The following is a 72,089-nucleotide window of genomic DNA, read 5'->3' on the forward strand; positions in this document are numbered from 1 at the left end:
GAATAAAAAAGTAAAACTTATTTTTTAAAATTTTAGAAAAATTTTGCCATAACCTCCTTTATAAGGCTGACCATTTTTTAATTTTTAACTCTCTAAAATTAATTAGAAGTTCACCAAGAGTATTTAAATCATTCTAATGTAAACATTTTCTACTTTATCAAGGAGAAACATTATAAAAAACTTGACTTTATCCATTAATCATTCATCTAGGATAAAGAATGGTTGGATTTACTAAAGAAGAGGGGAATGCCTTTTTTTAATGAGGCATACCATCATAATCATTTTAGAGAAGATAAAAATCATAAAAAACCATAAAATGAAATAGAAAAGAGAAGAATCTCCAACTTACAAGGAGAATTTGAGAGCTTTCCTTTGGCTTGATGGTTTAAGGGATCTACTCATGTTTGAAACAAGAGTGGCCACCAATCTTTAGAAGAGGGAAGGTCAAAAACTAATGAATTATGAGTAAATTCACAGTTTTTGGCTCTTGGGAGAAGCAGGGTAACAATGCAAAAATACTATTAAGCTTCAACAAAGGGGGAGGCTTCTATTTATAAAAAAAGTGAGCCTCTAACCAACCAAACTAATTCTAGAATTTTCCAGATCAGTTTGGTCAATTTTTGACCATTTTTAGGTCAGTTTAGCTCACTTTTTGGATCTAGTTGAAACAGGAGAGAGGAGAGATAAAAATATCTCATTATTTGGGAGTTTAAAACTCTCCCACACATGTGCATATAGGCGCCTCCTTCATGAGGGGAATTCCCCCATACTGAGGTGTCAAAATGCATCATTTCTTCTGAATATCTCTCTTTTTTTAACTATTAACCTTGTTCTTGGTCAACTCTTCATCTTATGTGAGTATTTACTCATTTTTGGGGGATTTTTCTTTTATTTCTCCATTTATCTCCTTTCTACATTTGGATGAATCTTATTGGTCCATAGGAACCTTAATTGAAATTTTTAAAAAAATCTTGACCCCTAGGATAATGCCTCTTGAACAGATAATGCCTCTTGAACAGATTATACTTAATTTCTAATGCACCTTCTGAAAATCTTTTTGAACTTCTGTTTCAGGGAAACTTATTTTAATAAGATGAGATATTTTTCCATCCAAAAATATTTAAAAAATGAATTACCACTCTCTAGAAGATTTTCTCTCTCTAGGCCAAAACTGGTAGAAACAAGATCTTTTATATTTATGAAGAGGGATTTGATTAGAGGGGAAGATGCTGGACATCTTGAAAGGCTGGGGAGGAATCTTACATTCTACCCTACTTAAAAAATGCGAGATGTCCTCATCTCGCAGGTGGAGTATGATCTCTTTCATCTTCTTCTTTTTCTTCAATCACTTCCAACGTTACTGCCTTGGAAGTGGACGGCCGATTTGGGAATAGGGATTTTCCTGATTTTGGCGGATAGAACCCTGATTACTCTGGAAGGAAGGGGCTGGAGTCTGGAATCTTGATCCCTAATTTCCCTGCCCTGAAAACCTTGATCTAAAAGAAGTTGGGCAATCCATACTAATATGTTCAATTCCTTGACAGTTATAGCATCACTCTCTTGTTCAAGGGGTGGAACTTCTGAAGTTGAAATCCAAGGGATTGAGTTTCAGGAAAAGGACATTTCTTCCATTTTGGAACTTCCCATATCTTAGGTTTGACCCTGATGTCTCTTAGGCGGAGGAAGGTTGGAATCACCTTCTGGGAATAAAAACCTTTTAAAACCTGATGGTGTTGGATTTCATTTACATCTATCTGATTCCTATCACATCTTATCACATCTATTTATAGAATGTAAGAGAATTCTAATTTTTTGATATAAAGATTCTTTACGTATCTAATTAGGCATAAAGACAACTTTAGTAGGAATAACACTTTTATAAAAAGACTTTTATGCATCTATTTTAGGCATAAGTTCAATTTTAAGGAAAATAACACTTTTGAGTTTAAAAAAAAAACTTTTATGCATTTTACTATGCATAAATTCCATTTTAATGAGAATAACACTTTTAAAATAAAAATAAATCTTTTATGCATTTTACTATGCATAAACTCCATTTTAATGAGAATAACACTTTTAAAATAATAAAAATCACTCTTTTAATATAAAAGAATTTCTTTTATGCATAAAAATTATTTATGATAAAAATCACACTTTTAATATAAAAAAATATCTTTTATACATATATTTATGCATACAAATCATTTATGATGAAAATCACTCTTTTAATATAAAAGATTTATTTTATGTTTCCATTTATGCATAAAAATTATTTATGATAAAAATCATTTATGATAAAAAATCACACTTTTAATATACAAAAATATATTTTATACATATGTTTATGCATACAAATCATTTATGATGAAAATCGCTCTTTTAATATAAAAGAATTTTGTTTATGCATCCATTTATGCATAAAAATCATTTATGATGAAAATCACACTTTTAATATAAAAAATTATCTTTTATGCATGTGTTTATGCATACAAATCATTTATGATGAGAAAACACTTTTATAATCAAAATAACAATTTCAATATGCTTCCTTCTATGTATAGAATTTAATTCTAAAGAAACACTTTTTTAATAAAATATTTTTAGTATGCATTTTATTATACCTAGGAAGAAAAATAACACTTTAGGATATATATGCGATGGGAATTACTCTTTTTGAATAAAAAAGTAAAACTTATTTTCATAATTTTAGAAAAATTTTGCCATAACCTCCTTTATATGGTTGACCATTTTTTAATTTTTAACTCTCTAAAATTAATTAGAAGTTCACCAAGAGTATTTAAATCATTCTAATGTAAACATTTTCTACTTTATCAAGGAGAAACATTATAAAAAACTTGACTTTATCCATTAATCATTCATCTAGGATAAAGAATGGTTGGATTTACTAAAGAAGAGGGGAATGCCTTTTTTCAATGAGGCATACCATCATAATCATTTTAGAGAAGACAAAAATCATAAAAAACCATAAAATAAAATAGAAAAGAGAAGAATCTCCAACTTACAAGGAGAATTTGAGAGCTTTCCTTTGGCTTGATGGTTTGAGGGATCTACTCTTGTTTGAAACAAGAGTGGCCACCAATCTTTAGAAGAGGGAAGGTCAAAAACTAATGAATTATGAGTAAATTCATAGTTTTTGGCTCTTGGGAGAAGCAGGGTAACAGCGCAAAAACACTATTAAGCTTCAACAAAGGGGGAGGCTTCTATTTATAGAAAAAAGGGAGCCTCTAACCAAGCAAACTAATTTTAGAATTTTCCAGATCAGTTTGGTCAATTTTTGACCATTTTTTGTTAGTTTAGCTCACTTTTTGGATCTAGTTGAAACAAGAGAGAGGAGAGATAAAAATATCTCATTATTTGGGAGTTTAAAACTCTCCCACACATGTGAAATAGGTTCCTCCTTCATGAGAGAAATTCCCCCATACTGAGGTGTCAAAAATGCATCATTTCTTCTAAATATCTCTCTTTTTTAACTATTAACCTTGTTCTTAGTCAACTCTTCATCTTATGTGAGTATTTACTCATTTTTGGGGATTTTCCTTTTATTTCTCCATTTATCTCCTCCCTACATTTGGATGAATCTTATTGGTCTATAGGAACCTTAATTTAAAATTTTGAAAAAATCTTGACCCCTAGGATAATGCGTCTTGAACAGATTATACTTAATTTCTAATGCACCTTTTGAAAATCTTTTTGAACTTCTGTTTCAAGGAAACTTATTTTAATAAGATGAGATATTTTCCCATCCAAAAATATTTAAAAACTGAATTACCACTCTCTAGAAGATTTTCTCTCTCTAGGCCAAAACTGGTAGAAACAAGATCTTTTATATTTCTGAAGAGGGATTTGATTAGAGCAGAAGATGCTGGACATCTTGAAAGGCTGGGGAGGAATATTATACTGTAAATGTGGAACAATCACCCAGGCACATCATAAGTGTCAACTCATGTTAAGCTTAACATCTCACAACAACAATATATACACACATGCAAATATATATTATATAGAATATTATGTTTTAGATATATATACCTATATATACATACATATTATGTTTTATTATATTTGGACACATATACCTATACATACATATATATATGTATTTATATATAAAAATAAATTTATATTTACACGTGTAATTTTAATTTTGATTAAATTAAAATGGTTCGGGATGTGTGGTGAGGTGTGTTCACTCTTAAATAAATGCATCTTACTGTAATGTCTCTCTTTGTCTATCTCTGTCTCAAAAAAAAAACACACACACACACACACGTATACTCCCTCTCTCTTCTCTCACACACACACACGTATACTCCCTCTCTCTTCTCACACACGTATACTCCCTCTCTCTTCTCACACACACGTACACTCCCTCTCTCTTCTCACACACACTCTCCCACATATAGAAACTCTCTCTCTCTCTCTCTCTCTCTCTCTCTCTCTCTCTCACACACACACACACACACACACACACACACACACATGCAAATTTAAATTATATATAATATTATATTTTTTTATAATTAGACACATATACCTATAGATACATATATATGTGTATTTATAAATATAAATAAACTTATATATACACACACATTAACATATAATTTTATTTAAATTAAATTTTAATGTGTAGGGACATGTGGTGAGGTATTCTCACTTGCATTAAATGCATCTTACATGTAATGTCTTTTATATTTTCTTTACAATGAGAGAAATAAAAAGAGATACACCTAAACCTTGCAGTTTTGATCATGAAGCTCACCTTTAAAGAGGAAAGTATCTATTTTTTCTCTCAAGAAAATCATTAGGTATGAAGGGATGGCTCTCCTTTTAAAAATTGAGATGAAGTTAAGATGAGAGAATTGAGATGATTAAAATCTTACATGTAATGTCTTTTGTCGTTTCTTTACAAAAAGAGAGAAAGAAAGAGAGAGACACCTAAACCTTGAAGTTTTCATCATGAAGCTCACCTTTAAAGAGGGATGTCCCTTTTTTTTAGGAAATCATTACGTATGAAGGGATAACTCTCCTTTTAAAAATTGATATGAGATAAGATGAGAAAATGGAGATGATTAAATGCATCTTACATGTAATGTCTTTTGTCTTTTCTTTACAAGAGAAAGAAAGATAGAGACACCTAAATCTTAAATTTTTCATCATGAACCTCACCTTAAAGTGGGAGGTCCCTATTTTTTCTCTCAAGAAAATCATTAGGTATGAGGGGATAGCTCTCCTTTTAAAAATTGAGATAAGATGAGATGACATTTTAAAAATTGAGATAAGATGAGATGACATTTTAAAATTGAGAAGGGGCAGTGCAAATTACTCCCCTTCCTCCCTTGGTCCTCTCTCTCATCTCCTTTGGCCATGTGGAAGGGGAATAGTTTGTGTTTAATAAGAGTATATACCTATACATATATATATATATATATATAAGTATTTATAAATATAAATTTATTTATTTATACACACACATACACATAATTTTAATTAATTAATTTTTAATCTAGATTAAATTTTAATGGTGGGTGGGGATGCATTGTGAGGTGTGCTCACTCTCAAATAAATGATCTTACATATAATCTCTCTCTCTCTCTCTCTCTCTCTCTCACACACACACACACACACACACACACACACACACACACACATGCATGCACATGTACACATCTCTCTCTCTCTCTCTCTCTCTCTCTCTCTCTCTCTCACACACACACACACACATGTAAATATATATTATATATAATTTTTTTATTATTATATTAAACACTAATACATATACATACTTAATGGTGTATTTATAAATATATGTAAATTTATATATACACACATATACATGTAATTTTAATTAATTTAATTTTAATGAAATCAGTATCTATGTGTGTCTCTTGCAACAAACAAGCATTCTCTCTATGTCTCTGTCACATGTACAGACACAACCCTCTCTCTCACACATATATATCATTATTATATTATATTATTATATATTAAATGTATGTTATTTTAATTTTATTATTTTATATATTTATTTATTAATTATATATTTATATTATATAATTATTTATTATTGATTTATATTTATATTATATTCTCATATTTATAATATATTATTATATTTTAACTATGAATATATCTTTAATTTTTATATCTTTACGTATGTATTGTGTGTGTGTGTGTGTGTGTGTGTGTGTGTGTGTATAACACACTATATTATAATATATTAGTATAGATTTAATATCTAAATTTATTTAATATCTTTAGTGATTATATATTTATTTATTATAATTATATATATTTTTATTTTATATATTTATTTATTATATATCTTTATATTTTAATATTATTTATTTATTTAGATTTTCTTCTCTCAACGTATCCCTACACTCCTCTCTTTTTTCCTATTCCTTTCTCTCCCCTACTTAATATTATGTGGCCTCTACTTCCGCCCTCCCCCCCCTCTCTCTCTCTCTCTCTCTCTCTCCTCTGCCCCAACATGTGGCTCCTCCTCTCCTATTATATGCACATTATATGTGCATATACTAGGAGGCTAACCCACCCTAGGCATGTGAGCATGGCAGCATGCTCTAGTGGGGCAAGGGTTACCTAGGTCTAGCCTTGGGTTGAGGTTAGGGTCAAGCAACCAAGGGTCACACATGGAAATGGAGAGTCAAGAGTCACTTGAGTGCTCTCCTATATAATAGGCACATGGGGCACTCCTAAGGGATGTTCTCTTGTGTAGAGCATTGTGTCTACTCTCTTGCCATTTCATGCTAGAGCTATTTGCTACTTGATTGAAGTCATACCTCTTGGTTGTATGGGACACCAAGGTTAGGTATGTGGTACTTCATTGTCTTGATGTGTGCACCCTCGAGCTCAAGGGTGGTTGGGTGGATGAGTATATGTCTAGTTTATGCTTGTTTATGCATATTGATTAGCTAGAGAGATCTTTAGGGTTTTAACAGTGATATCAGAGCAGTGTCTAGTTAATTTTTGATGTTTTTTCTCCTCTTAATTTTCTCTCATTATTCTAAATTTTTAGCATTTTTAAGTGAATTTTTAACATTTACCAAGCAAAAAATATTACTTTTTAAGTTTTTTTTTGGGTGGCCTATGCATTGGGAACATCGATATGGTGGTTGAAACGTGGTGCTTCTTGCCTTGGATGGGTGTATCGATATTGCGAGGAAATTCCATGAGTGGAAATGCTATTTTTCTCTATTTTTAACGTTAAAATAAGCATTTCACAAAAATTTTTACCAGAATATCACACATGCTATTATGGGTATTTTTGGTAGAAAGGATTCCCTAAATTTCTAAAAAACAATATGAATTTTCCCTAATTATTTAGGAGTTTTTAAGAGCATTTTTTGGTAAAAAAAGGCATTTTAATGCATTTTGCGGGTTTCCCACGGGCATGCTATCAAATTTCTACCAATTTTCTACTGAAAATGGGTGGGCGCAGCATGTTGATGCATTGGGTTCTCTCTCGTGTGTGCGTCATAATTTCTATCTCTCAAATCAGAATTTTCTCTTATATTTGGGAACACCCCTTATATATGGGTAGGTTTGATTAAGTAAATAATCATCATTAGTGTATAAACATAATTAGTGTTTAATCAAATTGATTAGAAAATAATATCTCTGATTAACTTGATTAACAATGGAAGAGAATAGGAGATGAGAGAAAAGATGGAGGAGGTTGTTGATTTGGAGAAGGGAAAGAGAGAGAAAAGATTATGCTTCTCTCCTCTCCATCACACAGTCACGCCGCATGATGACCCGAGGGGGGGGTTTCCTAGCCACTGTCAGGCCGACTACCCCCCCTCCCCTCCCCCCACCATCATACATCAAAATTTAAAAAAAAAGCTTTATAAAAGCTTTTGATTAAAGCTTTTTCTAAAAAAGAGAGAAGAAAATACTTTATCTCATGTTTTTTTAAAGAGAAATTTCTCTTGACCCTTTTGGCCTTTGGGGTCCAATTTTTTTTTGACCTTTCAAATTCCAGAGTTGCTTGTCTCTTTTTTTTCTACAACCCTTGGCTGTCCACATTCCGAGGTGATCGTTCGAGTTCTGAAATTTTTTGTTCGTTCGTATTTTAATGCATTCGAGGGACAACAAAAATTTCAAAAAAATAAAAATTTTCAAACAATTCATGGAAAATTAGACAAAGGTTTTTTCTAATTTTTGGAATATCTAGGTTTGTCGATCAGCATGTGGCGTGCCCATTCGGACGCCCGTGACTTTTCAAATTCCTTTAAAAATCCATTTTTTGCATAAAAAATTTAGAATTTCATTAAAATTAGAGATTTTGATAGGATTTGAGAATTGTCGCAGAATTGAAAAATCTCATGATCGATGGGATTCTTGGGGTAATTTTTTTATATAAGTACCAAACTTAAGAAAATTCTAAAATTATTAGAAATCTTGAAAAATTAGTATTTTGAAATATCAATTGTATTTTGGAAAATTTTGAAAGTTTTAGATTTGAAGTGACATAAGGTAAAATTTGGTGGATTTAAAAATTAGTAAATTTTGAGGTCCTAAAAAAATAGAAAAAATTAGAGGAAAATCATAATAAACTTTTGTTCTCGAGAATTTAATATTTTCAGGGGTTATTTAGTGTTGAAGTATGTTTTTTACATGCTGACATTATATAGATGTGGGTTATTTGCATATAATTTATACGAGTGTGCCTCGTATTTATAGTTATTTCCATTTGGATTAATTCTAGATTGCGTTTTCATGATTTTTTACCGTTGTTTAGCCACCGAATGCTGATTCAAGAATTTTTTTTCTTGTGTAGTCAGTTCTAGAGAATTGATTTGCTAGATCATTTTGGCTAAGGGTGGTCAAGAGAAGTGTAAATCGTGCTTTTCAAAGAACATTATTACCATGGACAATATTGACTTCTCATTCAATGATGATAATGTCGATGAAATGAGTGATCATCCTAACAAACTCAGGTAGGGAAGATCTTAAATTCCAAGTTGAAGAAGAGGAGGCTATTGGAAAGAGTGAATTTATGGAAGTGATAGAGCATCTGGAGCCATGATGAGATGGAGTCACTGAAGATGCAGATCTTGACGCTGCAAAAGGCTCTTTTAACAGTGTCTCTAGCTCCTACCAAAATAGTTGCTCCATCTTTTGCACCAAAGGTGTAAGGCGGTGAGAAAAAGGAGAAGACTCAAGAATGTGTATATGCCTGGCTCAATAGGTGGACTATACACTTTGTCTTCCATCCATTCATTGATACGTAAAAGCTATAGATGGTGCAAGGGGTTATTGAATGGGAAGGCACTAGCTTGGTGGAAGGATCTCAAAGAAGATTTTATTCCTACCACGGCAAAGTTTCGAGAAAGCTTTCAAAAAAAAGTTTGTCTAACAAGAGGATGAATTTGAAATAATTGCCAAGCTTATTAAAAATAGCATGGGAAATCAGTCTTTTGATAATTATGTGTAGAAGTTTTGACAATTGGCTACCAAAGCCAAGTTTTGATGATCATACCGTGTGTGGGATTTTCATCAATGGTCTAGCTCGTGATGACTATCAATGTATGAGGTTAAAAAAAATGCAAGGTCAAAACAGTTGAGGATGCTATTCAGGGGAAACTCAGGTTTTTCATAAGACGATGGTTGGTGCCAACACTTCAAAACCATCGTCTAATGAAAAGAAATCCACGTTCACCTTTTCAAATAGTGGACAAAAAATAAAGTTGGTTTTCACACCAAAACTAAAAAAGTCTGACAAGGCCAACAAGAAGTAAAAATTTGTGAGTAGGGATAATATCATGTGTTTCAAATGTAAGGAAAAGGGACACACGAAGAAATTATGTCCTTTGAATGGAGCTACAGCACCTTCCATGCCTAGAAAAAAGGTGGCATCGAAGAAGTTCATACCAAAGAAATCTGTAAACATTACAGAACTTTAAGGTAAATTTTCTGAAGTTAATATTACGCATCTTGAAGGAAGCCAATGTCCAAATTGTACTTTCAGTAAAGACGTTTTTGGTCCAAACAAATTATTTCGTATTTATGGATCAATAAATGGACATCAGGTTTATATTTTGTTTGATCCTGGTAGTACTCACAATTTTATTGACAACATTATGGTACAGAGGATGAAGCTGGAAACCACAAGCAATGATCACATATACAAGGTCATAATGGCTGGAGGAGGACAAGAAGGCATCAAAAATACCGTTAGACATCTAGTTGTTGTAAGATTCCTTCCCATCTTGTCAAGATGTCTAGCATCTTCCCTCTGTAATCAAATCTCTGTTCAGAAATCTAAAAGATCTTGTTTCTACCAATTTTGACCTAGAGAGAGAAAATATTCTAGAGAGAGAATATTCAAATTTTGAATATTTTTGGATGGAAAATAATCTCTTCTTATAAAAATAAGTTCCCTTGAAACAGAAGTTCAAGGTGAATTAGAAATCAAGTATAATCTGTTCAAGATGCCTTATCCTAGGGGTCCAGATTTTCAAAAAAATTCAAATTAAGGTTTTGAAGGGCCAATCAAATTCATCCAAATGTATGAAGAAGATAAATAGAAGAAATAAATAAAATCCCCCCAAAAATGAGTAAATAATCACATAAGATGAAGAGTGGACTAAGGACCAAAGGAAAAGCTAAAAAAATGAATTTTTTGACACCTCACAATGGGGATTCCCCCCTCATGAATGAGGCACCTACTTCACATGTGGGGTGGAGTTTTAAATCTTCAAAAATTGAGATATTTCATCTCGCCTCTCTCCTAATTCAAGTCTAGTTCCAAAAAGTAAGCTAAACTGACCTAAAAATGGTCAAAAATTGACCAAAGTGATTTGAAAAATTCTAAAATCAGTTTGCTTGGTTAGGAGCTCAAATTTTCCTACAAATAGAAGCCTCCTCCTTTGTTGAAAAATAATAGTGTTTATGCACTGTTACTCTACTCGTCCCCAAGAGCCAAGAACTGTGAATTTCTTAATAATTCACTAGTTTTTGACCTTTCCCTCTTCTAAAGATTGGTGGCCACTCTTGTTACAAACAAGAGAAGCCAAAGGAAAGCTCCCAAGAATTTATGTAAGTTAGAAATCTTATATTTTTCTTTATTCTTTTTATGCTTTCTAATTTTTGTGTTGTTTGAAGTGATAAATGGATGTTATGCCTTATAGAAAGGCTTTCCCCCTCTCTCATTCTTAAAATCAGTCCTTCTTTATCTTAGTTAAGTGATAATAGTTGGAATTAAACTTTTTATATTGTTTTCTCTTTTATAAGTGAATTTTGATTAGTCTAGATCACTTTAAACCAATTAGAGTTAATTTTAAAGAAAATTTAAGTAGAAAAAATTAAAAAATGGTCAGCCATACAAAGGAGGTTATGGCAAAATTTTCTAAAAATTTAGAAATAATTATTTTCTCTTATTATTCTAAAAGAGTAATCCCTATCATTTCTATATTCTAAAAGTGTCATTTTCATGCATAGAAGATGCATATTGATTATTATTTTAATGCATAAAAGAATAATTTTGTCATGAGAATATATTTTAAGTCCTCTAGAAAAATATTATTTATCCCCTCTTGAGTAATTTGGGGACGCCTAGATTACTCTTGCATCATGTCGGCTAGGTTAATATCGTGGGTGATACCACTATAAATATTAATACGTGCGATATATGACGTATGTTTGAGGCCACCTATGATTATTTCAGTTAGGTTTGTATGACAGGGTGATTCCTGGGGTACTTACGCTTGGTAGTCATGAGTTGGTGATGATTTGTGCTTGTTTAATATTTGTGGGATTAATTTAATAATTAATTAAGCTTATATTTTCAGGTGATGAAGACTATGGGAATTGAAGAGTTTACTTTGGAAGAAATGTCTTGGTTCATCACATTTCATTTTTGGCAAGCATAGTAGCTTGTAACCTTATCAAATGATTTTTTCATTTTGAACTTTAGGAAAGATACATTTATTTATGTGGAATTTATTAAAGCCTATGGCTTTACCCTAGTCCCAATTTGACACTCTATTTTTGTTAAAGAAGAGTGCCATGCTCTCTAAAAAGCACATCTTGTATATTTTGGGGGCTATGGCCTAATTTTGGTGAAAAAGAAAGCTAATAAAGAAATACTCTTGTGTGGGGAGAGGCCACGCACAAGAGGGGGTAAGATTGCACCCAATATGGTCTATGAGCTAAGTATTTTTAATTTTGTTTAAGTGTTTAAATTTCAATTGATTTGATTGAGTTGAAGCTTACAAGCAATGGTTTTTATGATTGAATTAATTCTCTACTTTTCCACAATCAATTCCTAGAATAAGATTCCGGTTGCAAATTTTTATTATTATGAAAGTGTTACTTTCATCAAAATGGATTTTTATGCATAAAAGAATAATTTTTTTTCATTACGAAAGTGTTACTTTCATCAAAATGGATTTTCATGCATAAAAGAATAAATTTTTTTATTATGAAAGTGTTACTTTCATCAAAATGTATTTTTATGCATAAAAGAATAATTTTTATTATTATGAAAGTGTTACTTTCATCAAAATAGATTTTTATGCATAAAAGAATATTTTTTTAATTATGAAAGTGTTACTTTCATCAAAATGGATTTTTATGCATAAAAGAATAAATTTTTTTATTATGAAAGTGTTACTTTCATCAAAATGGATTTTTATGCATAAAAGAATAATTTTTTAATCATGAAAGTGTTACTTTCATCAAAATGGATTTTTATGCATGAAAGAATATTTTTTTATTATAAAAGTGTTACTTTCATCATTATTGATTTTATGCATGAAAGAATATTTTTTTAATCATAAAAGTGTTACTTTCATCATTATTGATTTTTATGCATAAAAGTATGCATGAAAGAATATTTTTTTATTATAAAAGTGTTACGTTTATCATTATTGATTTTTTATGCATTAAAGATTTTTTTTAAATTATAAAAGTGTTACTTTTATCATTATTGATTTTTATGCATAAAAGTATCATGAAAGAATATTTTTTTATTATAAAAGTGTTACTTTTATCATTATTGATTTTTTATGCATAAAGGGATGCATAAAAGATTTTTTTTAAAAATTATAAAAGTGTTTCTTTTTACCAAGGTGTCCCACACCTCCTTGGGGGACTTGGCATCCTGAATGTGACCAATCATGGTGTCTTGTATAGTGATATAGAGCCAATACATAACTTTTCTGGCTCCTTGGTTCCAATCCCTAAACTCTTTCACATCTGTAGTAGCAGTCGGATTGATCTTTGGTATCTCCGATGCCTCTTCATGCGCTCACCTTCTATATAGTCCCAATAACCCTTTCCCATTAGGAAATTCGTCAACCTGAACCTCCAAGCATGGAAGTTGTTCTTATCAAGCTTCTCAGCAACAATCTAGTTTATGCCATCATTTGACATCTTGCCAGACGCACAAATTTACCAGAACAACACTTTGGTTTATCCTGCACAAACTGCTATATTTTCTGTAACGGTACTGTAGTACACTCAAATGTCACAACCAGTGACCTCAATGTGCATACATACACCGAATGGCAACTGTTGACCTCCTTGCAGCACACACAATGTCTACACAACCAATTTATCTTCCTGCAGTTCTTAAAACAGAGTTCTGTAGTAGCAGAGAATCGATGACTTACCCGCACTGCTTGAAATCGCCTACTTTTTGAAAAACGGAGGTTGTAACGGGCCCAAAACGCGATTTTGACCATAAAAATTCTATTAATCAATATTCACAACCACAAAAATAATTTGGAATCCAAACATTATTTATTATCAAGAGTTTTTGATTCATACATAGAGTGTCTCGGCTCCAAAAGTCACCGCCTCAATTGTGTACGCATAAAAAGGCAATATCGTGATGTGGAGACATGCTATGATATACACGATTCATCACTGATAAGGGTGATGTAATTCTTCTCCTAGGAATAAAGCGGCTAATAAGTCTAAAAATACGGCAAGAAATTCTAAAATTCTCGGGTGAATGATTATAGAGTTGTACATAATGAACAGTTCTCCTAGCCTTATCAAGATCATGGCTAGCGAGATATTCTGTCTGAGTCTGTGTCATTGATTGGCATTGACACGAATACTTTGCCCTCTAGAGAACCACATATACTGACGTCACTCTATTGGACCAGGAAAGTATAGATCCTCAAAGTGACAAGCGAGTCTCACTCTGCTTACTCAGGTTGTAGTGGAGTTGATGAGATTTTCGAAGGCAAAGGCGATCATATCATGACTCTGGGAAAGTCCAGGAATGCTAGACAGATTTGGGATATCCATCTAAAAATCCAGTTCAATTTATGAGTTTTCACATTATGAAGTTCATTTCAAACATAATCTTAACAAGTGAAAACATTATTTCCCAGATTTACTTTAAAATTTTAGGCAATTTCTGTTTGCTGTTTCGTAAGTTTACAACAGCGCTATGAAACCCCTCTGCCCCCTCCATGCATCGAATTCCCGGTTGCTAGCAACGGAAGTAGCTTCCTCTTACGTGGGGCAGGGTGGCCTCGCTCTCGAATGTCCGAACACGAGACTAATCTAGTGGTCATTCCAAAACTGAAAGTGGGAAAATTTCCCTTGCCTAGAAAACGGGGACGATTCCACCTTTTTGATTTTCTTAATGAATTTTCTAACCGGGTCAAGAGACTAAACTATCCTTCACTTGATTAAACTAGATAGAAGGAAAACTATCCTTGACCAGATAGAAGGAAAACTATCATTGACTTAATTTGAAGAAATCAACGCTTTTTTCCTAACCAAAATTAGGCACAACCGTTGATCTAATCATTTGAGGAAATCAATGTCTTTTTCTTAACCTAGCTTCCTCTTGCGCGGGGTAGGGTTTCCCAATCGGGGCCTCGCCCTCGAATGTCCGAACACGAGTTTAATGTGGTGGTCATTCCAAAACCGAAAGTGGGAAAATTTCCCTTACCTAGAAAATGGGGACGATTCCACCTTTTTTATTTTCTTAACGAATTTTCTAACCGGGTCAAGAGACTAAACTATCCTTCACCTGATTAAAAAAGATAGAAGGAAAACTATCATTGACTTAATTTGAAGAAATCAACGCTTTTTTCCTAACCAAAATCAGGCACAACCGTTGATCTAATCATTCGAGAAAATTAACGCCTTTTTCCTAACCGAAGTCAAGCACAGCCATTGATCTACTCATTTGAGAAATACTTCACGTTTTTTTTAACAACTCAAATTCTAAGCGTGTTCCTTTTCTTTCAATTTAATTATTAAAACTCCACTGATTCTAGCCTAACCCTATCTAGCCCACGGGTTACCACTGGAATCGGTAGAACTAGACAATTACTCACCCACCCATAATTGAATGCCTTTCTTAACTTTTGCTTTCAAATACAGATATGCACACACTCCTCTTTAAAACTTTAACATATAAAATAATCCATTGACAAATAGTTATAAGTTATAGATGTCATAACTCAAAAATTTCCATCCAGTCTCTTGTTTCTCAAAAAATTGTATCACTCTGGACTCTTCGTTGTTGAGACCAAGTGGTCAGTAAAAATGAGATCCAGTAACAGATTACAAAAATCATTTTGTCCATCATACATATCTTCCATGACATACGTATGGGTGTCCTAGGCACCGCGAGCCCGTGTATCTCCTAGTCAGAATCCTCCAGGATCCTTCTTAGGTGTCTAGGCACTTCACTCAAGGATCGCTTCATCGGCCCTCGCCCATCGTATCGAAAGCGTACCATTTTCCAACCATACCAAGGCTGCTCAAGACCTGTGCAGGCTTTGCGGCGTGAGCTCTCCTTTGAACACTCCCTATCAGCTGTTGCAACTGAACTTCCCTTAGAAAAACATATACCAAATGCTCCCTCTAGCATTCTGGCATAAGACAGTCCTTTAATAAAATAGGGTTTCTATGTAAGTTTTTCAGTTTGATTTTCTTTTGAATACAAGGAGTATTTCTTGAATTAGTATTCCCAAAACTTCTTGATCAACTCTGAATTTCATACCAGAACTCCTCGAATTCTATAACCTTGATCCACATATCAATTTGAAGGGTCTCAAACTTAGTTTTCAGAATTGGCGGGAGTTTTGAGTGTATTTTTCTAAACTGGTCACACCTTCTTTTCTCGAAATTGAGGAAAGAGTTTGGTCTTGGTCATAGTTTGATTCAAGGTTTGAGTCGGATAAGATTTTTCCTGAACTATCTTTAAAAGGTTTGATAATTTAGTTACTATTTTAGTGAATTTCTTTCTTTGAATATTCACCTTACTGATTTCTAAATTAGTTACGAATTCCAATGAGGAATAAATTAATCATTTATTTGAATATTTTGATCTCGATAGATTTCTTGAATTTTCTTTTTACAATCCATGTGAATATAAAACGATATAAATTTCTCTCTTAGAGTATTTAATTATTCATTTATCAAATACTCATAGAATTTAAACATAGAATTTAAGAGAGAAATTTAATACTCATAGAATTTAAAATAAAAAGAATTTCTTTATGCACTATTTATGCATAAAAATCAACTTTTATAAGAATAACGCTTTTATGTTTTTAAAAAAATCCTTTATGCATCTTTCTATGCATAAAAATCAAATTTAATAAGAACAACACTTTTGTAATAAAAAAATTCTTTTATGCATCTTTCTATGCATAAAAATCAAATTTAATAAGAATAACACTTTTGTAATAAAAAATTTCCTTTACGCATCTTTCTATGTATAGAAATCAAATTTAATATGAGTAACACTTTTGTAATAAAAAAAATTCCTTTATGCATCTTTCTATGCATGGAAATCAAATTTAATAAGAATAACACTTTTATAATAAAAACATTCCTTTATGCATCTTTCTATGCATAAAAATCAAATTTAATAAGAATAACACTTTATAATTAAAAAAATTCCTTTAAGCATCTTTCTATGCAATTTTAATAAGAATAACACTTTTGTAATAAGAAAATTTCCTTTAGGTACCTTTCTATGCATTGAAATCAAATTTAATAATTAATATCAGTGATATCCATGTATCTTCATAGGTGAATATCTACATGGAGTAATTAGAATATTTCTTTTAGATGCAAAAATGGTGGGAATTACTCTTTTGGAATAACATAAAAACAAACTTTTTTTTTCACAAAATTGTGAAAAATTTTGCCATAACCTCCTTTGTACGACTGACCATTTCTCATTTTGATCTATCTTCACTTAACATTATTAACCCAATTTAGAATTATAGAACTCTAATCTACATAATTTTCTAAATTCAAGAGAGTAAACAATAAGAAGAGTTTAATTAATCACTTAGTTAATCTTTCTACGATTAAGAAAGGTTGGAATGTAAAGAAGAGAAGGGGGTGGCCTTTTCATGGATGGCAAAAGAAGTTCATAAGCTAAGTCACCTACTTTCTTTGTAGTCAGATATGGCCCACAGTATGTGGGAGAAAACTTCTTGTACTTCCCAAGAGATAGAGAACTTCTTTTGGGGCGTACTCGAACGAAGATCGTATCTGCTTCTTCGAATTGTCTGCATGACCTCTTCTTATCTGCATACTGCTTGTGTCTATCCTGGGTAGCTTTTATATCCTTGCAGATTGACTACATCTGTTGCTCTATGTTGTCAAGCATCTGCTTGGACATCTAGAGCCTAATGAATGGGTCAGACCAAGTTAATGGTGTTAGGCAGTCTTGTCCATACAGAGCTTTGAAAAGGCTCATCCCGATACTTCGGTGATAAGAAGCATTGTAGGCGAATTCGACTAGGTGCAGATAGCTTAGCCACTTCTTGGGTTCCCTGCCACCACAGCATGATCGAAGTATATATTCGATTACTTGGTTCACCCTTTCTGTTTGACCATCGATCTCGGGGTGGTAAGGTGTGTTGAGATCCAAGAAAGTTCCTACTGCTTCGAAGTATGCAGTCCAGAATCTTCACGTGAATTCGAGATCTCGATCACTTACTATTCTCCTGGTGGGTAGACCATGCAATCTGAAGATTTCTTTGAGGAACACTCTGGCCACATCCACTATAGTGTAGGTTTCTTTTACTAGAATCAGATGGGCAACTTTGGTTAGTTTGTCAACTACCACGAAGATCGAGTTGTAACCTGATTGCACTAAAATCCATACTGATATATTCCCACTTCATCTGGGGGATGTCTAATGGATGTAACTTCCCAGGCATTTTTACTCTCTTGGCTTTGACTTTTTGACATATCAGGCATTGATGTACATGATTACGTACATCCTTTTTTAGTCCAAGCCAAAAGAAGCTTTTCTTTACAGACATGTAGGTCTTGATAAAACCTGGATGTCCTGCTCTATAAGGCTATCATGGGCTTCATTCAGAATTTGACCCTTAGTTCCCTCATCATTTTGGGAATGCATAGCCTGCTATTATAATAGATAATTCCTTCATCCAGGTTGCATCCTTGAACTCGGTTCAACTCCTAAGGAGTTTTGCCTTCCTGCATAATAAGTAGGATAGCAATAGGGTCAAAGAATCTATCATGCATGATCTTCTCTCTTACTTCATTAATCAATGGATTTGACACCACTGTGATTGCAAGCAAGGAGGCTTTTCTACTGAGGGCATTTGCTACCACATTTTCTTTGCCTGGGCGATACTTGATTTCAAAATCAAATTCCTACAGGGCCTGCATCCACCTTCTTTGGCGCATGATGAGATCCTTCTGAGTGAAGATCCACTTTAAGCTCTAATGATCTGTCATCAAAGTGAATCTTTGACCCAGTAGGTAATGTCTCCACAACTTCAGGGCATAGACTACTGAAAGTAGCTCCAGGTCATGGACAGCATAATTTCTCTCATGCGTTGTGAGTTTTCGGGATTCATAGGCCAATGCATAAGCGCACCTCCCATGCCAGTGGCATCAATTACTACCTCAAAGGGTAGAGAGAAATTTGGCAACTTCAGAATGGGATTGGTTACCAAGGCGGTCTTCAGCTGATCAGAAGTGCTCTGACACCTGGCAGACCATTAAAACGGGGTATTCTTCTTGAGAAGATTAGTCAGGGGGAAGCTATGAGAGCATACTTAGGTATAAAAATTCTATACCAACTAGTTAATCCCAAGAATCCCCTGATTACTTTCACTGTCTTTGGTTCAGGCCAATCTATGACTACTTGGACTTTTGAAAAATCTAGAGGAATTCTGTCTTTGGATACCAGAAAGCCCAAGTATTTAACATGGTCGAGAGAGAAAGTGCATTTTCTCTTTTTTGCAAGTTGGTGTTTCCTTAGAATCTCAAGAACTTTACGGATGTGAGCTTCATGGTGGTCAACTGCATTCTCTGAGTAAATCAGAATATCATCAAAGAAAACAAGAACAAAATCATCCAAGTATTCTCTGAGAATGTCTAGCATATTAGGCGATTGAATGTAGCTAGGGCATTTGTCAATCCAAATGGCATGATAGTAAATTCATAGTGCCCATAGCGAGTATTGATGGTTGTCTTTGGGATATCTTGATCATTAATCCTGATTTGGTAATACCTTGATTTGAGATCTATCTTTGTGAAGATCTGGGCTCCATTTAGCCTATCTAGAAGCTCATCAATTATGGGGATAAGATACTTATTCTTAACTATCCAACTGATTAAGACCTCTGTAATCCACACAGAGTCTTAACGTTCCATCCTTCTTTTTTTGAAAGAGAACTAGAGCTCCCCAAGGTGAAACCCTTGTTCTAACAGCTGCCTAAGCTATTCCTTGAGTTCAATGGCATCAGGGGACTGGCATTTTATATGTGCAGTAGACTAGTGGCTGAGCTCCGGGGGTCAATTCTATCTCATGATTTACTTTCTGAATCGGAGGCATCTCAGTTAGCTCTGCTGGGAATAAATCATCATACTCAACCATTCTGGTTCTTTAGCCTTTAACTTTGTGCCTACCAGATTCATTTTGACAACATAAATGAGCTGCTTCTTTCTAAGTCCTTTTAGTAACCTAGAAGCTTTTACTAATTACAGATCTGGGGATCCAGAAATTCCGATTCCTTGAACTTTGTTCCCATGAAGGTCACGGAAGGAAATGGTTCCATTGTGACAGTGAATGTCAGCTTGATTTTTTTGGAGCCAATCCATTCCAAGGATTTTGTCGAAAACTCCCAAAAGTAAGACTCTGAACTCGCAGTCAGTTACATTCCCATCTAGATTAAACTGAATACGATCTGTCTCCTCATGGTATCTTCCCACTGGCCAATTCAACTTTCATAGGTTTTCCTGATTTTTATTCTAAGACTAGCTTATGCAAGCATCCTAAGGAAATAAATGAATGAGTACTACCTGAATCAATCAAAAGCTTGAATGGCTTACCCTTATACTCAGCTAGAGCATGGATGATAGAGAATTGACGATTTGCCCCTTGGTTTTCAATCGCAGCATAAATCTGACCTCTTTCCTCTTCCACTACTTCTGCTATCGTAACTACTCTGGCTGCAGATTGGGGCGAAACTCTTTCTCTTTGGTTACCCCGGTTCAAGGAGGGAGTTCTGAGATTACTCTGAATAGAGGTAGATGGTTGAGCTTGAGTCCTCTTGGGATTGCCCTGATTTTGGCAAGACGAACCCTGATTTTGAATAGAGGTAGATGGTTGAGCTTGAGTCCTCTTGGGATTGCCCTGATTTTGGCAAGATGAACCCTGATTTTGAGACTGATACAAAGAGGCTGGTCTCTGCACTCTGGGTCCTTAACTTCCCTGTCCTCTTGACATGGCAAGAGTGGGGCAGTCTTTAAGCTGGTGACACCCAAAACACCTATTCTCACTTCTAAGCTCATCCCTCAGAATCCTTGAAAAAGGTGGGGCTCTTGAGAAAGTGTTCTGAGGGAAGGGTCTTCCTTCACTTTTGAATTTCCCAGCATCTTGATTCTGATTAGGGCCTTGCTGCCTCTGGGGGTGGAAAGTTTGATGCACTTACTGGGGTTTAGAACCTTTTAAAGTTTGAGGGTGCAGGCTTCGGCGGGACCTTAACAGCAAATGCTTTGGCAAAGTCCTTTACCATTCTGACAGCTTCTGCCATTGAGACTGGTTTGGCATTTTTCACTAAAGTGTCCAATGGCTCGTTTATCCCTCCAATGAATCTGGCCATCATCTGCTCTTCATCCAAAAGTGGAGAATATTTGAGGAGAAGGGCAAATGCCTGATGGTATTCTTCAATCGTCTGGCTATTTTGCTTCAGTTCCAAGAACTCATTTATTTTGGTTTCTAGGAAGCCCGGAGGATAGAACCTCTTCCTGAGGTAAGCTTTAAGATCTAACCAAGTTTGGGTATTTTGGTCGAGACGGTTTTGAAAAGATGCAAGGGGGAAGAGAGCTTGAGCTCTTGCAAGCACACACACACTCACAAAACCCTAACAGAGAACACATAAGGTGAGAGGCTGAAAATCTTCTTCTACTTCACTCAACACTCAACACACCACATACAAAGATAAGAGTACACACAATATGAAAGGTACTCAACCAATACATACAAGGGTTCTCTATAGTGTGAACTCGACTAAATGAGCTGGCGCTATAACTATGCCAGTCTCTAGAATGGCTGTCACACAGCCTGTCATCCCACTAGCCGCATATCACCCATGATCTCACCAACCATGCCAGTGGTGTAAATGTGGAGCCTACCCCCAAGCGGGTCATCAGTGTCCACCGTCTCACTAGATGAGCTTGATATCTCAACACGCCCCCTCGAGCTCAACTCCATCTCATGTACACCAAGTGAAGCCCTGAATCTGCGAAGCTTCTCTGTACCCAATGCTTTGGTGAAGATGTCAGCTACCTGATCCTCTGTGCTGACATAAACAAGGTCAAGATCTCCTGCCGCCAAGACCCTCTCTCTGACAAAATGGTAGTGGACCTCTATATGCTTCGTACAAGCATGAAAAACTGGGTTCCTAGCCAACTGTATACTGCTAATGTTGTCACAAAAAATTACTTGTCTATCACTGATAGACCCAAATCTGCAGGTAGCTTTCTCAACCAAGCTACTTCACATGCTGCCATAGCAGCTCCTCTGTACTCAGCCTCTGTACTGGATAGAGCAAGCGTAGGCTGCTTCTTGCTACTCCAAGTCACAACAGCACTCCCCAAAGAAAACATGAATCCACTAGTAGATCTCCTATCTGAGATACTACCAGCCCAATCAGCATCTATGTACCCATGTACACATATCTCTGTCGTCCCAGTCTCATAGAATAGTCCACAATGTAAAGTAGACCTCACATACCTCAGTATGTGTCTCAATGCATCCAAATGCGATTTTCATGGAACCTGCATAAACTGACTCACCAACCCAACAGCATAGCTCAAATCTGGTCTGGTGATCATCATATAGATCAAGCTTCCCACTATGCGCCTATACATAGTAGGGTCCTCCAAAATCTCTCCTGAATCTGCACCACTCAACTTGCCATTCTGATCCAATGGCACTAAGATAGGCTTACAGCCTGTCATACCATACTTGGACAACATGTCCAAGCTATACTGTCTCTGCAGTAATCCAATACCATGTGTGGTGACCTAATCACCTCAATGCCCAAGAAATATCTGAGCTCCCCTAGATCCTTCAAAGATCTTTACATCAAAGATCTCTGCATCATGGTCCCCCGTAATGATCAAGTCATCTACATAGATGACAACAAGCACAACCTCTCTATCACCATGTCTCACATACAACGAGAAATCTGCATTGGCTACATGAAAGCCAATAGTGAGACAAGATATTCAGAAATCTTGTCAGACCATGCTCTTGGTGCTTGTTTTAAGTCATACAAGGCTTTCTTCAACCTGCAAACATGCTCGGGGTGACCCACATCCTCATAACCAGGTGGCCCACATCCTCATAACCAGGTGGCTGCAACATATACACCTCTTCTTGCAAATCCCCATGCAAGAATGCATTCTTTACATCCATCTAATGTAAAGACCGTTGCTTTGATGCAGCCACTGCTATCACAACTCTCACGATTGCCATCTTGGCAACTGGGCTGAAAGTTTCCTCATAATCAATGCCATATGTCTGCGCATATCCTTTGGCTACCAATCTAGCCTTGTACCTGTTTATGCTTCCATCACTGTTATGTTTTACTTTGTACACCCACTTGCATCCAATGGCTTTCTTGCCTTCAGGCAATTGCACTAAATCCCAAGTCTTCTTTCCATATAGTGCATTCATCTCCTCATCCATAGCTTTCTCCCAACACACATTTCCATATAGTGCATTCATCTCCTCATCCATAGCTTTCTCCCAACACACATTTCCAACAGCCTCATCAATGCATGTGGGCTCTACAACCTGCACAACCTTTGCCATATATGCATAATGATGTGCCACATAACCATCATAGGTAAACCTCTGCACAGGGTTTTTCACTCTCCCAGATCTTCGCAGCTTTTCATTCATGGCTTCCATAGCCTTCCTTAAACCAGGTGTTCTCATGGCTAGGATCCCAAGCTCCTCATCAAGGCTCATATCTGAGCCACTAGATTCTCCATCAACATGAGAATGCCCTGTAGAAATGTCAGGCATACCAAGGGGCTCAACCACTTTCTCTTTTCCTTTACGTGATGTTGGAAAGACCCTTATCTCCCTATGATGCAATACAGGCGAATAGAGGTTATGCCTAGCTCCAATGGAATGCAAGCACTCCTTTTGCGCTAGGGACTCAACCCGGTTAGGTGCACGAAAGCTTATCCTCCAAAGGAGAGATGCCTATGGCTACCATCACATGACACTAGATTAAGCACACACACAAGCTCAACTTGCCTTCATTCCTACACACCCATTCATTCACAAATGCAAGCAAGAGGAACACAATCACTATGCACACAAGCAAAGAGAAAGACCTCACTCCACTCCTATCTTCCTACAAGCATGCACACACTCAAGCCTCAAGCTTCCATGAAAGCTTCAAATCAGCCCACATACACAAACACGAAATACTAAAAGCATGCATAAGAGTAAAATGATTAGAGAAGAGGATGAGAAAGACTCATGACATTGCTATTGATTCAATGAAGAGATTTATCTCATACAAAGATGTAGATGCCATTGGGGTGAGAGAAGAGTCTTCACCTCTATGGAGAAGAGGGAGAGTAGCTCTCTCAAAGGAGCTCTTGCATCATGAACTTAGCCCAAAGTGTGTGTGAACTCTCAAATGAATCACTATTTATATTAAAACTCCTAAAACTCCCAAAACTTCCCATGTGGGATTATTCTCAAGCCCACTCCCAGTCTTCCTACAACTTGGAACTCTCTACAAGAGCCCTAAATAAGAATGTCAAGTCTCTTGTTTTCCTGCTCCCATCTTTGTGCATCCTTGCCTTGATCACCACTCATCACGTAACATTCCCCCCTTCCTATTTTGCGCATGTCCTCGAGCGTGTAGATGCCAAGGAAGAATAGCATCTCCAGTGTGTACCTGCAAGCAAAACGATAGGTGGTTTGTGTGAAAGCAAAAGTACTGACAGACAATAACAAAACAAGTAATTTTACTTAATAAGACATGGCAATAAACGTCCAATTAGCTAGAGGAAGGAAACATTGAAGCAGTGTAGAGATTGAATAGGTTAGTTCAAGCCTTAATAATTACTACCTGCAGCTAACTAAAGTAAAGAATGTTTTATGCCAAATGTATTATTCTTTTCCTAGATGGCAAAAGACAACAGTTAATCGAGGGACTATCAAGTAGTATACTGAGACTATGCTAAGTCAAAGATGTCGGTTCAACATTAGTAAATCTAACATAATTATGTAGTGGCAGACTCTTGATATTGCTTAGTGTTTTGGTTTAATATTTTAAGCACAACGGTTACCATCCTGGATTAGACAAGCATTTCTCTTGGTGCCTTTCTATCCTTTTTTTTTTTGGACAGGGCTCTCTTCAAGAGTATGTTTGTGCACCCACGGTATGGCTATTCCTTACTTCACAAATCATTGGTCTGGGAAAGGTATAGACCTCCCTCGCCTACCATGAATAACAAGGCAATAGGCCACAAACATATACACTTTTCTTTTATTTTTGTCATGCCAATTTTTGTTATGGAAGGTTTATTAGATTGTCCCTAAGCAATGTCCTAGTAAGGGCAAGATATCCACTGACGGTCCTATGATTAATTTAGTCTCTTTGTCCTAGGTCTGGAACTATACCTTTAGCACAAAACACTAATTACTTTGTATTGCTAAACAGGTAAAAATAATTACGGTCAAACTTATACTATCAAGTCTAAAGCCACTAAAATGTTATCCCTACTCTAGACCAAAGGAGATGCATATTGCCATGCTTAGTAAAGTGAAATTTATAAACAATCAAGCAATAAGAAAAATACAAAAAACATTAGAGATTGGCATGAGTTCACCTTTTTCTGTTAAAGCGCTGGTTGGTGAAGAATTGTTTGCACTTGATTGTATGATTGTCAGTTGCGGTACTGAAGCGGAAGATGTAATTTGGTGCTTGTATCTATTTTATTTTGACAAAACAAACTAAAGAGAAAGAAAATTAAAAAGACAAAAAATAAGAAACATTGGTGCTAAACATCGGATTTGGCCGAGGGGAAAAACCCAATGGGAAAAAGTGCCCTGGCTTCTAGTTCTTATTAAGAGAGTACAAGTGCTAGTCTTGCACTGGGGGTGGATGTATGTCTACATTCTCAGGTGGGTGGACATCAATAGCTTCAAGATGTAAAGATAACCAAGAACGTAATCCTACCCATGGAGAAGATGGCAAGGGAAGAAGTGCATCTTCACTAACATATGGTATGGGCACAGTAGGAAGGCTAAAGAGGCACCTATGGTTTTGAAACCGTTCTAAAGACTCACTCACATTGAGCCAAAACTGACATGTAGATTTATGGGGAAGAAGAACCTGCAAAATGGGAGGGGTTAGCAAACGAAGGGTGTCCTCGTGCCATGTTTGGGATCTTTCCTCTTCTGGGATCTTTGTTGGTTGGGTCCATGTTGCGGCATCATAATTGCCCAGATATTATGTCGTTGAGGTGTGACCCCCATGATCTACTGCATCATACTAGTGCCATAGCAACGGAAATATGTGCAACACTGCCAACATATATGGGAAGCATTCCCCAATACCATACGAGCACAGTCGCGGCAGTGTGGAAACGGATGATGTTGCTGGTAGTATAACTCCACAAATTGTCTTCCACAGCAATCCTCACCCACTGGGGCATAAAAATATCGAGAGTGCGTCTGAAAAGGTGCAATGTTGTAGCCCCCTTGATGGTCAGGGTGAGTGCTATCTAGGTCCAAAGATGGACTGCATGTGTCCAGCCAAGTCCCCATTTGGTTATTCTACACAACACATAAGGAAGTGTTCAGATTTTTTATTTAATGCAAGTTGAACGAGGAATGCTAGTATGTACAGGCATGACGGAAATAGAGCTAATAGATTCGATAGACGAATTGCCAAGGATAGCTCTTTCAAGAATGAGTTTGCTTTTGGATGTAGTATTATGCAAATTGTTTGTGGGGTGTTGAGGTATGGCACAGGTTCCTTTTTGTTGGACTCTTTTTGGTACCCATTTCAGAGTACGTGCAAGAGATTGAAGTTTAGTCGGTGGTGAGATTTTAGCCTTAGGCATAGGAAATGCATTGGGACAAATAGGAGGAGGTGTGAATGGAGATGTTTGAACACTTCTGAGCTTTGGCAACCATATGGCAGCTGTGTTTTTGCCATCCCATTGGGCTTTCAAAATTTTCTTGGGGCTTCAAAGTGCCCAACTCTAACACCTATGCCTGTAGACTTATGGCTGGTAATGTAATTTGATTAGGGAAAGAGTAGAATACCGACGACATTCCAAATAGTTGGAGTTTTAGGAAGAACGCTCTTTCCTTGATAGGCAGGGAGTCTACTTGTGTAGGAGCCTGATTGAAAGTTGTCGGATTTGTAAGACAAACTTTGACATTGCTTGTGTTTTGAGGAATAGACTCTGAACTTGATTCGGTTGCAATATCCTCCTTCTGATGTGTTGCCTCTAAGATAGAAGTGAGTAAAGGTACCCACTTGCCTTTTTCTTCCCACGATTGTCGTGTCAGCTTGTGTTTCCACCCTGGACTCTTTCAGGCTTGGTAAGGCATGGTTTCCAGTGTTCATTTGGTTTCTGTAAGTGAGGTGGTACTGACTGCTTTTGTTCTTGAGTAGATTCAAGAACATAATTATGTTTTGCTGCAGTAGTCCCTGCATTCTTCTTTGGTAGCCACAAGGTAGTAGCACCCTCATAGTAGCCTTGTGCTTGCAGAACCTTCTTTGGGATCCACCGTTGTTGAGTGGTCTTGTTGGAGGTGAAACTGTTGGCTCTGGTGAACCTCCTCTTTAGCTTTGTATTCCTTGGATGTTCCTTGGCAGCATTGGGTCTTGGCTTGCAAGTTGCTTTAGGTAACCAGATTTGAATTCTAAGTGCTTCCCCCCTTCCGTAGCCTTGTGCATATAAGAGAGATGTTGGCACATGCCATCCTTGAGTATTGTCATTGTCATTATTCACCCAAATCATTGGATCTTTTGAGGTTGTCTCTATCACAGTAGTGATGGTCTCCACCTTTTGAAAAGATGGGAGTGCCGAAGCACTTGATCCTGTAAGGTGAGTAGAATTTACCAACAAGGTGTATTGTCGTGAGTTCTAGTCCATACCACATCTGGTGGTTCTAATCCATGATCTGCCTAAAACAACATCCACCACTGCTTGGCTCTTGTTAGCAACATAAAAAGTCACATGCATAGATTGATCCTGAATGGACATATTAATACAGCACTTGCCAAGGGCTGGGGTTTCATCACCAGAGAAAGTCTAGAAGTTCAATGATGCATTGGTGAGCAATGGTTGGCCTAATGATGTCCACGCTTCATAAGACAAAACATTGCAGTCGGCTCCCGAATCTATAAGTGCAGACACTGCAAAAATTGCTCTTTGAGTAGGGATCCTTACTTTGATATGAAAGGGATCTACAAAGTCTTCATCATCATTCAAGTGGATGGCCATGATAGCTGCCTTGCGGCGCTCTCGCGCTAGTGCTACTCTAGCCTAAGCTTCTTCTTTTGCTTGACTTTGTAACAAAGCTTGAGCTTCTTTACGTGTCTGACTAGCATGTATGCGTATCAGCATATCATTTGTTAGAGGTTCTTCATAGCGCTAGCGGCGGCTACCCACCAACCATGCCAGTGGTGTAAATGTGGGGCCTATCCCCGAGGCGGGTCATCAGTGTCCACCGCCGCCTTACTAGATGAGCTCGATATCTCAATTGGTTTGTCTCGCAATGGTTCCTCCATGCGACCCTGAACGTTTCCACAATTTTCAATGTGGCAAGAGCCATCTTGCTCTTCTCGCTATAACCGGTTACATCAAAATACTCTTCCATTGCCTCGATCTATTTTTTCACTACTTCTCTTAACTGTTCCCCTTACCCTTGAAGGAACCAAGTTGGGATCGGTGCAGCGCTTTTTTACGAATGTCCGGATCTAACTCTTCATCACATCAGTAAGAGGATCTGGCTGCCTACCACCACGGGCTGTGCACCTCTCATGATTCTGACAAAACGATATTTTTGTCAACTTAACTTTGTCCCTCATCAGATTTATGACTATTTCATTTTTGAGATTTATTTCTTAAACAAGTAAATATTCCATCAAAACAAGATTCACTCTGATAATTTTATTATTCAGAACCACGAAAACACTTTAGAATCTTTTACGAAACATCATTTATTATCAAAAGTTTTTGATATATATACATAGAGCGTCTCGGCTCCAAAAGTGACCGTCTCAATCGTGTACACATAAAAAGGTGATGCTGTGAGATGGAGACATGCTATGATATACATGATTTATCTCACTGATGGAGACATGCTATGATATACATGATTCATCTCACTGATATTGGTGCTGTAATTCTTCTCGTAGAATAAAGCATCTAAGAAGTCTAAAAATATGGCAAGAAATTCTAAAATTCTCGGGTGAATGATTACAGAGTTGTACATAATGAACAACTCCTAGCCTTATCAAGATCATGGCTAGCGAGATATTCTATCTAAGTCTGTGTCGTTGATTGGTATTGACGCAAATACTTTGCCCTCCAGAGAACCACATATACTGACATCGCTCTACTGGATCAGGAAAGTATAGATCCTCAAAGTGACGAGCTAGTCTCACTCTGCTTACTTGGGTTGTAGTGAAGTTGATGAGATTTTTGAATGCAAATGCGATCATATCCTGACTCTAGGAGAGTCCGAGAATGCTAGACAAATTTGGGATATCCATCTAAAAATCCAGTTCAATTTAGGAGTTTTCAATTTATGAAGTTCATTTCAAACATAATCTTAACAAGTGAAAACATTATTTCCCAGATTTACTTTAAAATTTTAGGCAACTTCTATTGCTGTTTTGTAAGTTTACATACCAGCTGTGAAACCCCTCTGTCCCCTTCGCACACCGGAACACGGCAGGGTTTCCTACTCGGGGCCTCGCCCTCAAATGTCTGAACACGAGACTAATCTGGTGGTCATTCTGAAACCGAAATCGAGAAATTTTTCCTTGCCCAAAAAACGGGAATGAATTCACCTTTTTGATTTTCTTAACAAATTTTCTAACCCGGTCAAGAGACTAAATTGTCCTTCACCTGATTAAACGAGATAGAAGGAAAACTATCATTGACTTAATTCGAAGAAATCAACGCTTTTTTCCTAACCGAATCAGGCACAGCTGTTGATCTAATCATTTGAGAAAATCAACGCCTTTTCCTAACCAAAGTCAGGCATAGCCATTGATCTACTCATTTGAGAAATTCTTCAAGTTTTTATTAACTACTCTAATTCTAAGCGTATTCCTATTATTTCAATTTAAATATTAAAACTTCATTGGATTCTAGCCCATGGGTTAGCCACCACCACCCACTGGAATCGGTAGAACCAGACAATTACTCACCCACCCCCCATAATTGAATGCCTTTCTTAACTTTTGCTTTCGAATACAGATATGCACACACTCCTCTTTACACATATAAAATAATCCATTGACAAACAGTTATTGGTTACAGATGTCATAACTCAAAAATTTCCATCCAGTTTCTTGTTTCTCAAAAAACTGTATTACTCTGGACTCTCCGTTAGACCAAGTGGTCAACAAGATCTAAATAGATGCATAAAAGGATGTTTTTTTTAAAAGTGTTATTCCCATTGAAGTTGATTTTTATGCATAAATAAATGCATAAAGAATGTTTATATCAAAATTTGAATTCTCTTAAATTCTATGTTTCAATTCTATGAGTATTTGATAAATGAATAATTAAATACTCCAAGAGAAATTTATATCATTTTATACACATGGATTGTAAAAAGAAAATTCAAGAAATCTATCGACATCAAAATATTCAGATAAATGATTAATTTATTCCTCATTGGAATTTGTAACTAATTTAGAAATCAGTAAGGTGAATATTCAAAGAAAGAAATTTAGTAAAATAATAACTAAATTATCAAACCTTTTCGAGAAAGATAGTTCAGGAAAAATCTTATCCGACTCAAACCTTGAATCAGACTATGACCAAGACCAAAAACTCTTGTCAGTTTTCGAGGGAAAGAAGGTGTGACCAGTTTAGAAAAATACACTCAAAACTCTCGCCAATTTTGAAACTAAGTTTAAGACCCTTCGAATTGATCTGTGGTCAAGGTTATAGAATTCGAGGAATTATGGTATGAAATTTAGAGTAGATCAAGAAGTTTTGGGGATACTGATTCAAGAAATACTCCTTGTTCTCTGTTAAACCTGCATTTTAGTTCTCTATTAAACCTGCACTTACTGAAATCTGTACACACACATGAAGATTGAATATTTTGAATTCGCTGCAAATCTCATAGCTACACACGCATTGAGTTCATTGCACATGCACTTCAAAAAAGGAAAAAAATAATAATAATAAAAGAAGGCGGCTGTGCGTGAACAGCGCACCGCGCGGAGACCCACACACTGCACCATAAAGACCGCCACCGCACTGGATAAGGGGGTGCAAAAAAAAGAGTCTAGAAAATTTTTCATTTTTTTACGGCAAAAAATTGGGAGGCTATCTAACTATTCGAGAGGAGTTAGAAAACACCCATTGTCGAAATTTCGGTCTCGGAACCATTTTCCCATAGTGAGTCAGTATGGGAAACTGGTAAATTTTAGGCGATTTTCGATCTTGAAAAATACGCTATTTTTTGGCGTAATGTGTTCGAGGGGGTTCAAAATGGGTTCTGGCAAAGTTTGAGCCAACTTGAAAATTTTTTGCTTTCTTTTTTTTTCAAAAAATTAATTAAAAAAAAACTTAAAATTTGACCTTATGCACTTGCAGTCGGGACGTCATATAGACAATGTCATAGGGTCTAGGGCACCTTCTAGAGTACCTATGCAGGAAAGTGGGACCCAATCGATAGGAAATTTGGCAGATATTGTTGAAACCTTTTCTGAATCCCAATCCGATACCCTTTCCAAGACAACTAGCTCAATGCCTATGGACAATGTAGGGCCATCAAATAGTCCCTTAGTCCCAAATAGGACACCCACAAGATCTGTTAATCCATTTGAAGCCGACACCATGGAGTTACCACTCAATGTGAGACTTTAATATGTCTACACGAATGCTCAAGGAGCTGAGATCTTTAGGGATCCACAACAACAGTATCTCGTTAAGATTGCGAAATTTTTCTCAGAGCTTGCCATGGAGCACCTCTAGTCAATGACCAGGGTAACATGTACATGGGTGGAGATGGTGTTCGCTATGAAGTCACCTATCATCCAGAGAATGTAGACAAATTAGGGGAGCTCTCTAAGAGTGAGTTCTTAGACTTATCAAAGCCTTCCAGAGCAAGGGAGTCTAGAGATGATTGGCTCATTGAACCGGACATGCCTGGACCATCCAATGCCCAGTCTCCTCAAAGCCATCCATAGATGATTTACTTTTTGTAGATCTAAATTTGGAAAGGAACAGGAAAGGCAAGAGAAAAATGGATCAGGGGACTGAGAACCAATGGGAGTTTGTACGACAAATTCCAGTGACAAAGGTCTTTTAGGATGACCCACTTCAAGAGGTCTATAAGGATATTATGCCACAACTAGATTGCCAGAGCTAGATCTTCCTCTAGCACTTGTGGTGGTAGTCGAGAAGCTTGCAGGATACAAGAACCGAATCATTGATAAATGGGCCAATGAATACCGAACCTTAGATTGGAAGGAGATTCATGAGCTCACGTGGAGAGAACAACCATTATTCGCAGAAGTGTTCTCAACTAATATAGCTAAACCAGGAGAGACAGCCTTTCTTGGAGAAACTGTTACTCCTCCCCTACGAGAGTTCACTAGAGAGGGACCCTCGACATCAAAGTGGACCACTGCAAGTAGCCCAACTCTAGCACCAAGATATTATCCTACACCAAAAGTGCGACCACAGATCACACCACAACAACGTTTCTCTCACTATGACAATCGGAAGGTAGGGGAGCCAACTCGGCCTCCCATAAATGCACCTCCTGAAATGCGGGTAGCAAGATCTTTGGAGAGGGTTGGTGAGGTAGGTAATGGGGGACCCACACCAATTTGGGATGCATATGGACTATCTTACCAAAGAGAGGAACCACTGAGAGTGAGAGGCCGTAGGCCTAATGATGAGTATTCAAGACGAGTAAGGCCATCAACTCTTCAGACACTGGTAAAGAAGTACGAAGGGTCGGGAGATCCATATGACCATGTAGCAGCATTTAAGCAAGCAGTTCGAGCTGAGAAAGTGACTGACAAGCATACGCAAGACACAGTAGTAAACATCTACTCTTTCAAGCAAGGCAAGACTGAGAGTGTTAGAGACTGTGTAAATAGGATGAAGCAGTACATTAATTGTTGCCCAGAAGATGAGAAGCCCACCCAAAGTCAATTAATTTCTCTCTTCTTAAAAGGACTCAAAAATTTCTCTCTTCTCTCTTCTTAAAAGGACTCAAAAATTCAACACTGCACACACATCTCTATGCAAAGAAGCATACAAATTTCAATGAGTGTTGCCATGATGCTATGGATTTCATAGATAACTTCAAATTCCAAGATGGTACTGGCCCTAAGGTGCAACCTAGAGATCAGTGGGGTCATGACCAAAGTTCAGGGTCTAGTGTACTAGTAAATCCAGACCAGATAGCTAACCTAGTACTAAGGAGATTAGGACAAACCTATCACCCACCCATGCAGCCACAACAACAGTAGAGCAGCGAATGAGGAGTGTACTACCTACAGGTCCTCATCTTTGTGGAGCATGTGGCGGTAACCATAAAACCAAAGAATGTAATACCTTTTCTCCTCTAGTCACAAACCAACCCACAAAGAAGTGGTGCCAGGACTGTGCTTGGAATTATACCCACACCACACAGGAATGTACTTGCATTGCAAGAATGAGACAGGAGCGTGAGCAGCAAAGGGTTGCAGTGGCTCCACAAATGCATCAACAGTATACTAACTTTGAACGTAAGCCATCGATGGCACAAGAGCAAGCACGACCGGTACTTGGAGCTCAACCTCCTGCTCCTGGAACTGCTCCTGTGAGGTTTGTTGACTACGACAATTCAAATATGTGTAGAGACTTGGTAAACCCAAGATATGTGGAGGAGGAATATGCATCATATTCATCCAAGGAAAATCTCTTTGAAAGTCCCGCATATCCAAGCCAAGCACACTGGAGCCTCCAGGGGAACAAAATTCTTTGATGTTGCTAGGTGGCTACCAACCGACGACTCCAGGCCCCTCTGGTCAATGGCAGCAAAGGAAAGTAGAAGCCAAACTAGTGGGCCCCTGCTGTTATGAGTGCAGAGAAGCCCATTGGACTCCAGGCCCCTCAAGTCAATGGCAGCAAAGGAAAGTAGAAGCCAAACTAGTGGGCCCTTGTTATGAGTGCGGAGAAGCCCATTGGGCTCGTGATTGTCCACGTCGCCAAAGGCAAGCAGCTTGATCCAATACAACAGTACCACAATTTTCACCAATTGAAAGATATTGTCTAGGGTGTTGTGTAGAACACTTTCCAAAGGATTGTTTGCTGAAACCACATGAGGAAGGCACCTCTCAACCAAAGGTCTCACTCACTTTGTAGAGGCAGTTCCATCGCCACCTTCATCAGAGAATGAGGATGTCGTGCCACTTAGAGTCATGACTAGATCACATACACGAAATGCCAAAATGCAGACTGATGAGACACCTCGAACTAGGGATGCAAAGGCAAATCTAGTGGACAAGACCCTACATTCCAATAGAAAAAGGACCACTAGGAGGAAAAAGAAACGCAACAAGCAAACTAAGAGTGCATCCACTAGCTCTCAAGAAGTCTCTAAACAAAACATGAAGGATCAAGCTTTTACATCCCAAGAAGTGCATGAGGAGCATCAACCTCAACCTGGGCCTACTGCTAAACAAGATGAGGCTATTACAACCGAGGATAGTTCAGGAGGTTCTATTTTTGTGGATAAGGTGAACGAGACTCTAGATGCCATCATTGATGCTCATAGAAGCTCAATCAATACTTGAGGGCCCACCTCCACCTATCCCTCAGGGCCCCACTTCTCTTAAGCCAACATTAGAAACCATACCAGAAGTGTCATCAAGTTGGGAAATGAAAAGTGAGCTGATCTCACATAACGAGAAGTCTGCACCAATTGACACCCCATTGAAAGAAGGCATTCTGCCACCACCTAGTCTTGCCTTCCCATGTAATGATGAAGTTATTGATGCTAACGAGGACATGGCAAATGAGATGTGGGCAGCAGTTCATGAGAAAGTTAATGAGAATATGTCTTCTATTATTTCACCTCCATTCTCTGAAGTGGATTTTACCAGGGGCACAGAAAACAACTTTAGACGCCCAAGCACCCAGGAGGAAGTTCAAACAATTGTTTCTCCTAGAAGTAAGTATACAATGAAAACCTTACCATCTTATTTGGGAGAATATGAGAACTGTTCTCAAACCTTGAGGATACCCTCCATGCATAGAAGGTTGACAAAGGAGATGGATATGGGTATCGTGCAAGCTATTTTGTCAGTACCAGTGGGGCTTGTACCTTACCTTTACTTGATTTGATAAAGCTTCGACTAGAGTTGTGGAATGATATTGCCACATGTTTGTCAGAGCAGGTATTGCTACAAAAGGGTCACCATCATTGTACTATACACCCTGAGACAAAGCATATTATGCCAGTTCCTATCAACAAAGTAGGAAAATTTTGTGAGGATGATCAGGGAAATGCTACCCTCCCATTAGAAGTGCGAAAAGTAGTTTCAACTGCAATACTTGATAGTGGTGCAGGAGTGGGCATTGTGACAAGGTCCATTTGGGAAAAGTGGGGCAAACCAGCTATTAGGAGTACCAGGATACGCTTGCAGCTAGCAGATGGAAGCTTAGAACATCCCATTGGGCTGCTAGAGAACATATTGGTCACCACATGTGGGATTGAATATGAGCACACATTTGCAGTAGTGGATTTTGGAAAGCATCCAAACTATGAAGTGATATTGGGTAGACCATTCATGCGACAATTTCAAATGATTCAAGATTGGGGATACAATTATTTGTACCTCCGACATGATTTTATCATCACAAGGGTCAGCCTAAAGAATCACTCATATCGTGATGTAACAAGGTCTCCAATAGATGAGTTCGATTCTGCTTCATCTGAGGGCTCAAGAGTTACATTGTCAGATGAGTTTGATTCTTCTTCATCTGAGGGCTCAAGAGTTACATTGTCAGATGGGCGAGAAGATCTGTGGATGTGTGGAGCCTCATGTAAGGATTTCAACACTGAGAGACTTAAGGGTAATCGAAGTGTATCAGATGAGGCGTACATTCCACAACCCTTCCCTGAGCACTTAATTGATCCCCTAGAATGGAGTCATGTCCTTGCAACATTATCGACATGTGCTTTACCTAAGCCAATTCAATTTTGTGACTCAGATGGATATGACATTATTCCTATACGAATGGTACAACACGTGACCTTCTAGATGATTTGTACTATGGGGATGCATCCACAACAGCACTGTATGTAGAGGAAGTCTCAGTGGAGGATTTAACACTCGAATCTGCTAATGATGCTGATAAGAAAGATGGATGGGACTCTGATTTTGATGATGATGTGATAATCCCCGAGGAAGAGTTAGGAAAGGCACGCCTACTCTTGAGAGGAATGGAGGTTCAAGTAGAGATCCCTCGAAGCCGACCTAAACATAAATGCTGTAAGAGCCATAAGAGAATCCGTAAACAAGATGAGAGGGAACGATGTGAGAGAATACAAAAAGAAGGCGAGTAGTTTAAGAATGAACACTCTCGACCACCACCTCACTTCTCAGGAAAGAATGGATATCTATACTATGTCCAAGCACAAGATAGTATCAAAGAACAAGTAAAACGATCAGATGGATTCCAACCAGGAGAAAAGCTAAAAACTGTTAGCAAAAATCATAAAAAAACAAAGAGACCAAAACAAAAACTCAAGTCTCGAACAGATTCAAAAGAGAGTGTCGGAAGTGCAAAGATAAAGGTGGAACGAAGAACTCTAATGCAAAATTGCAAAAGAGAGCTCAAAACCGCATGGTCTTCAATTAGTGATGACTCAAGTGGACAAGAACAAGGTCTCAATGTTCCCCCCAACTTCACACAGTACACTCTTCAAGATCGGAAGATTGTTCTTCAACAGCCCATGCGAAAAAAGCCAAGCATGCCAGGGGTTTCATATGATGGTCCAGAAGATGCAAAAAAATTTGATATCGCTGAGCCAGGAAAAGAGCCACGCTATGTGTGGATTGCCACCACATACTTGTCCTTAGATGAGGAGAAGTTATTAATTCAAACAATAAAGGAGTATCGTGATGTTCTTGCTTGGAGTTATAAAGACCTCAAAGGAGTTGATCCAAGTATATGTCAGCATACAATTCCATTGCGAGAGGATGCAAAGCCTTCCAAGCAACGTCCTTATACTTACAATTCCATTGCGAGAGGATGCAAAGCCTTCCAAGCAACGTCCTTATACTTACAATGAGAATTTTACATGAAAGATAAAAAAGGGGTATAAAATTTTAGAAAATTTCTTATTAAGGTCCAAAGAGTGTCAAGAAGGGCCAAAAAGATTAATCCAAGTGTTAGGATGAGAAAAAGGTAAAGAATATAAGAAAATCCCCTCAAAAATGAGTAAATTCTCACAAAAGATGACGAGTTGAGTAGTACAGGGTTTATTAGGAAAAAATGGGATTTTTAGTAAAAAAATGGAATTTTTGACACCTCAAAATGGGGAGAAGGGATCATGAAGGAGGCACCTAGAAATCACATCAAGAGGGCATTTTTTAATTCAAAAAAGTGAGATATTTCATCTCTCCTCCTTCAAACCAAATAAAAAAAGTGAGCCAAACTAGTCTAAACTCGTCCAAAATGGATCAAACTAGAGCTGGAAGCCTCTAGATTCTAGTTGAACTTGGTTGGTGGCCTCCCTCAGCTATAAATAGACCCCAATTCCTTTGTATTTTGATAATGGAGTAACTATATGCTAGTGTAATTTTCAATTCATTATATTTCTATTATTGTGAAGCTTTGGAGCTTCATTAATCCTCTTCTTCTCTTGGAGATTATCCTCTTTTACTTGGTGGCCAAGTTTCTTCTTTGAGGGCTTCACATTTCCCTAAAGAATCAAGGAAACCAAGGGTAAGCCGAAATGATGTGATTAGATGTGGATTGATGTGATTAGATGTGGATTGATGTGGGAATGACGTGATTAGATGTGGATTAATGTGCAAAGATGTGGATTGATGTGGGGTGATGTGATTGGATGTGAATTGATGTGAGATGATGTGATTAGATGTGAGTTGATGTGGAAATGATGTGATTGGATGTGAACTGATGTGAGATGATGTGATTGGATGTGAGTTGATGTAGGAGTGATGTGCTTGGATGTATATTGATGTTGTGGGATAATGAGAAATGATATGGAATGATGAGAAATGATATGGGATGATGAGAAATGATGTGAAAGAATGTGTAATGAAGAGGAAAGATGGGAATTTTGTTGGAACTGTAATTATATGTGAAATCTATTTTTAAAGATTGTTTTATGTCAATAATGTAGGGGAAGCATTTTGACTATCTTGTGGGGGAATGAGGTCATGGGGTTGACCTAAGTGAAATAGTTAAAACAGATGATGGAGAGTCAATGAAGGACATCTCGTGTGGCAAGGTCAATCGAGATCTTGACCAGCTGGTGAGCTTCCAGGTACAGTGGATGAGGGACCAAGGAAGCGGCCTATGAGTGAAGTGCTAGGTGACCTGCAAAGGAACCTAGAGGGCGTTGACCATGTGGTGCTCACCCAGGATACCCACACGTGCGACGAGGAAGAAAAATGAGTTAGAGTTATTTTCTGAATAACACGGGCATGGATCTGGTTGATTGGCCTTGCTGGTCTTCAACGGATGAGTTCATGGCTCTTTTACATGGATCTTGTTGGTGGTTGATCTTGCTGATCTCCAACTAAGAGTCCATATGGTTTTTATGTGATTAAACTCCTAGGTACTATAGGCTAGGAACTATTGAAAAGGCCCCTGATGAGTGAGCAGGTGGTGAGCATTCTGGTTTGCCGATGATGCCATAGGTACACTGAGGAAGAAATGACTGAAACTGGATTTTATGGTTGGAAAGTGGAAAAGTTGGAAATTGGATTTGGAAATGGAATACTGAGGATTAGGATGGAAACATTATGGTTTTATTGCAAATCTATTTTGGAAATGATTCAGAGAAAAGGCAATTTCATATTGGGTGTGTAAGTGGTATGTCTATTTAATTTTTGCATGAGAGCCAGCTAGGGAGCTCGGGAACTCTTTGCCCTGGTACGTGGGACAAAACATAACCAATTTTTTATAATGGATCCTATCAATACAGTGGTTGGGTAGTTGGCTAACCCATGGGATTGGATGGGGTTAGGTTGGGCTGATGGATCTCTATAATTAAAATTCAATTCTATTCAGTTAAGATGGTTGAAGTAAGTCCCACGATAATCTTTGTTCTATTGAAAAAGAATCAACGGTTGTGCCTCTAATGATGAGGAAAAAAAGGTTGGTCTCTATGAACCAAGTGCAAGTTCCTCCTTTGATTCGGCCATGTGACCTGTGGGTTCGGTCGGAATACAAAGGTTAGTTAAGGCCCTTGACTATGTTAGAAGATTTTTCCTGGAAGAATCGCCTATGCTTTCTGGGTGAGGGAAGTTTTTTCTGAGCTCGGTTTTGGAAGAACCAAGGGATTAGTCTCTTGTCTGGACATTCGTGGGTGAGGCCTTGAGTGGGAAGCTATGCCCTGTGTGAGAGGTTGCTACTTCCGCTCACAATCGGTATCGGAGCGAATTGGTTGAAGTTGATCAACCAAGAAGCAAGAATGTCAAAAATTTATGAGTTACTAGTGAAAGATTGTAATCGTGTGTTAAAACCCGTACAAACTAATATCCAGAGTGGGAATTCATAAATTGGAAATTGGGCTTTTAGATGAAAATACCACAATTATGTGGAATCCCCGACTTACTTGAGGCCTAGATATGATGAAATTTATCTTATAACACCAAGGTCCATGACCACCTGTATATATCGTGAGTATAACTACAGCTCTATACAGACAATATATATGAGTGAATCTAAGACCTTGAAGTTATAAGAAAAAATCTATCCCAGATGATGATTTTTAATGCTAGTTGATATGATTTTAGAATTCTGAATAAGAATTAATGAATTGATTTGGATTCTGATTGAAAGATGATTTCTAAATTTGGGATGATGAGTTGAATAAGTCATGATGATGATGAATGGAGAGAATTCCAGTAATGATGTTGGTAGCTGGGAAGATGATCAAGTCTTTTAGCAAATCACTATGAGATTAGTGGATTATGTTGACAGATTGTTGACCTTTGGTCCAGTGGACCTAATTGTAGAATGACAAATTAAGAACCTGTATAACTGAAACTCCCATGGGGAATGTTCAGATGATAATTGGAAATTACTGGTCTGATGGACCATTTTTATGTTAAGGATATGAATGAACTATTTTACGATAATGAGTTTTGTATGTTTCTTCTTATAGAAGGGATCATTATCCCAGGATTCTGAGAGGGTTGAGAAAACTTTAAGGAAACCCAGAATCAATTGGATCTAAAGTTTAACTCCTTTGAGATTGAAGTAATCTTTTCACCTGAGTGTCTTAGTTAAGTTGGAAAAAGGGACTTGACATGGAATTTTTGTATTGATAGGATCATGGATCAAGGTCGTCTCGTGGTAGAAATGTTAGCCTTTGATGCGATGAGTAAGAGATCAACCTAGATGTTTGCAAGGCTCTTCATAGATCTCAGCATAATGGACCTTTCAATGGTGAAGGGGAGCACTTGGGAGAAACAGTACAGAAGTGGATCGAAGCTATGGAAGAATACTTTGATGTCATTGGTTACAATGAAAGAAGTAAGGTGGATTTTGCCAAGTTGAAGATCATAGAAATTGTTGAGAGGTAGCGATTGCGTTTGTGCAATGCTACATTGTATGGATGATGGATGATGGGTGAGTTGTGGAACACCTCGATTAAGAGGGGGTGTTGAGAGATGTAATCGTGGTGTTGTGTGTATGTGGGAAAGCACCCTAGAGGTGCAAGATATTGTGTGTATGTGTGTATGTGGGAAAGCACTCTAGAAGTGCAAGATATTGTGGTGAGATGGAATGCCACATGTAATATTGTATGGTGTGTGAGTGTTGACTAAAAGAGTGGAAAAGGAGTTGCCACATGGATGATGATGTGTAAAGTGGGATAAGGCTAGAGAGCCTATATCATTGTATGGTTCATTGTGATATGCAATACAAGGGAATAGTGTTGAGTGTGCAATCTCTCTCTCTCTCTCTCATGGAGTTTTTAGTGTGGTTTAATCCACCTTAATCTTATGCTTAATCTATGTCCTTCACCAAGACCAATCCCATTTCTAGAATCTTAACATGGTATCAGAGCCCCTTGGTATGCCTGACATTTCTGAGCCCCTTGGTATGCCTGACATTTCTGCAGGGCATTCTCATGTTGATGGAGAGTCTAGTGGCTCAGATATGAGCCTTGATGAGGAGCTTGGGATCCCAGCTATGAGAACACCTGGTGTAAAGAAGGCTATGGAAGCCATGAATGAGAAGCTGCGAAGATCTGGGAGAGTGAGAAATCCTGTGCAGAGATTTACCTATGATGGTTATGTGGCACATCACTATGCATATATGGCAAAGGTTGTGCAGGTTGTTGAGCCCACATGCATTGATGAGGCTGTTGGAAATGTGTATTGGGAGAAAGCTATGGATGAGGAGATGGATGCACTATATGGAAGTGAAACTTGGGATTTAGTGCAATTGCCTGAAGGCAAGAAAGCCATTGGATGCAAGTGGGTGTACAAAGTTAAACATAACAGTGATGGAAGCATAAACAGGTACAAGGCTAGATTGGTAGCCCAAAGGATATGCGCAGACATATGGGATTGATTATGAGGAAACTTTCAGCCCAGTTGCCAAGATGGCAACAGTGAGAGTTGTGATAGCAGTGGCTACGTCAAAGCAATGGTCTTTACATCAGATGGATGTAAAGAATGCATTCTTGCATGGGGATTTGCAAGAAGAGGTGTATATGTTGCAGCCACCTGGGTATGAGGATGAGGGTCACCCCGAGCATGTTTGCAGGTTGAAGAAAGCCTTGTATGGCTTAAAGCAAGCACCAAGAACATGGTCTGACAAGATTTTTGAATATCTTGTCACTATTGGCTTTCATGTAGCCAATGCAGATTTCTCATTGTATGTGAGACATGGTGATAGAGGGGTTGTGCTTGTTGTCATCTATGTAGATGACTTGATCATTACGGGGGACCATGATGCAGAGATCTTTGATGTAAAGATCTTGCTTAGACAGAAGTTTGAGATGAAGGATCTGGGGGAGCTCAGATATTTCTTGGGCATTGAGGTGATTAGGTCACCACATGGTATTGGATTACTGCAGAGACAGTATGGCTTGGACATGTTGTCCAAGTATGGTATGACAGGCTGTAAGCCTATTTCTGTGCCATTGGATCAGAATGGCAAGTTGAGTGCAGATTCAGGAGAGATCTTGGAGGATCCTACTATGTACAGGAGCATAGTAGGAAGTTTGATCTACATGACGATCACCAGACCAGATTTGAGCTATGCTGTTGGGTTGGTGAGTCAGTTTATGCAGGTTCCACGGAAACCGCATTTGGATGCAGTGAGACGCATACTGAGGTATGTGAGGTCTACTTTGCATTGTGGACTATTCTATGAGACTGGGACAGAGATATGTGTACATGGGTACACAGATGCTGATTGGGCTGGTAGTATCTCAGACAGAAGATCTACCAGTGGATTCATGTTTTCTTTGGGGAGTGCTGCTGTGACTTGGAGCAGCAAGAAGCAGCCTACGGTTGCTCTATCGAGTACGGAGGCCGAGTACAGAGGAGCTGCTATGGCAGCATGTGAGGTAGCTTGGTTGAGAAAGCTACTTGCAGACTTGGGTCTATCAGTGGATAGACAAGTTGTCATTTTATGTGACAACATTAGTAGTATACAGTTGGCCAGGAACCCAGTCTTTCATGCTCGTACGAAGCACATAGAGGTCCACTACCACTTCGTCAGAGAGAAGGTCTTGGCAGGAGACCTTGACCTTGTTTATGTCAGCACAGAGGATCAGGTAGCTGACATCTTCACCAAAGCATTGGGTACAGAGAAGCTCCGCAGATTCAGGGCTTCGCTTGGTGTGCATGAGATGGAGTTGAGCTCGAGGGGGAGTGTTGAGATATCGAGCTCGTCTAGTGAGGCGGTGGCCACTGATGACCCGCCTGGGGGATAGGCCCCGCACATACACCACTGGCATGGTTGGTGAGATCTTGGGTGATATGCGGCCAGTGGGATGACAGGCTGTGTGACAGCCACTCTAGAGACTGGCATAGATATAGTGCCAGCTCATTTAGTCGGGTTCACACTATAGAGAACCCGTGTATGTATTTGGTTGAGTACCTTTCATATTGTGTGTACTCCAAAAAAAAAAAAAAATATTGAGAGATGTAGTCGTGGTGTTGTGTGTATGTGGGAAAGCACCCTAGAGGTGCAAGATATTGTGTGTATGTGTGTATGTGGGAAAGCACTCTAGAAGTGCAAGATATTGTGGTGAGATGGAATGCCACATGTAATATTGTATGGTGTGTGAGTGTTGACTAAAAGAGTGGAAAAGGAGTTGCCACATGGATGATGATGTGTAAAGTGGGATAAGGCTAGAGAGCCTATATCATTGTATGGTTCATTGTGATATGCAATACAAGGGAATAGTGTTGAGTGTGCAATCTCTCTCTCTCTCTCTCATGGAGTTTTTAGTGTGGTTTAATCCACCTTAATCTTATGCTTAATCTATGTCCTTCACCAAGACCAATCCCATTTCTAGATTCTTAACATGGTATCAGAGCCAAATGGGCTCTTGGTCATGGGTGATTATTATGTATATTAGCTTGTTTGTGTGTTTGTTTGATTAAGCATTATTTTCAGTTTATTATGAAAAAAAATTATGCACACTCATATTATCATTTGGATTTGCATTTGTGAGGATTTGAGAGAGATTTGGAGCTACCATTCTCAAGTTTGAGAGGAGATTTGCAACAAGGAGGTTGCATAGAAGCTGCCTAAGAGAGTTGCAAATGGAGTTTTGCAACATGGAGAGCTTGCTCATCATCAAGGAAGCTGAAAATGGAGATTTCAGCATTATGAAGGCTATGGAGTCTTCATCACCGTCAAGGAAAAGCTGCCAAGAGAAGATATGTTGCTGATTATGCCTCAAGTTGGTTTTGTGAAGTTTTGCCTCAAAGTTTTGTGTTTGAGCATGGAAGAATGTTCATATTTGAGAAGGGTTGCTATGTGTGGGATTTGTGGATCCCATGGCTCTTGCATTTGGGCAAAGAGCATGTTTTAAGGTGCATGTTTTGCTTGGCTGAAGCAAGCAAGGTTTGAGACTCAAGATGGAGTCCATGTATGTGCATCAAGAGAAGGATGCACATGTGTTCGCTCATAGAAAATGAGTGAGTGGTGGAAGTAGTGGAAACTTTCACATGTGAATGCACCTATGGTTTCTCATAGGGAGAAACTCAGAAGAAGCACCCTTGAAGTTTGTATGCAAGAAAAAGCATAGAGAGTGCAAGTTCATTTGGAAACTTGCAAGGCCATGTTGATGGCTATGGGAAAAACCTCAATGAGAGAGGTTTAGAAGAGGCAAAGAGACTAAAACTTGAATGGATGCATGCATGTTAGAGCTCAAATCGGGGAGCTCTTGAAGGCCATTTGGATGGCTGTGTGAACCTCATTGAAGAGGTAGAGGAGGCAAAGTGACAGTAACAATAGAGAAGATGAAGCTAATGTTTTGTGAAGACAAAAGAGAAGCTATAAAGGAACTTCTGCATAAGAAGAAAGAAGCACATGTGGAGCATGTGCCATGGACGCTTGGTACAAGATTCAGCTCACACCTATAGCAATGCTAGAGTAGAGAAGCCAACAAGGTCATCATACAGCCAACCCAACAAACGCCTGAGAGAAACAGCAGCACAGCCGCGAGACAACCACCACACAGTAGCTAGTTGGAGAGAAAAGCAGCGACGAACAACAAAATGGAAGCGCAGAAGTACGCCTAGTGGAACTTATGGCCAGGTGGAAGTTGGCGTAGGTTAAAGCAATCAAGAACCAGTAGGCGCAGCATTGATGCACACGACAGCAGCGCAGTATGGAGCAAGTTGCAGTATGGAGCAGGGCAATAGAGTCGCAGACTCGTACACAGAGGAGACCGCCATAGCTGTTGTGCGCAGGTCGAGACTCGAGAGGAAGAGATGAAGACGACCTGACGTGAAGAAGACGACCTGTATGTCAGGGAATCTGACTGAAGCAGCGGCTCGTCAGCGTCCACAACAGGCGCATTCAACGCGCGTCGAGTTGTTTTTTTTTTAAAATATAGGGTATAATCCCTTAAAAACTATTTCCTTCAATACGTGCAGCGTTTTTTAAGGGTTGTTATTCTCTAGTTTTTGAATCGCACAAACCTACATCCACATAAGGGTTCGCTGCCCGGCTTTGGCCAAAAAGGTTTTATAATTTTAAAATTGGGTAAATGTCGGCTTGTAAAACAAAGCCGTGGATGATTTTTTAAATTGGGTCCGTTGTCTAGCTACGGCCAAAATGATTTGTAAATGATTTCACCCAAATGTTGTGATGGGTAACCGTACCCGAGCTTGTGTGCTCAAAACGAGGATTTTTTTGTAATCACCCATGGTATGAGGGTAACCATGCCCGAGCTCACCGAGAAGCTCAAAATGGTAGTTGAGTGATGTGTGCATGAGCGATGCACGTGTGAGGTGCATGTGCATGGGTTGGATCCCTCCCGAACTTCCATGTTCAAATCGGACTCAGTGGTTCCGCTGTGAGCGATGAGTCGACTCAAAATGGACTAGGTGTCTAAATGGTAGACACGCGCACACATGTTTGGATGATGGACACTCCAATGTATCATTGAGGGGGAGTGTTGAGAGGTAGCGATTGCGTTTGTGCAATGCTACATTGTATGGATGATGGATGATGGGTGAGCTGTGGAACACCTCGATTAAGAGGGGGTGTTGAGAGATGTAATCGTGGTGTTGTGTGTATGTGGGAAAGCACCCTAGAGGTGCAAGATATTGTGTGTATGTGTGTATGTGGGAAAGCACTCTAGAAGTGCAAGATATTGTGGTGAGATGGAATGCCACATGTAATATTGTATGGTGTGTGAGTGTTGACTAAAAGAGTGGAAAAGGAGTTGCCACATGGATGATGATGTGTAAAGTGGGATAAGGCTAGAGAGCCTATATCATTGTATGGTTCATTGTGATATGCAATACAAGGGAATAGTGTTGAGTGTACAATCTCTCTCTCTCTCTCTCATGGAGTTTTTAGTGTGGTTTAATCCACCTTAATCTTATGCTTAATCTATGTCCTTCACCATGACCAATCCCATTTCTAGAATCTTAACAGAAATAGCCAGAGTAGCATGTATTAAGAGACTAAGGTTATGTAGAAGGGTGAGAGAAGGGTGTGAGTGTGAATGGACTTGAGGTCCACTTGTTCACCTATTTAAAGGTGATGCCATGAGGCATTTTGCATGAGAGCAAGGCCTAGTTGTATGTATAAGCAACTTAATAAGCAAGTCTCTCCTCTCCACACACTTGATCTAGCATGAGCACCACGTTTTCTCATCATGGTATCAGAGCTTAGGTGAGTTCAAACTTTGTGGTGTAGAGAATAGGTCAAAATTATCCATTTTTTGCTCATCTCCTTTGTGTGGAGCACAACCTACTGCCCTTGGAGGCCTTTCACGGTCGTGTAGAGGGCTCATCTCTCCACGACCTCTTCATGGAAGATGAAGAGCAGGTCCATGCGTTCATAAACGTACGGTCAATTTGAAGAAAGAGCTACGTGTCGCTGCGGCATTGTCCACGTAGCAAATCGCCTGCTGTTTTCTACCTCCTGTGTGCTGGTCGTACACAAATACTCCTTGTGTAGGCCACAATAAGCCAAGCCATCTTAGGGCTATGGTATCCCATTGAGTGGAGGACACACAGCTCTGACTAGAGCTCCAACCGTCCATGCATTCGCCCGCTGGAAGCAAAAGACCAGGTGTGGGTTCATTTTCTTACCTCAAGCTCTCCATTAAAGCTTGTTTTTTGGGTTTTTGCTCTCTCTTATCATCTCTCCCTTCCACTAATCACTCACGTGTGAGAGTGCATTAGTATTGCTGGTCCTAATCTTGATTTTGAAGTGTTTTCCATCTACATGAGGTAGCCATAAACCTCATACCCGTCAAGCTTCAACACCAACATCAAGTTTTAAGCTTTCAAAGTGATTAAAGTGTGCTTCTAAGCACTAATTGTGTTGTTTAACACTAATCACTATATTAATCCAACAAAGGGAGGTTATCTTAAAGTGTTTTTAAACACTCATAGTGTTATTAAACACTAATGGTGAGTTAATCACCAAAATAAGTGTTATTTTACACTAAAAATGTGCTTTTCAGCACTAATTGTGTTTTATACACACAAATGGTGGTATTAATCATCAACTAAAGTGTTGCTAAACACTAAGGTGGTCTTAATCATCAAAGGAGGAGGTCATCTACATTACGGAGGCTCTTCTTCATCAACATGGAGGCCGGGCACACACCATAAGTGCTACATTTCAAGCCTTCATCAACAACCGCTTCTCCCAAAGAAATGGTGCAACCATGAACCAATTGTTTTCATTTCATAAGCTAAAGAGGTGGAAGATTTCTAGTTTTTTATCATAAAACTCAGATTTTTGATGGGTTTTAAACTTGAACACATGTACACTAAGTGTTCATTTACAATGTTTATGTGTATTACCCTTGAGGCCCTTGTTTGTAAGAGGCATAGGCATGCCATAAGCCATATGTTCTCGTTTCCCAAGCCTAAGGCACTTCATTCCGCTGTATATTCTAATTTTTCATCATATAAGATGAGTTGTAACAATGAGCATAGAATCCCTAAGTGCTCTACCTTGTTGGTTGTCATGATTTTAAGCATTTTTTGGCATTACTTTTGTAAGAGGCATTGGCAACATTATGAGCCATGTCCTCTCCTTCTTAAGCCAAAGATGATAAAACCTATTTGTTTGAGTATTTACCTCAACAATTTACTCACTGTCACTAAGCTTGAATCTTCAAACCCTAATGGGTATCTTGTAACTAACATGCATAAAAGCTATTGTAATTGTGGAGTAGACATTGCCCTTGACCAATGCATAAGGCAAGTGGTAAGACCCTCCCTTTCCCTTCCCCATTTAAATCTACCTCATCACTCATGGAGGAGATATGGTATTCAAGGAAGCATAAAGCATGTTGGGACCATCTAAAAGCAAACCACTTAAGCAATGGTGGCAGCCTGCTTATGATCATTGTGTGAGAATGGTCAAGGTGGAAAGCTTATGGTGGAAGAAATGGCATGTATCTCTCAAGCATGTCATCTACAAGAAGCCAAGCAAACACAAAGAGTGGGGTGCACCATCATTGAGGTGTACATCTTCATCGACAACAAATAAAGACTTAGATGGCATCAATGTAATAGCCTCTAAGGCTCTAGGAACACATTTGTAAATCCTAGATTACCACACCTATATTCCAAGCCTTGTACGCCTAATGTTATAAAGGCACTTTATGTCCAATACCACCTATTCCATCCTTCCATAGTTGATATTGAGGGGGGGTATTAAGAGACTAAGGTTATGTAGAAGGGTGAGAGAAGGGTGTGAGTGTGAATGGACTTGAGGTCCACTTATTCACCTATTTAAAGGTGATGCCATGAGGCATTTTACATGAGAGCAAGGCCTAGTTGTATGTATAAGCAACTTAATAAGCAAGATATTATTCTTGTATTTTGTGAGTCTCTCCTCTCCACACACTTGATCTAGCATGAGCACCATGTTTTCTCATCAGCATGGAGGAACCACTGTGAGACAAACGGCTTGGATCGGAGCACCGAGATGTGGGATGATTTTAAAGCATACCTCAGAAAGAGATTCTGTCCTCCAGGCTTCTTGGAGACAAAGATGAACGAGTTCTTGGAACTAACCCAAGGAAGCCGAACTATGGAGGAATATCACTAGGCATTCACTCTCCTCTTCAAATACTCGTCGCCACCACCGCCGCTGGATGAAGAACAGCTGATAGCTAGGTTCATTCGGGGAATGAACGAACCCTTGGTGGATACCCTGGTGAAGAATGCTAAGCCATATTCTATGGCTGAAGCAGTGCGGATGGCGAAGGATTTTTTCCTAGGCCTTTGTTGTCAAGGTCCCGTTGATGCCAACACCATCCTCTTTCAAAATATTCCTAACCCCGGAAGGTGATTCTAACTTTCCGTCTCCTAAGAGACAACAAGGTCCTAGTCAAATCTAGGATACTGGAAGTTACAAAATGGAAGGAAGGCCTTTTCCTCTGTAAGATTCCTCCCCTGCCTCTCAAGATGTCCAGCATCTTCCCCTGTAATCAAATCCCTCTTTAGAAATATTAAAGATCTTGTTTCCACCAGGCCTAGAGAGAGAAAATCTTCTAGAGAGTGATAATTCAATTTTTAAATATTTTTGGATAGAAAAATATCTCATCTTATTAAAATAAGTTCCCCTGAAACAGAAGTTCAAAAAGATTTTCAGAAGGTGCATCAGAAATTAAGTATAATCTGTTCAAGAGGCATTATCCTAGGGGTGAAGATTTTTTCAAAATTTTGAATTAAGGTTCCTATGGACCAATAAGATTCATCCAAATTTAGGGAGAAGATAAATAGAAGAATAAAAGAAAAATCTCGCAAAAATGAGTAAATACTCACGTAAGATGAAGAGTTGACTAAGGACAAGGTTAATAGTTAAAAAAGAGAGATATTTAGAAGTAATGATGCATTTTTGACACCTCTGCATGGGGGAATTCCCCTCATGAAGGAGGCATCTATTTCACATGATCTGGAAAATTCTAGAATCAGTTGGCTTGGTTAGAAGCTCAATGTCTTCTATAAATAGAAGCCTCCCCCTTTGTTGAAACTTAACAGTGTTTTGCACTGTTACCCTGTCCCTCCCAAGTGCTAAAAACAGTGAATTTTACTCATAATTCATTAGTTTTTGACCTTCCCTCTTCCAAACTCTTGTCTCAAACAAGAGTTGAACCCTCAAACCATCAAGCCAAAGGAAAGCTCTCAAATTATCTATGTAAGTTGGAGATTCTTCTCTTTTATATTCTTTTTATGGTTTTTAATGATTTTTATCTTCTCTAAATTAAAAATAATGTTATGCCTCATTACAAAAAGGCATTCCCCCCTCTTCTCTAGTAAATCCAACCATTCTTTATCCTAGATGAATGTTTAATGAATGGTTTTCATAATGTTTCTCTTAAATAAGTAGAAAAATGTTACTTTAGAATGATTTAAATACTCTTGGTGCATTTCTAATTAATTTGGAGACTTAAAAATTAAAAAATGATCAGCCATACAAAGGAGGTTATGAAAAAATTTTCAAAAATTTAGAAATAAGTATTATCTTCTATAATTCTAAAAGAGTAATCCTTATGGTTTCTATATTCTAAAGTATCATTTTCATGCATAGAAGATGCATTTTGATTATTTGTATAAAAGAAATTTAGTTTTATTCTAAAAGTATTACTTTCATTGTTATTAATTTTTATGCATAAAAGTATGCATAAAAGATTATTTTTTTTATAAAAGAGTTACTTTTATCATATTCAATTTTTTTTGCATAAAAGTATGTATAAAAGATTATTATTTTTATTATAAAAGTGTTACTTTTATCATATTTGATTTTCATGCATAGAAGTATGCATAAAAGATTATTTTTTTATTATAAAAGTGTTACTTTTATCATATTTGATTTTCATGCATAGAAGTATACATAAAAGATTATTTTTTAATATAAAAGTGTTACTTTTATCATATTTGATTTTCATGCATAGAAGTATGCATGAAAGATTATTTTTTTATTATAAAAGTGTTACTTTTATCATATTTTATTTTCATGCATAGAAGTATGCATAAAAGATTATTTTTTATATAAAAGAGTTACTTTTATCATATTTGATTTTTATGCATAAAAGTATACATAAAAGAATTTTTATTATTATAAAAGTGTTACTTTTATCATATTTGATTTTCATGCATAGAAGTATGCATAAAAGATTATTTTTAATTATAAAAGTGTTACTTTTATCATATTTGATTTTCATGTATAGAAGTATGCATAAAAGATTTTTTTTTATAAAAGTGTTACTTTTATCATATTTGATTTTCATGCATAAAAGTATGCATAAAAGATTATTTTTTAATTATAAAAGTGTTACTTTTATCATATTTGATTTTTATGCATAGAAGTATGCATAAAAGATTTTTTAAAAATATAAAAGTGTTACTTTCATCATAAATGATTTTTATGCATAAATGGTTACATGAAAGATTTTTTTTATATTTAAAGAGTGATTTTCATCATAAATGGTTTTTATGCATAAATGGGTGCATAAAAGATATGTTTTTATATTAAAAGTGTGATTTTCATCATAAATGGTTTTTATGCATAAATGGGTGCATAAAAGATATTTTTTATATTAAAAGTGTGATTTTCATCATAAATGGTTTTTATGCATAAATGGGTGCATAAAAGATAATTTTTTATTAAAAGAGTGATTTTCATCATAAATTATTTTTTATGATGATAAAAGTGTGACTTTCATCAGAAACGAATTTTATGCATAATTAGATGCATATAGAATCTTTATAATTAAATAAGGGTTCTCCTTAATCCTCTATTTAATTTTCGCAAAAATTGGAAAAATGAATAAGTAGATAATCTATGAGAAGAAATGTTACCGTTTCATATTCACTAAGATGGTAATGAGAAAATTCAATTAAACTATCAAAGTCTGAGATTGAGATAAATGATTATTTTATTCCTCATAAGAAATTCATGTTTTAAAAATCTGTAAGCAAATATTCGTCAAACAAAATTTAGAAAAAGAGAAATTGAAATAGTACCTTTCGAGAAAGATGGATTAGGAAGAACCTTTCCAGACCCAAACTCTGATTCTGACTATTGACCAAGACCTAATTCCTTCGTCAATGACGATGTGCTCAGTTCAAGAAAAATGCACTCAAAACACCCACCGAATCTGAAACTAAGTTAAGACTTTTGATTTTTGATCTGAGGATCAAGTTGAATCTCAACTCTGGGTATTACCAAATTAGGATCATTTATCAAGATATACCCAAAATAGCCATTAATACTCGCTATGGGCATTATGAATTTACTGTCATGCCGTTCGGATTAACTAATGCCCTAGCTACACTAATGCAGGACATCCTCAGAGAATACTTGGATGATTTTGTTCTAGTTTTCTTTGATGACATTCTGATTTACTCAAGGAATGCAGCTGACCATGAGACTCATGTCTGAAAAGTTCTTGAGATTCTAAGGAAGCATCAACTCTTTGCCAAAAAGAGCAAATGCACTTTCTCTACCGACGACCACGTTGAATAATTGGGCTTTCTGGTATCCAAAGATGGAATTTCTCCAGATTCCGCAAAAGTCCAAGCAGTCATAGATTGGTCGGAACCAAAGACAGTGAAAGAAATCAGAGGATTCTTGGGATTGACTGGTTGGTATAGAATTTTTATACCAAAGTATGCTCTCATAGATTCCCCTCTCACTAACCTTCTCAAAAAGAATACCCCATTTCAGTGGTCTGCCAAGTGCCAGAGTGCTTTTGATAAGCTGAAGACCGCCTTGTAACCAATCCCGTTCTGAAGCTGCCAAATTTCTCCCTACCCTTTGAGGTAGTAAACTGATGCAAGTGGTTTTGCCCTGGGAGGTGCACTCATGCAAGAAGGTCATGCAATGGCCTACGAATCTTGAAAGCTCAGAACACATGAGAGGAATTATGCTGTTCATGACCTGGAATTACTTTCAGTAGTCTATGCCTTAAAGTTGTGGAGACATTACCTACTAGGAAAAAGATTCACTTTGATGATGATAGATCATCAGAGCTTAAAGTGGATCTTCGCTCAGAAGGACCTCAACATGCGCCAAAGAAGGTGGATGCAGACCCTGCAGAAATTGGATTTTGAAATCAAGTACCGCCCAGGCAAAGAAAATGTGGTAGCAGATGCCCTCAGCAGAAAAGCCTCCTTGCTTGCAATTTCTATAGTATCAAATCCTTTGATTATTGAAGCAAGTGAGAAGATCATACAGGATAGATTCTTTGGCCCTATTGCTACCCTACTTATGCAAGAAAGCAAAACTCCTCAGGAGTTGAACAGAGTTCAAGGGTACAGCCTGGATAATGGCATTATGTATTATAATCGTAGGCTATGCATTCCTAATGATGAGGAAACCAAGGACCAAATTCTAAATGAAGCCCATGATAGCCTTATAGCAGGACATCCAGGTTTCATCAAAACCTACATGTCTATAAAGAAAAGCTTCTTTTGGCCTGGTCTGAAAAAGGATGTACTGAATCATGTACGTCAATGTCTAACATGCCAGAAAGTCAAAGCTGAAAGAGTAAAAATGCCTTATTACATTTGAGGATATAGGAGGTGTACTTCAGTTTGTCATCAAGCTTGATGAGTGCAAGATTATCAAGGAGAAAAAGATAGAAAGTGTCACAACAATAACACTTATGAATAGGGCTCTTTGTAATTGCAGTAGGGATGATCCAAAGTATTTTAATGTGCAGTCCGAGATAAACATCTGGTGGCTAGGTTCATTTGAGGTCAAGAAAGAGGACCATGAATCCTTATTTTGGGTATTTCATCAAACACATATCTTCAATCTCATCAAAGAATAGATGAATGCAACCAAGATGCTTTATGTAGAGAAAAGGGGGGACTTTCAAGTTCAATGGCATCTTGCGGGTGACTTGAAGACTCTCAAGTGCTTATTTAAATGCAGCAAAGGGGCCAATGAAAAGTCTCCATGCCTTTACTGCATGGAATCCGTAAGGGTGATGGACTCTAAGTGGTGGAGACGGCCGTTGAACAGACAAATTTTGGATGAGAACTTTAAACCAGTGTTTGAGATTCCTCTTTCCAATGTGCATATATGCATGCTTCATGCTTTATGTCGTATCATAGAGAAACTGGTATATCTCCACATTGGCTTTGCTTGGAAGATCAAGAATGTAACAGAGAGGAAAGAAGCCATCTGTGCATTGGAGAAGGTGCTATCAAAAATTGGACTACATGGAGGTAATGTCAAGATTCTTACGGAACACCATATTGGGAAATTTGGGAATTTCCTAAGTCCCACTTTGAGAAATAGACCTATTTTTTGTGCATTTTGTATAGAAATATTTGTATTTTTATAGCCAAACCTAAAAGTTTACCTTATCTATGAGAATAAAGCAAATTAAATGTTGAAAAAATAACTAGAAAACTATAGAGTATGTGTGTTTTCCTAAGGAATTTCTTCTTTACTTCACTTTATATTAATACATGATGCTTGGACATCAATGCATTCTCTCTCTCTCTCTCTCTCTCTCTCTCTCTCTCTCTCTCTCTCTCTCTCTCCAACCCTTGACCTTTGACTACATATGCATAGTCGCCATACAATATAATAGTATGGTTATAATTCTAGTTAGCTCTTTCTAGTAAGTTGGAAAGAATATGTATGTGTGGTTAATAGTCTCGAAAAGAAAATCCCAAAAAATATTACTTAGAATTATTTGAGATCAAAGCACACTATATTCTTTTTGTCTATATTTGTGCTGAATGTTTCTAAGTTGGAAAAAGGATATCTACGTTACCCTTGAAAATAAAAATCAAAACAACAATAATGAGACTAATTTGAGATTTAATATATCTAGTATACTTTGCATTCATACTGCAGTCATTTAATATCAAAGCACAGTTGGTATATTTTTTCATCAAAGCCCGTTCTCTCCATCAAAATATAGTTAAAATATCACTCTTCCACGATGATCTTGTTTATAAAACAATCAAGTCTTCTATGAAATCACAACCCAAAAACCTTGAGCTAGTTTCCAATGTTGAAAGAATTTATAAACACCAAGGTATAAGTTAGAGACATGAATGTATTGTTGCCTTGTCACATCATTTTTACAGAAGGTAAAATTCTAGAGTTTTTTAATGAAGTGTCTAGCTACAAGACCACAAGATACTTTATAAAAGCATATTTTTGACCGTGTGGCCAAAGATCACAAAAGACAATATTATAGGACTATTGAATTAAGAAGCAACAATGCATATAGTTGCAATGAACATTTTAGAATATATTTCCATACACACATGCTACAACACTTCCACATTAATATGCATATAGGACATATGTGTAGATCATACTTAGAAAAACATATTTTAAGAGGAAAAATATTCGACCATGTGGCCAAATATCAATAGACACCAACTTGACACCTTTGATAATATGAGTCATACCAATATTTCAATCAAAGCAGTGCAATTGCAATTGGCAAAAGCATTGATACAAAAAAAATTCTTCTTATATATTTGACCATGTGGTAAAACATCAAAAGATCCAACACTTTAGACAAATATTTGGATCAAAGTAATGCAATTGGAATTGATTCAAGCATTCTAGCTACCATACAAGAAATTGCTTCTTCCAATATAACTTCAACAATATACTTGAAAATAAAATTCAAAACAACAATACCAAGACTAATTTGAGATTTAAACTTTTCTAGTATATTTTGCATTCATGCACGCATTCATTTAATATCAAAGCACAATTAGTATACCTTTTCATAAAAATACATTTTCTCCATCAAATTACATTTGGAATATCATTCTTCATTGAGGAGCTTGTATATAATACAATGAATTCTTCCATGAAATCACAATCCAGAAATCTTGAGCTAGTCTCTCTGATGTTGAACGCATTTATAAACACCAAGGTACAAGTTGTAGAAAAGAGTGTATTATTTTTGTGTCATATCATTTTCGTGGAAAGTATAATTTTTGAAGGTTTTTTATGAAGTGTCTAGCTACACGACCATTTATGTAGACTTCCTTATATCCTAACTGAGCAAGTTGCATTGCTTCCATATCCTTTAGAGTAGAAACCAAAGGAATCCTCTTTAACCTTGATACTTGTGAGACACCCAATGGATGGGTTGGATGAATTGACACTCTTGACGATGATCCTTGTACAATTGATGATCTCTTCAAGCAAGAAGTGATTGAAGATTGTTTCATATATATTCCATCTCCACGATTGATGTTGTTGGGTTGTACTGATGATGAAGATGACATAGCATTATCATCTCCTTTAAGCCATGTGTCAATCACAACCTTGAATTGTGTGTACAACTCATGTCCATATTGAACTGGCTCAAGTCCTCCAGAGGAGAGGTTTACTGCTGGCAGAAAACCTGATTTGTCTCATCTGAAATTCTTTGGATGCATTGCATATATGCATGTGCCAGATGAGCTGAGAACGAAGCTGGATCCAAAAGCTAAAAAATGTGTGTTTATTGGATATTCCCTTGAGCAAAAGGGATACAGGTGTTATAACCCTACTACACGTGAGTTGAGGGTAAGCAGGGATGTTGTTTTTGATGAGATGAGTAGCTGGTATGTTGCTGAAAAAGAAGCTGATGTGAGTGGAAATGTGGTTGCACATAATGCAAGTCAGCAATCACAGTCTTTGAGCGGAGCAGGAGAGTCCTCATCTAGTGGTTCAGTTGATAGACCATGGAGTGGCAGGCTGTGTCATAATACCAGTCCTGCAAATGTGATTAGTACATCACATAAAGGCAAAGAGAAAGTGGTTGAGCCCCTTAGTATGCCTGACATTTCTGCAGGGCATTCTCATGTTGATGGAGAGTCTAGTGGCTCAGAGATGAGCCTTGATGATGAGGAGCTTGGGATACCAGCTATGAGAATGCGTGGTGTAAAGAAGACTATGGAAGCCATGAATGCAAAGCTGTGAAGATTTGGGAGAGTGAAGAATCCTATGCAGAGGTTTACCTATGATGGTTATGTGGCACATCACTATGCATACATGGCAAAAGTTGTGCAGGTTGTAGAGCCCACATGCACTGATGAGGCTGTTGGAAATGTGTGTTGGGAGAAAGCTATGGATGAGGAGATGGATGCACTATATGGAAATGAGACTTGGGATTTAGTGCGATTGCCTTAAGGCAAGAAAGCCATTGGGGATGCAAGTGGGTGTACAAAGTAAAACATAACAGTGATGGAAGCATAAGCAGGTACAAGGCTAGATTGGTAGCCAAAAGAATATGCGCAGACATATGGCATTGATTATGAGGAAACTTTCAGCCCAGTTGCCAAGATGGCAACAGTGAGAGTTGTGATAGTAGTGGCTGCGTGAAAGCAATGGTCTTTACATTAGATGGATGTAAAGAATGCATTCATGCATGGGGATTTGTAGGAAGAGGTGTATATGTTGCAGCCACCTAGTTATGAGAATGTGAGTCACCCCGATCATGTTTGCAGGTTGAAGAAAGCCTCGTATGGCTTAGAACAAGCACCAAGAGAATGGTTTCACAAGATTTTTGAATATCTTGTCACTATTGGCTTTCATGTAGCCAATGCAGATTTCTCGCTGTTGTGAGACACAGTGATAGAGGGGTTGTGCTCATTGTCATCTATGTAGATGACTTGATCATTACGGAGGACCATGATGCAGAGATCTTTGATGTAAATATCTTGCTTAGACAGAAGTTTGAGATGAAGTATCTGAGGAAGCTCAGATATTTCTTGGGCATTGAGGTGATTAGGTCACCACATGGTATTGGATTACTACAGAGATAGTATGGCTTGGACATGTTGTCCAAGTATAGTATGATAGGCTGTAAGACTATCTCAGTGCCATTGGATCAGAATGGCAAGTTGAGTGCAGATTCAGGAGAGATTTTGGAGGATCCTACTATGTATAGGCGCATAGTAGGAAGCTTGATCTACATGATAATCACCAGGCCAGATTTGAGCTATGCTATTTGGTTGGTGAGTCAGTTTATGTAGGTTCCCCTCGGAAGCTGCATTTGGATGCATTGAGATGCATACTGAGGTATGTGAGGTCTACTTTACATTGTGGACTATTTTATGAAACTAGGACACAGAGATATGTGTACATGGGTACACAAATGCTAATTGGGCTAGTAGTATCTCAGATAGAAGATCTACTAGTGGCTTCTTGATTTCTTTGGGGAGTGCTGCTGTGACTTGGAGTAGCAAGAAGCAGCCTACGGTTGCTCTATCCAGTACAAAGGCCAAGTACAGAGGTGCTGCTATGGCAGCATGTGAGGTAGCTTGGTTGAGAAAGCTACTTACAGATTTGGGTCTATCAGATAGACAAGTCATTTTCTGTGACAACATTAGCAGTATACAGTTGGCCAAGAACCCAGTTTTTCATGCTCGCACGAAGCATATAGAGGTCCACTACCATTTTGTTAGAGAGAAGGTCTTGGTAGGAGATGTTGACCTTGTTTATGTCAGCACACAGGATCAGGTAGCTGACATCTTCACCAAAGCATTGGGTACAAAGAAGCTCCGCAGATTCAGGGCTTCGCTTGGTGTACATGAGATGGAGTTGAGCTCGAGGGGGATTGTTGAGATATTGAGCTCATCTACTGAGGCGGTGGACACTGATGACCCGCCTGGGGGATAGGCCCCACACTTACACTACTGGCATGGTTGGTGAGATCATGGGTGATATGCGGCCAGTGGGATGACAGGCTATGTGATAGCCATTCTGGCATAGTTATAGCAACAGCTCATTTAGTTGGGTTCACACTATAGAGAACCCTAGTATGTATTTGGTTGAGTACCTTTTCATATGGTGTGTACTCTTATCTTTGTATATTGTGTGTTGAGTGTTGAGCGAAGAAGAAGAAGATTTTTAGCCTCTCATCTTGTGTGTTCTCTTTTAGGGTTTTGTGAGTGTGTGTGTGTGCTTACAAGAGCTCAAACTCTCTTCTCCCCTGCATCTTTTCAAGCCGGATCCTCTTACCGATGATGAAGAGTTAGATCAGGACATTCGTAAAGCCCTGCACCGATCCCAACCTGGTCCCTTCAAGGGTGAAGGGAAACAATTAGGAGAAGTAGTGGAAAAATAGATCGAGGAAATGGAAGAGTAAGATCTTAAAGCTTACCTCAGGAAGAGGTTCTGTTCTTCGGGCTTCCTAGAAACCAAAATGAATGAGTTCTTGGAACTGAAGCAGGATAGCCAAATGATTGAAGAATACCATTAGGCATTTGCCCTTCTCTCGTCAAATATTCTCTACTTTAGGATAAAGAGCAACTGATGGCCAGATTCATTCGAGGGATGAACGAGCCATTGGACACTTTAGTGAAAAATGCCAAACCAGTCTCAAAGGCAGAAGCTGTCAGAATGGCAAAGGACTTTGCCAAAGCATTTGTTGTGAAGGCTCGCCCTACTGCTGAAGCCTGCACCCTCAAACTTTAAAAGGTCCAAAATCCTGGGAAGTGCTTCAAAATTTCCACCCCCAAAGAGGCAGCAAGGCCCTAATCAGAATCAAGATGATGGGAAATTCAGAAGTGAAGGAAGACCCTTCCCTCAGAACACTTTCTCAAGAGCCCCACCTTTTTCAAGGATTCAGAGGGATGATCTTAGAAGTGAGAATAGGTACGACCATCAACATACACATGATCATCTAGTGAATACCCCTGTTCCCTTTTTAAGTTATGGTTATCCAATTTTTATAGCCAAACTTATGCAAGATATGATTTAATTGATCTAGATGTAAAGTTGTGCACCTACTTGGATATGAAAGGATATTGTTCAATTGTGGAACATAAGTGCCTTGGCAAAGCATACTTTGAACAAATTATTTTTGAATATAAGTTATTGATATAGGGGGAGTGCTGGATTATTTGTTTCAAGGTTGATGACTTCTTGAAAAAGGTGAAAGCAACATGCATAGGAACCTGTGCATGGAGGTGGTTCGCTTGGTATGGGAATACTCCATGCTTGAAATGGAGCATACCTCTTAAGCATTTCTGCACATGATCAAGTACATCCTCGTTGAGTCCTGGCGCCACAAGAAGCTTTTCTTCACAGACATATAGGTTTTTATAAACCCTGGATGTCCAGCTATTAGGCTATCATGGGATTCTCTCAGAATTCTTCCCTTTCATTAGGAACTCAATGGAGTCTTCTTGGGCCCTTTTATTTGGCAGTTTAAGGGAGTCAAACCTTTTCTCTTAAGAAGAAACGTTTTCTAATTAGAAGCTTCAAAACAGCTACTTTATTCGAATTTGAATTTTGGGGGGAAAAATGGAATTTAAAATCTAGCGGATAAAACCATATCATGTAACATATCTATGGAAAGCTCTTGATGCGTAGATCACGGATGTGTAATCTCCGCTCAAATCGCAGCTTGTATGTAGAAGTTATGGAGGTCCGAAAATTATAAAATTGCCCCCTCCCCTTTTTGGGGGAAAAAGTGCACCCTTTGACCACTCTTACATCTCTCTTACAAACCATTGGTTTTTGCTTACATGGCGGGCTCCTATTTGTCAAAAAGTTAAACGTTTCCATAACCTCATGGCAAATTAAAGGGCCCAAAAAGACTCCATTGAGTTCCTAATGATTCTCTCATCATTGGGAATGCATAGCTGATTATTATAATACATGCATCCTTCATCCAATTTGTACCCAAGAACTTGACCCATTCGATAGGGGCAAGAATTTGTCCTGCATGATTCTCTCCCTTGCTTCACTGATTAATGGATTTGACCCCACTGTAATTGCAAGCAAGGAGGCTTTTTTGCTGAGTGTTTTAGGTGTCAGGGTTTTGGTCACCAGCTTAAAGACTGCCCAACTCCTGTCATGTCAAGAAGACAAGGAAGTCGAGGACCTAGAGTGCTGCAGAGACCAACCCCTTTGTATCAGTTAAATCAGGGTAATCCCAGGAGGACTCCATCTCACAACCATCTATCTCTGTTTAGAGTAATCTTAGAACTCCCTCCCAAAAATTGGGGTAACCAAAGAGAAAGAGTTTTGCCCCAATCTGCGCAGCAGCCAGAGCAATTACGATAGCAAAAGTAGTGGAAGAGGAAAGAGGTCAGATTGAAAACCAAGGGCCAAATCGTCAATTCTCTGTCATCCATGCTCTAGCTGAGTATAAGGGTAATACATTCAAGCTTTTGATTGATTCAGGCAATACTCATTCATTTATTTTCCCAGGATTGAAAACCAAGGGCACAATCGTCAATTCTCTGTCATCCATGCTCTAGCTGAGTATAAGGGTAAGACATTCAAGCTTTTGATTGATTCAGGCAGTACTCATTCATTTATTTTCCCAGGATGCTTGCATAAGCTAGTCTTAGAATAGAAATCAAGAAAACCTATGCAAGTTGAATTGGCTAGTGGGAAGATTCTTTTCACTCACCATGAGATAGATTGTATTCAATTTAATCTAGATGGGAATGTAACTGACTACCAGTTCAGAGTCTTACCTTTGGGAGTTTTTGACGGAATCCTTGGAATGGATTGGCTCCACAAAAATCAAGCTGACATTCACTCACAATGGAACCATTTCCTTCTGTGACCTTCACGAGAACAAAGTTTAAGGAACTGGAATTTTTGGATCTCCAGATCTACAATTAGTAAAAGCTTCTAGGTTACTAAAAGGACTTATAAAGAAGCAACTTACAGAGGTCTTAATTAGTTGATAGTTAAGAATAAGTATCCTATCCCCATGATTGATGAGCTTCTAGACAGGCTAAATGGAGCCTAGATCTTCACAAAGATAGATCTCAAATTAGGGTATTACCAGATTAGGATTAATGATCAAGATATCCCAAAGATAGCCATCAATACTCGCTATGGGCTATATGAATTTACTGTCATGCCGTTTGGATTAACAAATGCCCCAGCTACATTCAATTGCCTAATGCAAAACATTCTCAGAGAATACTTGGATGATTTTGTTCTTGTTTTCTTTGATGATATTTTGATTTATTCAAAGAGAATACAATTGACCATGAAACTCACATCCGTAAAGTTCTTGAGATTCTAAGGAAGCACCAACTCTTTGCAAAAAAGAGCAAATGCACTTTCTCTGTCGACCATGTTGAATACTTGAGATTTTTGGTATCCAAAGATGGAATTTCTCCAGATTCCACAAAGTCCTAGCAGTCAGATTGGCGTGAACCAAAGACAATGAAAGAAGTCAGGGGATTCTTTGGATTAACTGGTTGTTGGTATAGAATTTTTATACTTAAGTATTCTCTCATAGGTTCCCCCCTGACTAATCTTCTCAAGAAGAATACCCCATTTCAATGGTCTTCCAGGTGTTTCAGAGCGCTTTTGATAAGTTGAAGACCGCCTTGGTAACCAATCCCATTCTGAAGTTGCCAAATTTCTCTCTACCCTTTGAGGTAGTAATAACGGTCTTCGTTTGAGGTAGTAATAACGGTCTTCTCTCTACCCTTTGAGGTAGTAATAACGGTCTTTATTTGAGTATGCCCCAAAAGAAGTTCTCTATCTCTTGGGAAGTACAAGAAGTTATCCCCCAGATGCTGTGGGCCATATCTATGAACTTCTTCTGCCTACTCATCTCAAAGTACATAATGTATTTCATGTCAGCCTACTTGGGAATATGTACCAAGCCCGAATCATGTGCTTAAACTCTTAACTTCTTTAACCCAAGGGCGGATGGAACTCAAACCTGAAGAAATACTTAATGTTCGAGATAAGATTCTCAGGATTAGAATTCTAAGAGAATTATTAGTCAAATAGAAGTTCTATCCTTTTGAAGACACCACCTGGGAGAAAGAAGTTGAACTGATGCGGGATTACCCCCAGTTTGCAAGATGAGGACATCTCGCGTTTTTTAAGTGGGAGAGGATGTAAGAATCGTCCCTAGCCCCTCAAGATGTCCAGTTTCTTCCTCTGTAATCAATCCCCTTTTCAAAATAATAAAAGATCTTGTTTCTACCTGTTTTGGCCTAGAGAGAGAAAATGTTCTAGAGAGAGAGGTGATTCAATTTTTAGATATCTTTGGATAGAAAAATATCTCTTATTATTAAAATAGGTTCTCCCAAAATAGAAGTTTAAAAAGAAATTCCTAAGGTGCATTATAAATAAATTATAATGTGCACAAAAGACCTTAGCCTAAGGGTCAAGATTTTTTGAAAAATTTGGATTATTGTCCAATTAAGTTCATATGGACCAGTAAGATTAATCCAAATGTAGGAAGGAGATAAATTGAAGAATAAAAGAAAAACCCCCCAAAAATGAGTAAATGCTCACATAAAATGAAGAGTGGACTAAGGACCAAAGAAAAGAATTAAAAAAATAAAACACTCAAAAGAGTGGGGATCTCCCCTCATAACGTAGGCACCTTTTTCTCATCATTACCCCCAATTTTTAATCAATAAAATGAGATATTTTCATCTCTCCTCTCTCCTATTTCAAAACTAGATCCAAAAAGTAAGCTGAACTGACACAAAAATGGTCAAAAATTGACTAAACTAATTTGGAAAATTCTAGAATCAGTTTACTTGGTTAATTGCTCACTTTTTCCTATAAATAGAAGCCTCCCCCTTTGTAAAAGCTTAATGGTGTTTATGCACTGTTACTCTACTCCTGTGCTGAGCCATCTACATTGAATTTTTTAATAATTCAATTGTTTTTGGCCTAATCCTCTCCAAAGTGAATTGGTGGCCACTATTGCTTTAAACAATAGTAGAGGCCTCAATCCCTCAAGCCAAAGGAGAGCTCACCCCATTGTCCAGTGCCCCCCCCCCTCTTCTTCACTCCCCACCGACACCCCACCCACCCTACTCCCCGCCCCTGTCTGCAGGTTCAAAAGTGTGCATGCAATTGTAGAGACGGATCAATCTCAAAACTTATATTTTTTGTGGACCATCAAGCACTGCTATATTTGGTGAATAGGCCTTGTGCAACTGGAAGGATTGTGTGAGGTGATTTGTCATCCTTCTTGAGTTTGATTTTGATGTGGTAGTCCAAAAAGGAACAACTCATCTTAGGGCAGATCATTTGTCTCAAATCACCTCTGGAGAAGCTCCTGTGGGTGTGGATGATGATATGTTAGATTCAACACTTTTCCTTGTAGAGACAGCTCCTAAATGGTCTGAACCCATCTTAGAAATTTTGACAAGAGGGACGAGATGAATTTATTGGAACTTACAAGTAGGGGACAATTTTATTGTACCTGCAAAAAAGGATAATGAAGAGGGTGTGGACTTTTACATGCTGAGGTGTTTCTGTGAGATGCAAGAAGCTACACGCAAAATGAGAGATGCATGGGGAAATGAGTGTTCTCGGGGCTTCCACTATGTTATTGGACATTATTACAAGGCTACAAATGCACAACACTATACTTTGTTGGATCAAGAGCCTGAAGCTATCATCCAATCCCATCTTGTTAGGTGCGCCAAGTTTAAACTACCCCTAAAAGATGAGACAAGTAATATCTAGTTCTTGTCATCGAGCGTGCATGAGGCTATATACTGTTCACTACCTTATGTAGATGAAAACACTATGCAGCTTTAAAATACTTTTGTGTTTGACAAGCTTTGTGTGTGTGTGTGTGTGTGTGTGTGTGTGTGTAAATGGATGTGTAATTCTATGTGTGTGTAACTATTTGTGTGTGTAACTGTGTATCTAACTTTGTATTTGTAAATCGACAGGTGTAACTGTGTATCTAACTTTGTATTTGTAAATTGAGAGGTGTAACTATGTGTCTAATTGTGTGTGTGTATGTGTCTAACTCTGTGTGAGTGTGAGTGAGAGTGTGTGTGTGTGTGTGTGTCCCTCTAACTTTATGTCTTACTATGTGTGTGTGTCAAGGATTTCACTGACGTAAACGAGAACATGTGAACATGTTAATAACATATGTTAATAACACAAAAAATCTTGTGATCACATGTTATATTCACAAAGCTTTGACAAGGGCCTAAAAAAATTATCTTTGTTGGGCATAAAAAATCTTCTTAGGTGGCCACTGACCTGCTATTATGTGAAGATGGTAACATGAGAACATGTGAATAGCTTATTCCCATGTGTAGCCAAGCTTTTAAGGGGTTCCCAAATGGCAAGTGACCTGTTATTTTGTGAACGGTAACATGAGAACATGTGAATAACTTGTTCACATGTGTTATTATCACAAAAAATCTTGTGATCACGTGAATATTAAATCCCTGGTGTGTGTTTGTAGCTCTGCAAGTGTAACTGTGTGTGTCTATGTAAGATTCCTCCCTCCACCAGCTTTTGAGATGTAAAGGTGTAACAACCTCCCCTTCAGTCTCTATAATCATCCCCTAATTCTGAATACAAGAAAACATTGTTTTACCCTTTTTAGGTCTAGAGAGAGAAAATATTCTAGAGCGAGATAATATAGTTTTGAAATATTTTTGGATATGAATTTTCTCCCGATCAATAGGAAGAGATCAGCTAAAACAGAATCTTAAAAAGAGTTTTCCAATGTGCATTAGAAATTAATTGAATATGTGAATTGGACATCTTGGCCTAGGGGTATAAAATTTCAGAAAAAATCTTATTAAGGTCCAAAGAGTGTCAAGAAGGGCCAATAAGGTTAATCCAAGTGTTGGGATGAGAAAAAGATAAAGACTATAAGAAAATCTCCCAAAAATGAGTAAATTCTCACATAAGATAAAGAGTTGATTAGTACTGGGTTTATTAGTTCAAAAATGAGAATTTTTAGTTCAAAATGGAATTTTTGACACCTCAGAATGGGGAGAAGGGCTCATGAAGGAGGCGCCTGGAAATCACATCAAGAGGGTATGTTTTAATTCAAAAAAGTGAAATATTTCATCTCTCCTCTCGCCTCCTTCAAACCAAATCAAAAAAGTTAGCCAAACTAGTCTAAACTTGTCCAAAATGAATCAAACTGGACCTGGAAGCCTCTAGATTCTAGTTGGACGTAGTTGGTGGCCTCCCTCACCTATAAATAAACCCCCATTCCTTTGTATTTTCATATTGGAGTAACTTTATGCTAGTGTAATTTTCAGTTTAGTATATTTCTATTATCTCTCTACCTTACCTCTCCATTGTGAAGCTTGGGGCTTTACTAAACCTCTTCTTTCTTGAACATTACCCTTTCCCTTTGGTGGCCAAGCCTCTTCCATAAGGGCTACACCATTTTTGCAAGTTAAAGAATCAAGAAAACCAAGGGTAAGCCTAAATAATGTTGTTTATGCTCTCTTTTTAATGTTATTCTTCTTCCCAACCTCTCTCATGCTTGGGAAGCATTTTATTTTGTGGTTTTTCTCTTAAAACCATGCTTTTCTTGATTATGATGAATTAATGTTTATATTTAAGCTTTGGTTTATGCATAAACTAACTTTTATATTAAAAGTGGAATTTTTAGCATTATCATTTCATAGTAAATGCAAGGAAACTATAGAAAAATTTTATCAATCGAAAATGAAGGTTTTTGCATAAATTAAATTTTATGCTAAAAGTGAACTTTTGAGTATTCTCATTTCATAGTAAATGTGGGGAAACTATGGTAGATTTTATCATTAAAAAATGAAGGATTTGCATAAACTAATTTTTATGTTAAAAGAGGAACCTTGAGCATTCTCATTTCATAGTAAATGCGAAGAAACTATGGTAAATTTTTTATTTATTAAAAAATGTTTTTTTTGCATAATTAATTTTTATGCTAAAAGTGGAGTTTTAAGCATTCTCAATTTATAGAAAATGTGGGGAAGCTATGGCAAAATTTATAGCATTAGAAAATGAGTTTATGCATAATAATTTTTATGCTAAAAGTGGAATTTTAATCACTATCATTTCTTAGAAAATGCAGGGAAGTTATGGAAAAAACATTATATCATTAGAGAATGAATTTATGCAAAATAAATTTTATGTTAAAAGTGGAGTTTTTAGCATTATTATATAATAAAATTCAATTATGTTCAAGTTACGATAGTGGAAGTAAGTCCTAGGATAATCCTTGTTCTATGGAAAAAGAATCAATGGATGTGCCTCTTTTGATGGGGAAAAATACATTGGTCTTTATGAACCAAGTGCAAGTTCCTCCTTTGATTCGGCCATGTGGCCTGCGGGGTCGGTCAGAATACAAAAGGATAGTTAAGATTGTTGACTACATTAGAAGATTTTTCCTGGAGGAATCGTCTATGCTTTCTGGGCAAGGGAAGTTTTTTCTGGGTTCGGTTTTGGAAGAACCGTCGGATTAGTCCCTTGTCCGGACATTCGTGGGCGAGGCCCCGAGTGGGAAACTCTGCCCTCTGCGCAAGGTTGCTACTTCTGCTACCAGCACTCCAGAGTCCAATGCGTAGAGGGGGCAGGGATCCCATAGCTGGTATCAGAGCGAATTGGTTGAAGTTAAGCAAGATCATTTACCACCAAGCATTAAAATGCTTATGTAGAAATTTTATAGTAGAACCCCCCTCTACAAATCAACTTGGCATTGGAGATTGGCTACACCATTTGGCAAGCCCTTTTAGGGGAAGCTAGAGCAACTTGGGGCGCACTTGTAGCTCAGAGGAATTGACGCAATTCATTATATGGATAGAGAACAAATCTCTGCAGAGCAGTCGCTTATTCAGAAACTGTGGACGAATTGGGAAAAACGGTCATCTCGGGTCGTACAACAAGAAATCGATTAGTTGAAGTGATGGTGACATGTGCCCTAAGTAAAGGAATATTTCTTGTGAAGAAAATGTGCCATGATATTTCCTGTAGAAGGCGGTGCAAGCTCTCCAATGCAGGTAGGTGCTGTTTTGGAAAAAGCCTATTTTGGCTCCACTAATGGTGGGTGATTAATAACTTAATTAATATGCTAAGTAACTAATAAATTAACTTAATGAGGGCCTTGGGAACATAACTGGCTCAGATACCATGAAAGAAATCAAGGTGGGAAGAGATTTGAGCCATTCATAATATGAAAAATAACTGCATTGCTTCATTTCCAATGTGAGTGCTACATGGGCTTTATATAGCCTTTGGATCCAGCCCTGTATGACATCAGTGATGATGTAGATGATCTAGATGCTTCTCCTAAAGATTCTCCACGACTCCTTTGATGTAGGGATGCCCCTTGACATAAGGATGGACATGTGGAGTGATGCTAGCACTTTGATTTTATCTTAGGCTAACATTTCATCCTATGCACATTTGTTTTATGTGGGACAAGTTGGGCTTATATTTCTAACAAAAAATGCATTCTTGCATGGTGACTTGCAAGAAGAAGTGTATATGGATCAGACACTTGGTTTTGAGGATACATGTTACCTAGATTATGTATGTAAGCTTTGTAAGGTCTTGTATGGGCTGAAGCAAGCTCCACAAGCATGGTATGATAAGATTGTTGAGTATCTTGTCACTATTGGTTTTCATATGGCAGATGCAGATCACTCTTTGTATGTGCGCAAGAGTGATAAGGGTATTGTGATCATCACCATATATGTAGATGATCTTATTGTTGGGGATGACAACTTGGATGAGATTGAGCATGTGAAAAGTCTTCTCAAAAAAAGGAAGTTTGAGATGAAGGATTTGGGAGATCTTACTTTTTGGGAATTGAGGTCATTTGCACACCTGATGGTTTTTGGCTGTCTCATAGAGACAGTATGTATTGGACATGTTTTCCAAGTATGGGATGGCTGATTGTAAGTCAATCTCGGTGCCATTAGATCAAAATGGCAAGCTTAGTGCGGATGCAGGTTATGTGTTGAAGGATCCCACTATGTATAGGAAGATTGTGGGGAGTTTGATCTATGTCATGATTAGTAGGCCAGATTTGAGTTACACTATTGGCTCAGAGAGCCAGTTTATGTAGGTTCCGGGTAAACCACATCTTGATAGTGTGCGATGCACACTTCGGTATTTGAGGGTCACTGTTGATTATGCATTGTTTTATGCAACAAGTGTACCATTGGAGCTATATGGGTACATGGATGCAGATTGGGTAGGTAGTATCTTAAAAAGGAGATCTACTAGTGAATTTATGTTTTCATTGGGAAGTGCTGCTATGACATGGATCAGTAAAAGAAGCAACCCACAATTGCCTTGTCGAGTACAGAGGAGCTATGGTGGCAGCATGTGAGGTAGCTTGGTTACACAAACTACTTTTGCTGATTTGGGATTGCATGTGGAGAGAAAGGTTATCATATATTGTGACAATCTGATGTTAAGCTCAACATGAGCTGACACTCATGACGTGCCTGCATGACTGCTCGACATTTACATCACTGGTGGGTTCGGTAGCTAGCACCGACATATCTTCGCTAGAGATTCTACAGCTGGACTACACTGACTAGTCCACACATACCCACTCCTCTTAGCGTGTTCACATTATGGACCACTTGTATATACTCTATTATATGTGTAAGTCACTTTATCTTCTTTGTAGACCTCTTTTGTTTTGTGAAGAAGAAGAAGAATTTTCAGCCTCTCACCTAGTGTGTTCTCTTCTCTAGGGTTTGTGTGAGTGTGTGTGTTCTTGCAAGAGCTCAATGGAGAGACGCAATAACTCTCTCACTTGTAACAAGAGTAGTATGATCCACACTTAGCTCAATCCAATGGGATTTGCATCCCTTTCGGAGCTAGGGACTCAACCCGTACCGGTGCACAAAAGCTTATCCATTTGATGGAGAGAATGCTAAGAAAACTACTACTATTGACATAGACTCAACGCACACTCAAACTCAATCTTGCTATTGCTCACTCACTCCACATTCCACTCATCCATACATCCAACAAGAAGAAAGCCTAGCTATTGCTTACACATGATCAAAGCATTCTTCATTCTCAATACTCATTTCCCTAGCATGCACACAATCCTTTAAGCTATCAATAAGAAACATGCATACTAGAGAATTGACAAGAGAAGAGAGACAAATATCAACTCATTGCATTGAATTAACAAAAGAATAGAACTTACAACAATGTAGATGGGGAGTGAGAAGAGCTTGCACCTCTATGGAAGAAGAGGGAGAGCTAGTCTCAAGAGAGCTCAAACATGAGTTTGCCCAAATGTGTCCATGCTCTCAAATGAGCCACCTTTTATACAAAAATTCTAGAACTCTCAAAAGTTCCCATGTGGGATTATTGTGAAGCCCTCTCCCACATTCATCTACAAAGTGGAACTCTTTACAAGAGCCCTAAGTATCTTTTTTGTTGCATCCTTGTATTGATCTTCATTTGCATGCAACACTCCCCCCTTCCTATTTTGCGCACGTCCTCGAGCGCGGTAGTAGCAAGAGCTGCAACAAAAAACAATTGATACATTGAAGTCTTTTATTGAAAAAGAAAAAGAAAAGAAAAAAAAATAAAAATCAGCAATGATGATTTCACACGTGAGCATACAAGTGCAAGGCTGATTAAAGTTTTAATGAGTACTAAAATAGGTGAGTAAAGACTAGTCAAAGTGAGACTTAAGTAGTAGATAATGCTATGCAAAGGCAAGTGTGCTTTGTACACCGCCGGTTATGACCGCAGTCTCAATGTCCTACAAGTATGTAAGTTATTCCTAAGTGGCAAACTTACTCCTAAATATGAGCACAGGTGATTGGAACTCTTTTTTTTCTTTTTTTTCTTTTTTTTCTTTTTTTTTTCTCTTTTTTTTTCCCTTAATATGTGTGTAGAAGGTGATAAAGATTAAGTTTCTATCCCAAAGAGACCCAAGCAATGGCCAAGAGACCTCCGCCAAGAGAATCTAAAGACCGCTAAGTATCCCAAGGGTGACAGACCCTTTTTCTTTCTTTTATGACCTAAGGAGTACCCCATGAAGATGAGGGCATCGGTCTCGAGGGCCCATAGTGTACCCCCGAGTCCTACCAACATCTATCAAGGCGATAGATTCCTCAAAGTTCTTCTTCTGAAGTTTTTAGACATCAGTGTTCACCCCATGGAAACCAAGGCATCGGCCCCAAGGTGCTAAGACAACCTCAGGTCCTACCAAGCATTTCACATGGCGGTAGACACTTCATGTCTCAATTCACTTTGTATATATATATATTTTTTAGGGTATATTTTCATAAATTTTTATGACTCCTAGCACCTAGCTCATATCTAAGAGGTAGCTACCACTAAGGATAACTAATATACCTTGAAAGCATAAGTACTTGGCATACTCCATTGGTATATATCCTACACTGTCTTTAGATAGAAATATCTTTTCCTAAGTCTTCTAAGACTCTAGAATTCACTCACCATATTTTAACAACTAATCAAAAACTTCAAGCAGCCAACATTGTGTGAACATGCAAACCATATATTCGAAAGATAAGAGCACATAAAGAAATAAAGATTAAGAGTTGAATACACCTGTTGTAGTGCCCTGTTGATGTTGTTCGTTTGCATTGATGAATTGCTGATTTTGTGCAGATTGTTCCTCCTTGATCTTTGTAGGCGTAGCATGTCTCCCCCCTTCCTAATTTGTTTGCACAATAGGTGGACTAGTGGGGCGTGTTTGATGCTCTTGTTTTTTAAGGAGATTTCTGTAAAATTTTTATTAACAAACACGAAAAGAAAAGAAAAGAAAAAAAAATAAAAAAATAAAATTTGCCATTGGTGCCAAACACCGAATATAGCCGAGGGGAAAAACCCAATGGGAGAAAAGTGCCCTGGCTTGTCGATCTTATTATGGAGTCATTGAACTTACCCTTGCGCTGGTGGTGGATCCGTGTCCTCGTCTGCTGGAAAGATGGTATCAATTTCCTCAGGATGCAGAGACAACCCCTCACAAAAACCTGCCGCTGGAGAAGGTGGTAGAGGAAGGAGTGCTTCCTCACTAAAGTATGGCATTGGTTCTATGGGAAGGTTAATCAGACAGTTTCGATTTTGGAACTGTGCAATGTAGGTACTCATATTGATCCAATATTGACATGTGGGGGCTTGGGGAAGGAGGGCTTGCAAGATCGGTGGTTGCAAGTCATTTAGGCTTGTATCCCTCCATTGTTGTGCTTGAACCTCCTCAGGTAATCGTCGTTGATTTGGTCCCCTCTCTGGTATTCTCACATTAAGAAGATTATGGCGTTGGGGTGTAACTCCCACAATTTGCTTCATTAAGCCCGTGCCATATCGTCTAAAGTAAGAGCGGCATATCCAACAAATATGTGAAGCTTCTTCTAATACAAGCCGTGCACACTCTTGACAATGTGGAAATGGGTGATGCTGTTGATAGAATAATGTGACAAAGTGATGCACACAGCAACTTTCACCTAAGGGAGCATAGAAGTACCTAGAATGTGTTTGAAATGGAGGAGCACTATAACCCCCGCGATGATCTGGTCGAGTACTATCAGGGTCAATGCATGGTGGACATGTATCTCGCCAAATATCCATCAAGAGTTATCTGGACGTAGAACAATGAAATTCAGAACACTCATATCCATCATGACAATTTCAATCAAAAAAACAATATTATCTCAAAGAAAACACATCTTCTAAAGGCATAA

The sequence above is a fragment of the Cibotium barometz genome, chromosome 3 (genome assembly GCF_041138505.1).
Source record: "Cibotium barometz isolate CiBa-2024 chromosome 3, ASM4113850v1, whole genome shotgun sequence".
Lineage (NCBI taxonomy): Eukaryota > Viridiplantae > Streptophyta > Polypodiopsida > Cyatheales > Cibotiaceae > Cibotium > Cibotium barometz.